The 69256-nt window shown below is 39.6% G+C and overlaps 1 protein-coding gene across 1 annotated transcript; it reads left to right on the top strand.

Moving 5' to 3' along the window:
• Window positions 1-25192: 25192 nt before the first annotated feature.
• LOC127637679 (PDZ domain-containing RING finger protein 4-like) lies at window positions 25193-68935 on the top strand. Its single transcript, XM_052118867.1, has 8 exons — window positions 25193-25501; window positions 53333-53580; window positions 54693-54795; window positions 63292-63390; window positions 64963-65025; window positions 65939-66040; window positions 66185-66301; window positions 66930-68935. The coding sequence occupies exons 1-8, from the start codon at window positions 25433-25435 to the stop codon at window positions 68484-68486; spliced, it is 2358 nt and encodes a 785-aa protein (XP_051974827.1). The 5' UTR covers window positions 25193-25432; the 3' UTR covers window positions 68487-68935.
• Window positions 68936-69256: the final 321 nt, after the last annotated feature.

Here is a 69256-nt window from a genome sequence, read left to right as displayed (position 1 = left end):
TTATGAGAATGTAAATCTTCTGCTATTATTTTTTTGGCTCTGGAGAAAAGTACACAATGTAAACAGAAATGCATTCCAGACTACATGTTCACTTGCAACGAGGATTAACATAGTTTTGTGCAAACCACAATTGGTTTTCTGCTGTGAATTTATTGGCAGCTGAGAGCATGGAACTATTGAAATTTATGAGACATTCAGAAACCAACAAATGTCAGTTTAATGGCACATTCAGCCTACACTTTAAAAGAAAATCTGTTAAATTTACGGTAAAATACTTGGAAATATGGTTGCCAAAAAAAATGTATAGTTAAAAATATAATGATCATGTTTCAGGCTTAACAGGATGTCATTTTGATTCCTGTATATTTAACTGTTTACTACCTTTATATTTTTAAATGATATAAATTTTATATACTAATCTTCTTTGACTATAAAAGTATGTTTATCACTTGTTTATAACAAAATGTATTGCTATTCCCCGTAGACACCACAAAAGCCCACATGATGACTTAAAGTTCATGAAGAGTTACCCTTCCAGGAGCAATAACCAATACACATGTGGTGACAGTACACAGTGTTACTCACACAAACACAAAACACCATCAGGGTAACACAAAAATATTGCAATAAACATTGAATAAACTACATAAAATATAACACAGAACACCCAATGTACTTAACTGAATTTAAAAAAAGAATAAAACAGAACTATTCCCATAAAACATAATGAAATGTGATGGGTCAAGCAGGGACTTCTGGGAACGAGCAATTATTGTTTTTCACAGTCATTTTAAATATATTTTACCATAAACTAACCATAATTTCTCCTGTTAAACATAATATACATTTTACTGTTAATTTTATGGTAAAATTTAACTTTTTACATCTATAATTTATTTTAATTTTTTTACAATATTTTACTGTAAAATTACATGCATTGTCTTGTTAAATAAATTATATATTTTACAGTATATTTTAAGGTATCTACCCGTTAACCAGTGTACTATATATAATGTTAATAATTCATGGTAATATTAATAAATGGCATTAAAATCAATCAGTGAAATTGTTTATTTATTTCAATTAAAAATGCATACTGTATTGGGTCTCCACTTGTCTGATGTAAAATTTGAGTCCTGAAGCAAAATGAGTTAACCACCACTGCTTTGAAGCTGATCTCATGAAAGGTATTGACTGTGGCATCATTTTTGCAAAACGACATTATCCGAGCAACACAAGGGTTTTCCAAAAGTTGCTCGTCCTCACTAAAACGTATGAAAACATTTAAGTGCCCTTACTGTGCATTTGAAAATTACTGTTCCATGTACGGTCTGAAACACAATTGTCCTCATATTCTATTGTGTACAGCAATTCCGAGTAAACTTCCCATCGCCTTTGAAGGAATGCAATGTGAACAGTCGTGTAGGCCTGCAGTGCGATTCATGCCATTAAGAAAACACAGTTTCATAATGAATAAGATGCCATTACTTGATACATTACATTGCAGTCCACAAGCAATACCAATTGACATTTTATAAACATGTCTACACACAAAAGCCAGAACTTGAAACGTCACTTAATGCTCAAGCAAGCCTAATTTTAACTGCAGCATGACTGTTTTGTGAAATGAATGTAAAAAATCATAATTTCTCATATAAATCTACCAAGGAGCTCTATAATACCTGGAAAAATATATCTAATCATTTTTGCGATTTAATTGTTGCTTGCAATAAATTTAATTTCTTCAGGGTACACAGTAATTCTACATTACATTCAAGTTGGATGTGGGATATTCCTACTTGATATCTCCGACCATAAATGCATTCCATTCCCCCATATTCGGAACTACAACGCTCCGGTTAGTCTCTTGAATCCTCAGTATTCTAAAGTGAAAATAAAGGGAACCCATGATTAATTAATACAGAATTACCAGATAATCATTCATTAATGGGGTTCCCTGTATTTTCACTTTAGAATACTGTTCCAGGTTGTAAGTAATTCCCTCATAATTATGTGGTAATTCTGTATTAATTACTCAGGGGTTCCCTGTATGTTCCCTTCCCCTCAGTCATTGCCTTACATACAGGAATAATTTACCCAAATGTAATGCGATATGTGCTGAGGAAAACAAGAGACACACACACACTATACTGTATATAAATCATAAACCTACCTGAGGTAAGTTGGCTAGTCACTTATAGTGGGGATGGGGTTCCATTCCGTTGTTGATTTCTGGTTACAGACCACACTCACAAAGCAATTGACCATACAGGACAAAACTACTAAATTCGCTGCAATAACTCATTTTGGGAGTGTAGCGTATTGCATTTCCATAGTAATAATAACATTAGAAGTAAGGAAGAAGAAAGGGCCACAACCTGAATATTGTAATGGCTAATTGTTATGATATTATTGTAATTGTAATTAATTGACTGTTCATTAGTAGTTACTCAATAGTTATTTCTCCTGAAGCTGAATTAGTAGATAATTAAAAGTAGTTTATCAGGAGGCATGACTGAATTCAATAGTTATTGATTAGCTAATTGTTACTTAACACAACTATAAAATGCTATTACATACTGATTAGTTAACACATCTTCCTTAGTAGTTAATAGTAGTGACTTAAGTGTTAATGAAGAATTACCTATTAGTTCTGCAGTAATTCCTTATTAGTTATGCATTAAGTAAGATACAGTATTCTAAAGTGTTACCAAAAATACAAGGTGATTGAGAATGATATAATATTTATTTGTTTGGCATGTTAGGCCAGCAGAGAAGGCTTTGCTGGCCCTGAGAATTCGCCACTGAATGTGAAGGTTGTACCAAATAACTTTTGGTCTCCCATCTTGATTGTTTTGGGTTAAATGTATCACATGACTGTGTTACATGATAACAAATACATCATCATTTTCAGATATATCCATTTTCCCTGTCCACACTATAACACGAAGATGCCGTTTTCAAATTAATCCACTTGGGAGAGCAATTTTCGATAAGCTCAGTTTTCGTTGTCAAAAACGCCATCTTCAGCAACTTTTTCAAACAAAAAAGTATTAGTGTGGATGTGGCCTTAGTGCAGTTGTTTCATTACTGGAGTCAATCTCTAGAAGTTAACATATGCATGTATGTATTTGTCAGATTCCCTGAAGTGTTTAGGATTTGATGGATTATCTTGTCTTTTTTGTGTCCAAGCCACAGTCAAATTAGCTTTTCCCCAGCAGCACCCCTCTTCTGGGTCTAAGCTTTTAGTGTAGTGACTTCTTTTATTGTTAGCTATGCTATTGATTTTTGCTGACGTGGGACCAATATCAGCAATAAGCTTCATTTGACACTTAAAGTTATACATTTAGGTCAGAATGTGATTTTATTTGTTTAATTTAAATTTAAGATACACTAATATCAAAACATAAAACATTATACATCCTATGTAAATTGTGCAGCTGTACTTTGTCATGACACATATTTTTTTGCTTATTAGCAGCACACCAGTTTAGCGCCTGCTGGATTGTCACTGGGTTGAGATGACCTCATGGTGTGTGGGAGTGTTGTGTGGAGGTCTCAAGGTCTATGTCAGGTTAATCATGTCAGACAATGATACATTACAGTGTCCTCACTTTTTAACACCTATCTGTGACTCATTGGAGATATATGGTACCACTCATAATAGACTGTGTGTATAATGTAATTGATTTTATTCATAAGGTTGAGCATTAGATGTGTTTGGAACCTGTTAATAAAAAGCTTTATTGCATGTAAACACATGTTTTATAGCTTTTCTGTAGCTTGTTTTAAAAGATATATCACTGTCTATCCCATCAGACACAGTATCCTTGAATACATGCAAGGATGCAGATTGGATGTGTGGATAATCCAATGCATTTGGCCAAGAAGTGACCTGGAAACATCCTGTAGGGATTTAGGTTTGAGGCCAAATCTGGTCTGGAGAGGATGAACAGCTGGTCCACCCCACTCCTTTTATCCTGGCCCTTGGAGCATGACAAGGTCAAGACAAACTTTAAAATGACTCATGAGTTTTTCTCACTGAGTGGGTGTATGTGAACGATGGAGAAGATGAAGGCAATAACTTATTTTCATGAGATTCACTGTCATTTATCAGCTTCTAATCAGTGGAAGCACACACACACACATGTTGTGTTTCCATGTTTTATGGGGACTTTCCATAGACATAATGGTTTTTATACTGTACAAACTTTATATTCTATCCCCTAAACCTAACCCTACCCCTAAACCTAACCCTCACAGAAAACTTTCTGCATTTTTACATTTTCAAAAAACATAATTTAGTATGATTTATAAGCTGTTTTCCTCATGGGGACCGACAAAATGTCCCCACAAGGTCAAAAATTTCGGGTTTTACTATCCTTATGGGGACATTTGGTCCCCACAAAGTGATAAATACACGCTACACACACACACACACACACACACACACACACACACACACACACACACACACACACACACACACACACACACACACACATGTTGTGTTTCCATGTTTTATGGGGACTTTCCATAGACACAATGGTTTTTATACTGTACAAACTTTATATTCTATCCCCTAAACCTACCCCTACCTCTAAACCTAAACCTCACAGAAAACTTTCTGCATTTTTACATTTTCAAAAACATAATTTAGTATGATTTATAAGCTGTTTTCCTCATGGGGACCGACAAAATGTCCCCACAAGGTCAAAAATTTCGGGTTTTACTATCCTTATGGGGACATTTGGTCCCCACAAAGTGATAAATACACGCTCACACATACACACACACACACACACACACACACACACACACACACACACACACACACACACACACACACACACACACACACACACACACACACACACAGAGTCCACTACACTTTCTTGGTGAAATGGAGTTTGCTTTGTATGACAAAGGTATTGCTGAGTGCCTCTGTGTGTTTAATTAAACCAGATGTCCCTGGTTTAGGTAACATAATGCTCCATTAGAGTAAATATCTCTGGAGGAATGAAAAGGTCATAATTTTATCCATAGTTTCAGTGCGCTTTATGCTTCTTGAAGTAGATCTTTAAGCAAAATATGGCTGTTTTGACAGTAAGCCAGTTCTGGCTATTTACAGAAAATGTGTCTGCTTGTAACAGTTTAAAAGCTGTCTGCATCCCAAATTTGCATACTATCAGTACTAAATATGTGAGATTAGGTGTCCTAATGGTATACTGTTTCCAAAATGTCCATGCATGCTTTTTGAGCTAATATTACCCAAAATCCCAGTGCGCTACAGGAAGCAATGCATTGTTTTATTTGCAGAAACTTGGCGTGGGTTTCCTCTGGGTGCTCAGGTTCCACCACAGTCCAAAAACATGCAGGTTAAGTAATTGGAAATTCTAAATTGCCTGTTGGTGTGAGTGAGAGTGTGAATGCGTATGTCTGTGTGTGTGTGTGTGTGTGTGTGTGTGTGTGTGTGTGTGTTAGCCCTGTGATGGACTGGCCACCTGTCTAGGATGTTTCCCTGCCTTTGGCCCAAGACAGCTGGGATAGGCTCCAGCACTACCCGCAATCCTACATTGGACAAGTAGCTGTAGAAGATGGAATGGAATGGCAATGTCAATAAAATCAACCTCATTGGTTCTCATTGCATCTCGTGATCAAAAGTGCATTATAGGTGAAATATTCCTTTAAAGAAGGGGAAAAGGAAACCTGCAGTAGCAGTCCCATGCATGTGAATGGATTTTCCTTTCGTCTGTCTTTAACTTTAACTGCTGATTGTTTTGTTGATTGTGTGGTTACAGTAAGTATCATTTAAATCAGGAGATGAACTGCTAGAAATTTGTTTTCTGTTCTCAGGAGGCAATCCAGAAAGCTCTTTAGTCAAAACTAGCACTCAGACTAACCAGCTCAGAGGTGCTGTATTGAAAAGCAATGCAGTGTTTTGATCCAAGAACAATTGTTCTGTCCTGAACTAGAGTTCACATGTCTTGGGTTCATGACTTGAATGAAAAACAATATGTAATTATTGTACATAAACAGACGCTTCCTGATGAAAAGCTTCATTCGTAAGTTTATCGTGCGCTACCTTATCAGTGAAAGGCAAAGTAATCAAAGCATCGCTTTGAATAAAATAACTGTCTTTTCCATTCCTCTTGAAAATAAGACACCATATCCATTATCCATAGAGAAGAGATAGTCTTTTGATGACTAGGACAATTACACCCGATGGCTGAGCATGACTGAGTTGTGTCTTGAGTTTCCTTAGTAAATATAAGCTCACACCTGCAATTACCCCCTGTGCACTCAATGCTTTTAGTGTAGCTCATGCCATGAGTGCCTGCATAGCAAGACGTTTTCTCTGAAAAGATAAATTACTTAAGTCTGAGGGTGTTTGACCAAAACAATATCTTAATTGTGGACCTGTTGTTGGGTGTTTCTTCAACTATGGACACTTTTGGCATTGTGGACTTTTTGAAAATATTGTACTTTCACCAGATTATTGAATTTGTCCATTAACAATAACCAACAGTAATATACTATACATGCATCACAGGAGAATTCTGTAAATATTCGGAAACATTATGAACAATTTCACTACAATATAATTTCCACCACATCTAAAATGATGTGCTGTGTTTGATAGCAATCTGTAGTGGAAATGAAGGTGATGGAAATTTAAATTTTGAAGAAAATAAATTCAGCTATCGTTGTCTTTCTTCAATGCCAGCATTTTATATATCTATAAAATACATAATTAAAAAATATTTTCACACTATTTGCTTAAGTACAGCAGGATGCACAAAACAAATATTCTGTTCACAAATGAAATACAAGTCTTATAGTTACTTTCAAGCATGCCCTTCACAAACACTTTTGTCTCCTTTCTAACCAAGTATACTAACTTTTGGTAAAATGTTATTAGTGGCAAATTGTTGGTCTTGATAGAAAATGGATGTATACTTTTATGATGGAAAGTCTAAAGCTCAGTGGTTGAGGCTCAGGGTTACTGACCAGAAGGTTGGGGGTTCAAGCCCCAGCACCACCAAAATGCCACTGTTGGGCCCTTGAGCAAGGCACTTAACTCCAGGTTGCTCTGGGGGGATTGTCCCTTTAATAAGTGCACTGTAAGTCGCTTTGGATAAAAGCATCTGCCAAATGCATAAATGTAAATGTCTGGGAAAACAATAAAAAGTGCAAAACAATAAAGTCTATACATAAAATGCATTTGAAAAGTAATAGTTTTTCATAAAATCAACCACTGGCAAATAAAAGTGCCTGTAGTTGAAGAAAATCTAGCCTAGTCTCACGTGACTGTGGCAAAAGTTTTGCGAAACAAAATCACGTGCTCCATTACATGCTTAACTGCAGTTTCCTAGTGAAATGTCCAGCAGGGGCATGAAATGGTGTCGTAATCAGACAAGGTCATTCAGATTAATATTAGTCTGGGGTTTTAATGAGTTACGTACCTCCCTAACCTAAAACTTTAACCTAAACCTAAACAATAGTTTTAAAAAAGCAAATGAAAGGTGAACAAAACAGACATTTTTACCCTAAACAACCAACACCTAAACTTATCCAATAGTGTTGTAAAATGAATTATTACATAAAAAGCAAATTTCTCATTTTGCTTCTATAAAACCTTTGTCTCACGTGTCAGCTTGCGTGCTTGTTTGATCACAAGCTGTGGTCTTTGAGTCCAAAGTCCAACACTCATAGGTGATCTGTAGGTTCCACGGAAAACCCTGTTATACACTGTGGCAGATAGTTTAGTGACCAGTTGATTTATCCAAGATCCAGTATTTTTCCAGGAGACAATCAGTGCACAGTGCTGTTGAGAAATAGTCCCAAATTGCATTGAGACAAGCAGACTTTCCAGTCAGACAAAATACAAACAGTGGTCTGAAACACATGCTGATCTTCAAAGGATCTATAAAGAATAGCAAGATGCTAATGCACTGGCCAAATCGTTTGATTCGAGAAACTTTGTAGACTACATCAAAGTCATATTTCTGAGGTTTCTGGTGAACCTTTAGAGATTTGCATTTTTTTTTGTGTATGTGTGTGGCTAGGTAGATATGTGTTTCTGTGTGTGTGGGTTTCTGAGAAATCCAATTTTAGATAGTGGAGACAGTAATTGAAATTTATTTTGCCTCTGCAATTCGGACCTCTGTAATTTATCCAGCCTCCTGTAATGGATGTAGCTATGCTCTTAGCAAATGGCCAGTTAAACCAGAAAAGTAACAATTTTAAATATGTTTACACCCTGATACTCCCTGTCTGTTTCCAATTGACATGTGCTGCAGTTATGTAGTTTAATTAGAGAAAGAATATAGCATGGCTCTCTCATATGCTGTAATCACCATCTTGTTTAATAATGCAGCCACATATCTGTTTAGCATTATTGTAAACCTTAATTCCTGAAAGCTCAGTAAATAGTCATAATATCTTACCTCTTGATCATCCAACCAAGAAACAACACAAAGGAATACTGTCATTACAAAGGTAGACACACATTCAAATATACACGCAAATTAGTAAAGAACATGTCCAGGTCACATTTCACATTTAAAACAAATAGAAATATGTATTTTATATATTGCTTATAAAAAAGCAAATGTTTGGGACCATTGCTTTTTTGGGGGGGCATTAACATTAGTTTGTTGAATATAAAGCAGTCAGCTGAGACAAACCCCACTTATAAGAAGACAAAAACAAAGGCAAAAACCTGGTCAGAAATCAAGGGACAACATTTATATTCCAAAAATGTAATTCTAATTTCAAAATCAACTTAACTCCTTATTTGCTGACATGCACATAACCAACACATACCCAACAGTAAATATATGCAAAGATTTGCTTGGCATACTCTCTATCTGACAAACAGCTAGACCATGACATCATGTCACTCACATGTTGGTTGTGGTAATTGATAAATGAGGGCTGTGTTTGTAACTGACAGCTGGCTTGCTTGGCCTCTCTCCCCTTGCTAGCTCAACCTTCACAGGCCTCAAATTGTTAATTACTGCAACTGCTATTGGACGAAACAGGCCAATGAGCAAATGGTTGTCCTGGGACTATATTGAGAGGGTGGGATGCATGTACAGTTCAGGCTGATGCTCCTGATCCCACAATTCCTTGTTTTTATTACTTATGTCATTCATAGATCAGTGTGCAATTCACTACCTGCTTGATGGCCGTCCCACTGACCGCCTCTGACCCTGAGACTTGTGGCCTATGAGGTATCCAACTCTGTTATAAATCAGGTTTTAATTAGACACAAATAATGGAAAGGGTTATAATGGCTACATTAGGGTGTAGACTGTGCATGATGAAGCTTCTGCTAAGACTAAATGTGGTGTAACAGTGCCCTTTTTTTTTCTTTTAAAATCTGCCTAATTTAGCTTGTGTGTGCTAGTTGTGTGATGGAAAATCAGTGGTTTTCAACCAGTATGTAGGTACTGCATTGGGGCTGTCATTTATAAATTTGATTTGATTTGACATTTATAAAGGGCTTTTCTGACACTACACTCAGAATAGAGTACTCTCCTCAACCACCACCACACTGGATGATGCAACGGCAGCCAGTACACTCTTACACACCAGCTACTGGTGGTCAGGAGAGAATAGAGTGTGATAAAGGAAATTCATGGATAGGGATGGGAATTTGTGTTTTATATAGACAACTTTAGGTTGATTGTGAAAAGTCTGACTACACAAGACTAATCTCAATGTGAAAAGCCTGTTAGCAAATCGATCATACAGGAACTTGATATATTGCTATCGAATGTTCCAGTACCCTGACATTGACCACATTCTGCTGAGTTACTGACAAGTGCCATCTTCCATCAGACATTTTCGTGTCAATTCAAATGTGTTTACCTTTTTCTGTGGCATTACTTGTAATGTATTGCACAAGCAGCTTCAGAGACACGGGTTCTGGTCCCACGGAAACCAGCAAGTTATCGTGTTGACATAATAAATGATGAGCATGATTCTGAGGTTGCATTTTCCCTATAAGATTAATTTCTTTCTCCACTGAGAGTTAGGTTTAGGGTTGGGGTTTGGGTTAGGGTTTTCAGCAAAATAACTTTTGACATACTGTTGCCAAATTCACTGTGAGATCAGTCTGTTCTTAGACCATTTAGGGTAAGTGATAACATTTTTTTAAATTCTCCTGTCCTGAAGTTCAATACTACTGTCAGTGCTGTTAATGGGAGCAATTTAGTGCAATTCAGAAGCCCTAAAAATGGCCAACTTTCTCTTAAGTTACTGATCACATTATACAATGCAAAACCGTTTCTTTAAAAAAAAAAAAGTATATATATATACACTCACCTAAAGGATTATTAGGAACACCATACTAATACTGTGTTTGACCCCCTTTCGCCTTCAGAACTGCCTTAATTCTACATGGCATTGATTCAACAAGGTGCTGAAAGCATTCTTTATAAATGTTGGCCCATATTGATAGGATAGCATCTTGCAGTTGATGGAGATTTGTGGGATGCACATCCAGGGCACGAAGCTCCCGTTCCACCACATCCCAAAGATGCTCTATTGGGTTGAGATCTGGTGACTGTGGAGGCCAATTTAGTACTGTGAACTCATTGTCATGTTAAAGAAACCAATTTGAAATGATTCGAGCTTTGTGACATGGTGCACTATCCTGCTGGAAGTATCCATCAGAGGATGGGTACATGGTGGCCATAAAGGGATGGACATGGTCAGAAACAATGCTCAGGTAGGCCGTGGCATTTAAACGATGCCCAATTGGCACTAAGGGGCCTAAACTGTGCCAAGAAAACATCCCCCACACCATTACACCACCACCACCAGCCTGCACCGTGGTAAAAAGGCATGATGGATCCATGTTCTCATTCTGTTTACGCCAAATTCGGACTCTACCATCTGAATGTCTCAACAGAAATCGAGACTCATCAGACCAGGCAACATTTTTCCAGTCTTCAACTGTCCAATTTTGGTGAGCTCTTGCAAATTGTAGCCTCTTTTTCCTATTTGTAGTGGAGATGAGTGGTACCCGGTGGGGTCTTCTGCTGTTGTAGCCCATCCGCCTCAAGGTTGTGCGTGTTGTGGCTTCACAAATGCTTTGCTGCATACCTCGGTTGTAACGAGTGGTTATTTCAGGCAAAGTTGCTCTTCTATCAGCTTGAATCAGTCGGCCCATTCTCCTCTGACCTCTAGCATCAACAAGGCATTTTCAGCCCACAGGACTGCCGCATACTGGATGTTTTTCCTTTTCACACCATTCTTTGTAAACCCTAGAAATGGTTGTGCGTGAAAATCCCAGTAACTGAGCAGATTGTGAAATACTCAGACCGGCCCGTCTGGCACCAACAACCATGCCACGCTCAAAATTGCTTAAATCACCTTTCTTTCCCATTCTGACATTCAGTTTGGAGTTCAGGAGATTGTCTTGACCAGGACCACACCCCTAAATGCATTGAAGCAACTGCCATGTGATTGGTTGATTAGATAATTGCATTAATGAGAAATTGAACAGGTGTTTCTAATAATCCTTTAGGTGAGTGTATATATATCATTTTCATTTGATTTATCTGGTGCTCTGGTCAGGGTATGCACCACTGTGTAATGTTTGTACTGGTCAGAATGCATTAAAGTGAACAGGAAATCTAGAGCAAAATGGGCAGATGAAGCTCCAGATGAAACAAGAATTACTTGCCTCTGCTTGTTGGATTTTATCAAGGCCAGTGGATTTATGTTGGCTTTTATTGTTTTAGTGAGATATTGTCTTTGTGTGTGTGCATATAAGGTCATTTACATTTATGCATTTGGCAGACACTTTTATCCAAAGCAACTTACAGTGCAATTATTACAGGGACAATCCCCCCAGAACAACCTGGAGTTAAGTGTCTTGCTCAAGGACACAATGGTGGTGGCCGTGGGGTTCGTACCAGCAACCTTCTGATTAACAGCCCTGTGCTTTAGCCACTACACCACTGCCACTCAGGTCATATGTCAGCTGTATTCAATATTCTAGTGATATCTGGGTCATAATATGATAGTATTGTTATTATTTATGTGTAGTTTATAATTGTTTTTAAACAAATCTTCTTTTCTGATTAATCTCACTGTGAATTCAGTGACAATAGGTCAAAAGTTCCAACTGAAATTGGTCTGTGCTAACTGAAATTCGAAGCACTGCCCCCAGTGGCCAAAGCTGGAAGTGTTTTTGAATGTATGAGCACGTTTAGGCTCCAGTTTCAGACGTAATGCCCACAAAGTGGCGGTAAATGCAAGTTGTAAAGCAAGTTCTTTTGTTTCCAAATTATATAATACAAACAGCAGAAATGCATATAATATTAAACATACAACCCAAATGCATATAATATTAAACATACAACCCAAATGGTTAGCCACACAAGACAATGCTAATATTTTACACCACATTGTTATTAAGTGTGACACATTACACGCACACTTCCACAAACATTTAAGCACATACAAGTAGAGATGTATGCCATCCTGTTAAGTGGACTGTATCTGGTACATGTATAATAAAATCAATGACAACAATGCGAGTAGCAGTCAGCACCTCGTAGATAAAGCAACTGTCACTTGCAGCCTTTATTCTGCTGTCTCTGCCTCACTCACCCTTTCTATATGCTTTTAGAAGGATAAAAGCTCTTCTAATCAAGCCATCCGTCCATCCATGGCATGTGAAGGCCATATAGGCATATTTCATCTGTCAGGCTTTGCCAGGGAATCCAGGCCTATTTTAAATAAACACATATCGCTTTGTGCGATGGCAGCACATACGGGAACGCGGGGAGCACTGTTGTGGCTCCGCAAGCCATTTCTGAGATAAATCTCACCTCTCCACCTCTCTGTCACCAGCTCCGTCATACTGTGGGGTTGCTATGACAACTGCAACGAGGCTGGGTGAACAATTTTGAAGAGGGAAAGTGAAAGAAAAATTATAAGAGCCAGCACTCCAAGTGAATTTCAATGTATGGGTCTTGCTTTGCCTTACTCGAAAATCGATGTTCAACCTTGGAAATAGGGTTTCTAGTTAGGGCGCATATGATGCATTCTTGAAAAATTGCCTCTGCTCTTTATTTTTAAAAGGCTCTTGATGAAATGCACTTTCGTTCAGGTTGAGGACTGTCTGACTGGTATAAAGTTGTTTTGTTTTATGGTGTGTTTGTTGCTTTTCCTATAAAATGCATAAAATTGTACCTTAGTCAACCAAATTAGCGTTACAGAGTATTCATGCCACTCAGCTGTAAATTGTGTGATAATTGAAGAAGTTATGTTTGATGGTTGATTCTGAGTTGTAATATTAATTTCCCAGAAATGTTGTAATTTTTAATGTTGAGTGATTCTCAGAAAGCTTTAGCTTATTTTTTCTCTTTATAATATTGAGCAATTCTTTTTTTCAAGGGCTTCATTTTTGTTATGTTCCAGATTTTGAGTGTGGTGCTTTTATGTGGTTATTTTTAAATGCAGAATAATTCCCCAGGGCCACATTCGCTTTCCTCCTCTGCTCTTTCCTTTAGCTGCTATTGTTTGCAGCACAAAAACATTTCAATAGTGTCTTTCTCTCCAGAAGTGTCTAGGTTTTATTGAATGATTTTGTCTGTTATCCCTGAGGTCATGTGTGTGTTTCTGTGTAGCAGGCAGGGATGTGGATAGGCCTGTAAGCTGATAGTATACCACACCACACCATTGCGACGGCTCCGGTGAGTTCGCCGATTTGTTTTGCTTGTTTTGTCATTTTTTCTCCCCATGTCTCGCAGGAACTGCCGGCATGCATGATCTCGCTTCCATGGGAACATTGTTCCCGGGGAAACACTGATCATGCCACTGGTTAGCGTGAGGAGCAACACCTGTTCAACTTTAATTCACGCCCTCCTTAAGCCCTTCATGTCCTCAGTATCTTTGCTAGATTGTTGTTTGATGTTGAGTACTAACCTCGCTCTCTCTGTTTAGTTGGTCCCGTCTCATGTATCTGTTGGTTGCCCGCATGTCAGGTGTGTGGTTGCCTCCAGTATTGCTGCATGTCAGCTGGTCTTCCACGGAGGATACCTCGTCTCTGCCCACGAGTCGGGAGTAGTATTGCCCTCTTCAGCTGGGCGCTGTTCTGCACCTCACTAGCTTCAACTGAGGATTCTACGAATCTGATCCTGACTTCCACAACACACACTCATCCCACGAACACACTCTTCTAGGATTGTTCACGAGCATGGCCTCAGCAAACTCGCTTCCCTGTCGCTTCCCTGTCGCGGGATACTTCTCGCTGCTGCAGCCGGTGCCGGGATACTCAAAATCCTCAGTGATTGCTTTTTTGTAGTTAATCAATTCCATAAATGTTTCCTCTGCTCTTGGGTTTGTTTGTTCTCCCTAACGAATTGTTACAACCATACTATTAGCATATTGAAGAGGAGCATCAGCTCAACTGTCTCATATCCTGACCTCAGGTCAAGCTCCATTCAATGTCACAGCTGTGGGTCATTGTTTAAGCATATTTACACTATTTGTTTACATGAGATATAATCCAAATATATTTTTATTAATATGTTATTTAAAATATAGGTATATTCTATATAATTGTGTAATACCATAAAATACAGCACATACAACATAAAGTGTTGTTTTCATGGTAACACTTTACAATAAGTTTGTATTTAGTAACATTAATTAACTACGTTAGTTAACGTGACCTAACAATGATTTTACAGCACTTATTAGTCTTGTTTAATGTTAACATGAAGTAATACATTTTAGTAATACAATTAAAAGTTGTATATGTTAACATTACTTAAAGGTGCATTCAGTAGTTTGGAGCCAATTTAAAAAGTTTTACACATTAATGAATGAATTGTGTTTTTGTGAAGTTTGATCCAGATGGTGAACCCCTTCAATGTTTTTTGCCATGTTGAAATCACATGACCCTAAACATCAAAGAAGAGAATCCTTGTGCTAATTGGCTGCTGCCTGAGTGCCTGTGTAGATGGATATGCTTGGCTATGCTTAGAACATTGTTGTTTGGTGACGTGAAGAGCAAAAATAATCAGAATGAGCTTTTTTGCCAAGTATGCTTACACACACAAGGAATTTGTCATGGTGACAGAACACAATGGAACATAATCATTTATTGTGCTTAAGCAGCGGAAACAACAGGAGATCCAGTAGCTGTACTGCCTAAGAAGCAAAAAAAGGTCTGAAACAACTTGCTTCAAGCAAGAAGACAGAAAGACCGGCAAAGGCAAAAAACGGTAACGGTAAGGCATTCATTTGTTTAGTGCAAAAAAACTTGGTACAGTGATTGTTGTGGATTTTGCATAAACTATGATATAGGTTGCTTGGAAATAAAACAAGTTCTTCAAATACAGTATTATGGACATGCTAAAATTGATAATCAAAAACAATTATAAGATTTCCTTTACCATAATATTCTATATCGCTAGATAATATCGTTTTTTTATATTTTTTTTTACGCTAAGCAGTTCTCTAATAAAGGTAATAACTGTCTTTTAAAATAACTTGTAATGTAGACAGTCTCCAAAGATTATTGATATGAGGGACAATAATAATAATCTGTCCTTAACAGTAGAATCATGTTCACTTGGTATCTGAAGTTTGTTTTTAGGTAAAGCAATTATATTATAGGAGTAATAAATAACTTTAGAAATTAACTCAAATGCTGACATTTTCCAGATGCAAAAGATATTCCAAAACTGACGGGGTTTGCAGAGACGATCATGGTGATCCATGTAGAAAAATGGCAGTATAGCACCTAACACCACTGTAACATCGGTACTTAAAGTACACGAAGATGAGCAATGCTAAAGCTGGCTAGAGAACTGCTGAATGCCCATGCTTAAACTATGTTTACCAAGATTTATAAATTCTGTAAAAAATATTGTTCATCCTTCGGTTTTGAAATGTAATCATTAACTAATGTTAACAAATAGAACTTTAATGTAAAGTGTTACATATTCAATTTTTTTTTACATAGATTCTGATGCATCCTTCCATCCATCCTCGCTCCCCCTCCATCCATCCATCCATCCATTAATGAGGTAAAAATTGCTAAACAAAATGGTTGCATGAGAGGTCAAAACCAGCTTTGTATTGATCACACTTCAAAGAACACCCAAAGAGGGCTAAGCATGACTATGTTGCACAATCCCCAACCATTACATCTGTCCATGATGGTGCTAAAATTGGATCACAAATGTGTCAAAATGGGCCATTGTATCTTTTAGATTCTATTTCCCTTGGGGAACAAGGCCAGTGAAAGTTTTATTGGACTGTTTACTGCAGCCGTGGGGTGCCCAGTAGCACAGTATCTTTGTATGTGTGTGTGTTTGAATTTGTTTTGATTGGCCCTATAGATCTGTTTAGCCAGATCTATGGGAACCGAAGCCATTGTCCATACTACACTGTTATGTAGAGTATTGATTACCCTCCTACTAGCTGTCCAGTCCCAGACAGAGGGTTTTAAATGAATTTAGAAAGCACTACAGCTTGTGACCAGACCCAAACCTTTTACATCCAGCTTGTTCAGCTTAATGTGCCTCCTACTGTTTTACTTTCTCTCAGGAGAGTTGCCACACGCCATTTCAAGCCTCTACTGACTGTGATCTACTGACTGTGATTGCCACCTTCTGCCTCACTTCAGCATAAGGCCTTTTTGTATGTAAATGCTCAATGTATTAAAGTTTAGCTTTTAGGGGAAGCCTATGTGTTTGGGATTATATGGCTGAATTTGGGATAAGAGAGGAAAGAAGAGATAATAGAGGTGTCCTCTTATCACAAGACCAGACATGGAGCAACGCCCAGGCCGCTGAGGAGGAAGAGGAGATTGCAAGCAGCTGGAACCACCCAGCCTGACGGAAGTACACGTGAATATCAGAATATCTCCTTTAAACCCAGAGAGGAGCCTGCTGGAGTGTGACAAATCTGATCTCAAGCTGTCTCTGTAGGGTGAGCTTAGATTAGGCTGCTTTAATGCATAGTGTGTTGGCTTTTAATCACACCTCTGATAAAGATCAGATTCATTACACTGAACATGCAGGGCCAGGAAAGAAGAAAAGGGAGACAAGGAAAGAGAAACTGTCATCTTTGTTTATGTTGGCGAAAGGTTGAAGATATATAATTTGGTCTATCATGCACTAAGGCAATCAAGTTAAGCACCTGCATTATGGAGGAACAGCTATTGTAGATTGTATATAACCTCATACTCAAACATAAACAGGAGTAAATCTTTCAAAGCCTGTCAGCTGTCATATTTGTTAACATGCATATGCATGGGTCATAATTCACCCCAAAAGCAAAGCACAGAGAGATAAAAAAGCATATTTTGCATATATACAATTTATCATTTTAAGACCTTATTTAGTTAATCAAGTAAACCTCTCAATATATATTTAAGCAATATCACATGAGCAAGAGTGCAAAATGGCCCTACATCAGCACTGCTGTGATTCGGCAGCAGGCACGAGGCCGCAAGACGAGTGCTGTAGATAATCACAGCAGTGCTGATTTAGGGCCATATAGCACGATTGCGAGTGTGATATTGCTTATATACAACAGTTCAATGAACAAGTAAATCAAAAAAATAGGAAAAACTGAGTACAGTATAAAAACACATTTGTGCATGGAACTACTTTATTACGTGGTGGATCATAATCTGCCGTTGCTGGTTCAAACCAAATGATGCCTCCAAACATTCGTTAGTAATTCAAAAATGTCACTTCAGAAACAGTATCACGGCTTGTGCTGTTTATAACAAGTTATTGGATAAACAAGGATGGATGTGTGTGTGTGTGTGTGTGTGTATGTGTTTGTGTGTATGTGTGTGTGTGATCGAGAGAGAGAGAGAGAGAGAGAGAGAGATGTAGCGGGTGCAATCACCTGTTGCCATACCCAAGCAGAGATGTTGTCAGCTTTCTGAAGATCAGCTTTCTCAGTGGAAAAATAGCCGTCCAAGCAGGGGGTTTTCTCCCTATTTCATGGTAGCCGGTGCACAAGAGTCATTCACTATAGAAACCACAATGTCCTCCGCCATTTTAAACAGTGTGCACACTCCAATGTGGAAAGTCTGATAACAGGTAAGTGCCTTCAGTGTGTGTAATTAATTAGTCTGCTGTAATGCTGAAGTTGTTTGTTTAAAGCCGTTTAAAGCTATTTTCTAGCCTTAGTAGTAATACGAGCGATCACGGAGTGCTGTATGTAAACACTGGCTGATGCGAAATCAAAAAATTTATGTCACCTAACTGCCTCCTATTACACATGAAAATTAGCTTTTGCCACCACCTGCTGGCTAATATATACAATGTAAATAAAATGGTTTACTTAATTGTAAATGTAAAATTTCCAAAAGTGTCCAACTTTGCCCAAAACTAAAACTAAACTGAAATTGAAATGAATCCGAGATCCTTTTGTTTTTTTTGTTTTTTTAGTTCATTTTGGAGTTAAGAAAAGGTATTTTAGTGTAGTTTTAGTTTGTCAAATCAATTCAATTTAATTATTTTTATTTTAGTTAACATGTTTTTTTATGTTTTATTTTAATTTTGTTAACTGTAATAACACTGGTATACACCAAGGATGTATTTTTTGTATTGCCTTTAATTTATGTTGATTTTAAATAAAAAGGACAGGATTGTTTTTTGTTTTTTTTTACTATTTTAAACATTTTAATCATAAATATTTAATATAACAAGTATTATAAATATGAATATTAAACTATATAAAACATTTAATTAAAAAGAAGCTAAAAGAGAGCAAAATACTATTTATTTATTCCTTTTTGTGAGTGATATTATATTTCTTTATATTTATATACAACTTTTAATAATACAGTTTACATACTCTTAGGTGAAATTTATTAAAACTCATTTTTTAACCACTCCATATAATTCATATTAGCAAACTATACATTTGTCAAGTTGTTTAGGACATAAGTAATTTTTACAACAATTGTTTACAGACAGATTGTTTCACTTTTAGCTGACTATATCACAATTCCAGTTGTGAACTGTGCCTTTAAGCAGCTTGGACAACTCCAGAGAATTATGTCAAGCCTTTGGGCATTTAGCCAATTAGCTTCTGATAGGCTAATTGGCTAATTAGAGTCAATTAGAGGTGTACCTCTGGATGTATTTTAACTCAATGTCTCTTTGCTTGACATCATGGGCAAATGAAAAGAAATCAGCCAGAAAAAAAATCTGAAAAAAATTGAGGACCTCCACAAGTCTGGTTCATCCTTGGGAGCAATTTCCAAATGTCTGTGAAAGGTACCACATTCATCTGTACAAACAATTGTTAGCAAGTGTAAACCTCATGGGACCACATAGCCATCATACCGCTCAGGAAGGAGACAAATTCTATCTCTTAGAGATGAATGTAGATTGGTACGAAAAGTGCAAATCAATCCCAGAACAACAGCAAAGGACCTTGTGAAGATGCTGGAGGAAACAGGTAGACAAGTATCTATATCCACAGTAATACAACCCCTATATCGACATGACCTTAAAGGCTGCTCAGCAAGGAAGAAACCACTGCTCCACAACCACCATAAAAAAGACCGCAAGTCCACATGGGGACAAAGAGCTTACATTTTGTTGAAATTTCCTCTGGTCTTATGAAACAAAAATTTAACTGTTTGGCCATAATGGAAAAAGGGTAAGGCATGCAAGAACACCGTCCCAACCTTGAAGCATGGGGGTGGCATCATTATATTGTGGGGGTGCTTTGCTACAGGAAGGACTGGTGCACTTCACAAAATAGATGGCATCGCGAGGAAGGAAAATTCTAGAAAGGCAATGCTACCAAATACTAACAAAGTGTATGTAAACTTCTGACCCACTGGGAATGAGATGAAAGAAATAAAAGCTTAAATAAATAATTCTCTCTACTATTATTCTGACATTTCAATTTATTTATTTTTTATCTTTTTACCCTTTTCTCCCCAATTCCAAATGCACTCTAAGTCCTCGTGGTATCGTAGCGATCGCTTCAATCCAGGTTGTGGAGGATGAATCTCAGTTGCCTCCGTGTCTGAGACCGACAATCCACGCATCTTATCACGTGACTTGTTGAGCACATTACAATGGAGACGTAGCATGTGTGGGGGCTTCACGCTATTCTCTGCGGCATCCACGCACAACGCACCACGCGCCCCACCGAGAGCGAGAACCACATTTAGTGACCATGAAAAGGTTACCCTGTGTGACTCTACCCTCCCTAGCAACTGGGCCAATTTGGTTGCTTAGGAGACCTGGCTGGAGTCACTCAGCATGCCCTGGGATTCAAACTCACGAACTCTAGGGGTAGTAGCCAGCATCTTTACCACTGAGTTACCCAGGCCCCTGACATTTCACATTCTTAAAATAAAGTAGTGGTCCTAACTGACCTAAGACAGGGAATGTTTTCTACGATTAAATGTAAGGAATTGTGAAAAACTGACTTTTGACTTCAACTGTATATATAATTGAATTACTGTAAGATATTGATATTGATTTCAGTTATATCAATATCATTAATAGAATTTAAACAAGTTATATTTAAGCATATAATTGCTTATTTCCCATTTTCCTTTTATTTTGAAATAAAATATGACCCAGTTATGTTCTTTTTGAGATTCACCCACAGACACATGGAAATGGAGCTCAATTCCTATTGGTTCATTTAAGACAATAAATGTAGGGCAAACATGGTGCATCTTCAGACAGCTGGTTACGAGCAATCTGACACCAACCGGACGATCAACTAATCAGAAGAGGGAGATGAAGATAAGTTTAGAGGGGCAGGCAGAGGCAGTGAGACAGAAAATGGCATTAGTTTACCATAGACCTTCTGTTCAAATGAAATCATAGCCATCTCGACCATAGTGACCAGTTTATTTCAGTTCTTAATTGAAGGCACCTCACGTTTGACACAGATGCTGTTTGGCTGTAAAGAGACCCTCCAGTGCTGTTTTCAATTCAACCACCTGAGAGTGGAAGCTGCAGGAGGCACCAGAGGGAAGCCCCATTATGCATTTTATGAGAACTGGTCTATTAAGTTAAAACATCAGACATGGAATAAGGCTCCAGCAGTGCGTGTTTGTGGTTTATCATGCCCTTAGGCCCCCACTGGTAGGGTCCATGGAGACCAGGTTGTGTCTGGATAAGTGTGTGTGTGGGTTGGACACTCTATGGAGGTCATTGAAACTGCAGTGTAAAGTGAGACTCAGCTATGTGTTGCAGATGAGAGGTCAGAATGCAGTGAGTGAGTTTGGCTGCACATATTAGGGCCAAAGATCCACTGGCACCTTCATATGATCTATGAATGTGCCATGGGATCTAGAAGTAGCCAGGGTTCAGGTTATCTCTATATTTTAAAGAACTCTATATTTTAGTGCGATTACTTATATAAAAAATAACGTAGAGAAAAAATTTACGTGATTAGTCATGCCCAATGCACATACAAAAATTCCATAATGAAAGTACAGATTTTCCTACCATATGAGCAATTCAAGCTTGAAGTACATCTTTTTTACAAGCCATGCCGATAGGTGAGAGCATGTCTCACCAAACCTCACAAGCAGTGCAGCCACAGAAAATGAGAACTGCTCACAGTGGAAACACAACAGCAAACAGAAATCTTGAGACATGGTTTTCAAAAGCATCCAAAAAATGCAGCATTTATGTCGCTGAATACCAGTGAAATGCTCCAAACACGACCGTACATAGAGCAACAATAAAAAATTGCACAGACTGAATGTAAGAATGCATACAGTGAGAATTGGACACATTGACAAACTCAATGCAATACAGATTTCTGTCAACTGTAGGCTTGTTCATTGATATAACAATAAAACAAACAATACGTTCTTAAGCCTCTTTTTCAATTGTCTAATCAATGTTTTATTTTTCTGCCACAATAATGCAATTTACTTCAAACTGATATTTCAATCTGTATAATGTATTTATTATAGGCCCTACGTATTATTATTATTATTATGCATTATTTATATGAATTATCTTTATTTGGTCGCATCTTCAGCAAATAAATATGTATACAATTAATTGCGATTTAATTTGATTAATTAATCGGCATGTTGGGTAATTAATTAGATACAAAATTTGTATTGATTGACAGCCCTAATTTAATAATTTTATACGGCATATTGTCATCACATATTGTATGAATTCTGTCATTTTTGTTAAAAAACTCTTGATCCCTGAGATATTCAGACATTTTGAACATGATCATTGTTTGAAGTATCAGCCTCCATATGGGCTCCAACAACAGCTCTACTGGAGCTTTTGCTCTAATTAATTATTCATAAGTTTTATTAATTTATGTTTTTTGGTCATTGAGATACATGGAACATTAGCCCTCAGTCCTTCTGATATCTCCATTCAAACACCACCTGTACAGTGTGAGTAATTTTAGTCACTATTTTCATGTGCATGTGCAGTGTGAACGCCATTTAAAGTTGTTCACACACTTCAACATGTTGAAGGTCTCGAATAGCCTTTAAATAATATATATCATTTATGTATCATTGTCATCATAGAATTCCTAATGGGGAAAGATTATCTAATAGGCATTTGTGCAATGATTACTGGCTTTAAAGTGTAATTAACTTTACTTATTTATAATTTTAACACATAGAATTCTCAAAAACACGTATCATACTCAAAGGGAACAGATGTCCAGATGGTGATGTGAGAGTCTGCAGGATTTTGTGTCTGTAAACTGATGACTCGTCTTAACTGTGTAAATGCCACTCTGAAGAGCATTTCACATCTTCCCCTGCCATTTCTAGTGAAAGAATAAAGGTGTAATTCTCTACATACCTGAGTATTACATGAAAGATTGTGCACCCCTGCTGCTTTGAGCATATTGATAAAAACACTTTGCAAGTATGAATGCTTATTCTAACTGACTGACATACACAAGCAATTGAAAATGTTTTTACCATAGCTGAAATTACCAAAATTCTTGGCATATTTGTGAATTACAGTTTTGACATTTTGTGTAATAACCATGTTACAGTAGGACTGTAACCACTGTAGACTCACAATGGTCAACTTGTCGTCTAACAACCAGTCAATAACTGAGGTTTACAAGTTTATCTGCATAGTTTCTTATACATTTATTTTTTATTTTTGGTCATTTTAGCAGCAGTGCATTAATTATCATGCTGTGCATCCATCCATCCATCCATCCATCCATCCATCCATCCATCCACATATCCATCCATCCATGTACTTCTGTTAGATAGTTTGCACCATGAAAGTCTGTATATTTACATTCATTGCATTTATCGCTCCAGCCATACGCATTTAAATGGACATCATTGGCAGTTGCGTCACGTCTTGAGCTTTTTGTTTTGTTTAGTTTTTTGAGCATCCTGCCATGAACATTGATTGTTTATGATGGCATGATAAGTATAATTACCAACTCTTAAAAAAACAAGTCTCAAGGACCCTGTTTCATTTAATTGTGCTTTGTATAACTGTTTTTGAAAGCAAGAATTAATCTTATCTAGACTCCCGCAAAAAAGCATCAAATCAGGGTTCGGGTGAACTCAGAACCAGCCCAATTTACAGGCCTTTCTAAGACTGATAAGTCATCTAAATGTTCCAGCATCAGCAACAGACTAGTCTATATCTACATTCCTACAGTAAACATTAAGGTGGACTCATCTAACCCAATGGAATGTTTTTTATTAGAACCCACCCACAACCCCAAAGATGTGGTTACATGCTTGTGTCACCATATTGCATTTTAAATCACTGCTTCTGTTTATTTGTACTCATGTTATAATTCAAAGACACATGGTTAACCTCTCACCCTCAGAAATGCTATGATGGCATTAAGCACATGACTGCAGTGTCAGGGCTCCACAAGGTTCAACAGAAACAAGAGGTCACCTCTTCTGTATCACTGATGATGTCACCTTTAGGAGGTCATCTTCAGTGACCCTTGATGTAGGTAGCTGATGTTTTCCACAGATGACCTTTCCCTCCTTGGTGAATATGGATTAAAACTTTGAAGTGGAACAGAGTAGAATGGAATGAAACTGTATTGAATGGAACAGAATGAAATGGAATGGGATTGAATTGAAAAGAATCCCTTTGATGCTTAATGGCTCTGAGTATTGATCAATTTCTAGCTCTAGATGATATTTTGTAATTGAATAAGTACATAGATAAGATTTGTAACTTTACCGACTACCTTATGAACTATACAGTAATTTCTATAAAAAAATTATTTGAAAAAAGAAAGAAAAAGAAAACATGTCATAATTTACTCACACTCATGTTTTTCCAAATCATTATGGCTATCTCTCTTCCATTGACTGAGGCTGGCATTCTGTCTAACATCTCAACATGAGTGTAAGCACTGTAAATATTGACAGAATTTTCTATTTTTGAGTGAACCATCCCTTTAAAACCTCTAACTCTAGGCTGTATGAATAGACTTATAGATGAAAGGAGAGAAAAGTTATTAAGCACCTTCCAGCATTCAGTATGTCCAGACACGTGCAGTGGAAGGCTGGGGGGTGGTGAGCTTAGGAAAGCGAAGCTCCAGTTGGGGCAAAGTTGGCTCAGATCCTCTCCAGACCTGCTGAGTGAAATTGAAGCTCTGCAAATCGGATTAATGCTTCTCAAGAGAGCTTTCTCACAGCCAGTGGACACTTGCCTCTATGGTATACAACACAAGCCTCTCTCTTTCTCTCACTGTTTTTCAGGAAACTAATTTGAGGACAATCAATAGCAGTCGGTCCATTGTGGACCCTTTCCACTTTTCACAAATATATTTTTTAGCATACACTTATATCTGTGAAACAAAAAGGCATATAAACATACCTATAAATAGCATTAATAAACCAGTGAGTACATCTGAACACCGATCCATTTTTAGTCTTTATCACCTTATTTAATGCCTTATAATAACTACCCAGTTAACACTCACGGTGCCTTCTACACACCATCTTTTATGAATAACCACCAGATACTCATTATAATTCATGACTATGTGGTGTAGTCAAGTGCAATGAGCTTTAGATAGAGAGAGGGAGGAACCGAGAGATAGAGGGGGAGAGAGAGAGATGGTTGAGTGAGAGAAGGGGGGTGTGTCTCTATGAATGGGTGGAATACAGCGTGTGTGGATGACTGCTGGTCGACTAGTGTGGATGAGAGAGAGAGACAGGGAGACACGAAACATATCACACTGTACTCGTCTTACACACGCACTCACTCACACTCATTCAAAAGGAATTCTACAATATTGGGCAGGCCGGTGAGTGTATGATTTTAACACAAAGAAGGAGGGCGAGAGGTACCACTGATGAGATACGTTACTCCACGTTTGAGGGAACTCCCCAGAGTGTGTGTGCGCGCGTGCACTGTTGTCAGAGATCGGTTGGGGGACCCAAGACGACACGATGGGCTGTAACCTGTGCACGCTGCAGAAGAGAGAAGAACATTACAAGCTGCTGTATGAGATTGCGCAGGTGAGTCCATGTCTTTAATCCACTCCTTAATATGAGAGCTGGAGAACTAGAGTTAGATAGTGAGGTAAGAAGATCAGATGGGACTTCTACGGGAGAAACCACAGGTTTTTATGTACACTAGAGATATCTTATGGATGTTTTCTTCTCAGTAATACTCTGTTAGATTGAATAGAAACATTTATTCATTTAGCAAATGCTATTATCCAAAAGACTTACAATTGAGAATAATACAAGGAGGTGCAATTACTACAAGGAAGAGGTGCAAGAAAACAAGAAGTATCTAAACTGATACTAAAAGTATCTTCTAAGACAGTGGCTGAGTTCGGGATGGCATACTACCATATACTCTAGCTCTATATGGCACAAATAGTGAGAGTAGTATGGTAGTATGCCAGCCACTGTTTCCCAATTCTGGTCCTGGAGTGCCGATGTCTCCCTCATCTAACACACCTCATTCAACTCTTCAGATATTTAGTAGAGGCAACATGATCTAAAGTGGGTGTATCAAATAATGGATCTAAAATGTCCATTGTTGGGGTAGTCGAGGATTGGAACCAGGATTGGGAAACTAAGCAATCAAATAAGCAATCTAATAGGTTTTTTTTTTTTTTTTTTTGAACAGCACAGTCCTAGTATTTGTAGTTCTTCAAGGGATCTTGAAGGTTGTTGTGAATGTTGAGAAATGCCCAGCAGAATTGGTGACTTACCTAGAAGCATTTGTCAGTGATCAAAGGAAGTTTTGCTGCACACACCCTTAACACCAGTGCTCATATGCTCATTGATTTAGACAACTGTTATACGAGATGCTTGCAGGTAGAAGGTTGAGGATTGTAGGATTGCGCACATTGCTTTTTTAGTATGTGGGTTCATGTGAGAGATACCTGGGTGGGTAAAAGAAGGAAGAAGCCTAAGTTGACTCCAGAAATGGGATCAAAAGTCTCTACAAAATAGATTAAATGAGGAAACTGAAAATATTTTTTTCTAGCTAAAGCAATTTTTTAAAATAATAACACATTTTCCAAAGCCTTGCCTGCTTAGTTGATCCCCACTGAAGCTGCATTATGCTTGCACAGTTCGTTCATCAGCTCAGCACAGGTAGTGTGTGCTTTTGTGCAGTACATTGATGGAAGATCAGTTTACTTTTTAGTTATTGCTCATGTTTAGGGTTGATGATGCTGGTCTTATTCCAGCTTAAACTTTGGCTCCTCTCCTCTCCATACTGAATGACTATAGTACACATATTCTGGTGTTGCAAGGGAAACCAGCGTCTCCCGAACAACAAGCATGCAAAATAATATTTCTCACTGCTTTGATTTCAGCCTCATTAAGCTGTTGTATAAAATTACTTTGGTCCATAATTAGATGGTAAAACGTGCCTTTTGTCTGTGCGGATGCCAATATGGAAGATTAGCCCTGTTGGTAGCTGTCTTGAGGTGATAGGATTTTCAACCCTAGTGATTTAAAACAGTAGGGTTCTATTTGAAGTGACTGTGGTTCAGACAGAATTAAATCCAAAACCCACTGTTGCTTTAATCGGTGCTGTGTCGCCTGTGATTGAGATATTTGGATGAGGAATTACTCTTTTGTGGGGTGGCACTATAGAATGAAGTGTGTAAGAAAAGAGGTGTTTTCAAATCAGCCTGGCCAAGTTTTTGTAAACTGGTCTAGCTGGTCTTCTAGCCTGGCCAAGCTGGTCTAGCTGGTCTTCTAGCCTGGCCAACTTGGCTTAAGTTTGTCTAGCTGGTCTTCTAGCCTGGCCAACTTGGCATAAACTTGTCTAGCTGATCTTCTAGCATGGCCAAGCTGGTTTAAGATGGTCTAGCTAGTCTTCTAGCCTGGCAAAGGTGGTCTTCAACTTGCCTAGCTGATCTCCACACCTAGCTGTGCTGGAGCTTAGCTGGTTTAACTGGTTGGCCAGCTGGTGTCCCAGCCTTTCTAGCTGAGAAGTGCCCCATTCCTAGCTAAAACCAGCAAACAGACCAGCCTGAATAAGATGGGAGACCAGCTAAGACCTGAAAACCAGCTTAGGCTAGTTTCAATTTTTTTTCAGCATGGTAGTGACCAAATTATTTCCTGTGCGTTTTTGGCAGGGTTGCAGTTTGCTTAAATTACATGAGAGGACTTTATATCCATGTCATGTGTTGGTGCCTTTTGATGTAAGTCTGTTTTAGCAGAAGGGTTCTGCTCTAGACAACCAAAAACTGAGGGAGGGAAGGAGACAGGAGAGAAGTAAGATAGAAAAGGAGGAAAAAGAAATAATGCAGTGAATCCAGGAAGGATAAAGGCACTACGAGGTTTAAAGCAAGAAGATGAGATTCAGATCTACTCTCAGTGGAGTGAATTCCCAGGCTGACACGAAAGTGTGTCAAGGAATCGTTGTCTCAGATTTTTTCCAGTCTCTGTTGTTCGACCAATTGAAATTCTAAAGCTTTAATGTTTGTGAGCTGGAATCAAAAACATTTTTAGTTCAAGTGGAGAAAGCATGCATGATATGACAACAAAAACAATATACGTGCACAAACACAGATGCAAACACACATCCTCACTGAAATGTCATGCTCTTTGACCATTTTGATACTATTCTTGGCAGCACAACCCTTTTAGCCCTGGTGGTCTGTGAGATTTATGAGTTTAGTGTGAATGTTCACCCCTCCACGGGCTCACCATGGAAATGTATTAGTTCTTTGTTACCCATATTACAAAGACATCCCATGCACTCTCTTTCTTTCTCTCAACTCCGTCTCAGAGGACTTGGCTGCGTGCTTGTGTTTAGTCACCAAGATCAGGTTTAGGATTTTTAGGTCTGAGCTTAGTCTGAGATTTTTCACCTCAATTTGATCCCTTTGCTGGTAGAGAGCTAATTGAAAAAATCTTTATGATTTGATGCTCTTTATGGATTAGATTCAATGTTTAATATGTTATATGTGATGACATACCTGTCACTTTAAAAGTGAGGTATGGTTTGTGGGTGACATAAAGGCTTGTTGAAATTAGCTAAACTCTCAAAATGAAAGCTTTGAAAAACAAAACACTTATTTGCACCAGTTCTGCATTTTTATTTCTTTACCTTATAAGACAGCAAACGCCTATGAGACAGTTGGGCATTGGCAATATTACTGATGCTTATTAATAGTGTTTTTCCACTGGTTTTGAAATAGGACCTAGATTTTACATTGAACATCAAGTGGTGACCCGACACAGTACCAAAATAGTTTATCGTTCAAAAGGAACCAAAAAATCCTTTAAATCAAATATCTAACTGTATTAATATTATGGTTTTAATCAGGACATGTCATGCAATCTGTACATGTTGGCATCTGTCTAATTTGCAAACTTCTACCAAGGGACAGATGTGTTTGTGCCCAAATACCATAAAGCTTGATTCAATATTGATGCTATTGATGCCAACAGCAAGATATGGGAATCGTTTTTACCCTCCCTTGTATTCAGTGGTGTAGTAGTGTCTGAAGAGGTGGGCATACTGTGAAATTATAAAAGTGAGGTTCCTTTTATTAGGCCACTATGAGAATTGTTAATACATTATTATTACTCTAACTAATAAACTAATTCATAATACGCAATAAACTGTAAGCATTGTAGCTAGTAGGAGTGTTGTAATGTTCATGTTTACACGTTATCTTGTATTACCATATATTCCCTACATAAAAATTAAAGGTTATTTGTTTTATTTGTGTACTATTATGAGCTTTTCTGTGTATAGTGAAATTGTTTTCCTACTTGAAATTGAAATTATTTAATATCATGAGAAAAAGGTACCACCGACAAAAGGCAAAGAGCATCAAAAACTAGCAGGAGAGCAATAACCTACAGTATTTTTACAAAGTTTAATTGCATATGTTTTATATATATATATATATATATATATATATATATATATATATATATATATATATATATATATATATATATATATATATTTACTGAAATGAGATTCAAGGAACGAGACTGCAAATATCTAATCACATCTGAAATTAATGTTCTGATTGGTGGATCAGCTTAGTCGGACTATATGTCTTGCCCATGCCATCAGTTGCGCTCCCACAGATCCGTGCACATTTAAAGACAATCTCTGTACATTTAAAAAGATAAAAAATGATAGTAAATAGTTATATATATATAATTCACTCAAAGGAGCTGCGGCATTGCGTTAGTAGATTTAAAAGTTCCGGGTCAAAAGACTACTCGTTGTTCTTGCGGCCACACGTCTCATCACTTAATTCAGGTGGGCATACACAAAATTCCTAAAAGAGATAGGTGGGCATATGAAATATGCCTGCGTATGCCCAAGACTACACTACTGCATGTAATACAACTTGATAGGCCTATTTATTTTGCTATCATAATTATGCATGATTAACAGAACAGGCATGCAACACATTTTTGGGTTGCTACCAACCAATTGAAACTAATTTATTAACATGTTATAAGCAAATGGCTACTTAAAGCTATTTATTTGAATATGCCTTATTTAACCAACCACCTTGTGCTAAGAATTGATCAACTGCTAGACTAAGTGTACAGAGACAGACATCTATTAAAATTAAACTAGATATAGGATCGTCTCCCTCCTCTTTACACGAATGAGTGGAACTGAGACATTGAGGCCCGGTGGAGCAATGCAGTTTATGGCAGTGGTCATGTGTCTGCATGGGGACAGATGCTCTGTCTCATTCCCAGTCTGTGGATCAGCATGGGAGGAGAAAGAGATATATATCACTCACTCACTCACTCACTCACTCACTCACTCACTCACTCACTCAGAGATATTCTCAAAGGGTAAATCAATGATACCTCCAAGCAGCTCCCTAAAACTGAAGCATATATTTTTTTGCTATTCCAGCCTACTATGGACATAAGTTCAAGCCATTTGTAATTTGATGTCCCTGAAATTGTGAACACTGTAGTGCTATCAAAAAAATAGCTCTGTTTGAGTGTCCTGACCAGCCCATATACATAAGCAACATTGGCTCAACCAATGGTTTGGGAAACTTGTTTGAAAACAAGTCACAATTTGTTCTATTCCTTACAGCGGTGCCTGTGGCACAGATATTACACACTTCAGCTTTAATTTGAAATTGTCTTACCGAACTGGAAATTACTTGCAGTTTACATTGCTTAAAAAAAAATCTGCTCCAAAATGTATTTGAATTAACTTGGCACTTTGCTGGCACTGAGTCTCAATGGCTTTTGTGCTTTGGGCAATTGCCAGTTTACCTCTGTGCCCCCTATGGTGGACAGCAAGGGTTGAACAGGAAGTGTCAATCCTGAGAGCACTAACAGCCATATGGATCTGGATCTGTGTGAGTGAATTGGGCTGTCAGTATATCACAGCCTTGAATTTTAATGGGTGTCCAGATGGAGGACAATCTTTAGAGAGCCAAAAGGAACTGCCTTTTGTGTGTATGTAGGATTGACTTTTGGGTAAAGACGAACTGATACAGATATTGATAATTTTTTGGTTTGATAATATGTTCTAATATGTTGAACCGATTTTAATTGTTTCATTTCTGTCTTTTGACTAATAAAAACAAAAGAATCATCGGACTGGGGGCCTGTGTAGCTCAGCAAGTAAAGATGCTGACTACCACACCTGAAGCTTCAAGTTCGGATCCAGGGCGTGCTGAGTGACTGAGTGAATAAATGTCTCTTTATTGCCATTGTCACCATTGGGCAACATCCCCTGTCTGTCTTTTCAAACATTATACATTTTCCTGTCCCGGAGCGATGTCCCCTCTGAATGATGCTCCTTGCTGATGAAACGAGATGAGTGCACAGCAAAAAAGGGCAAAGACAGAAAACATCTAGCTTTGATTGATCTTGTGACCATAATGGACGATAAGCCTTACAAATAGCACAGGCAGTGTGGTGATCATTTCAGCAGACCCTTTCATCTCCAGCCCTGGTAAAACATATGTGTGTTTGAAAGATGGAAATCTCATTTAAAACTCATATAATTCTTCTTGGCTTTAGCATGGATGGAATGCTTGCATAATTATTGATAAAAAATAGACTTCTCTCTCTGTCTCTTGTGGTCTGGGTGATTTTCTGCTTCATTGATATAGCAGATGCTGAGTTCATCTTTTTCTCCTTATATGTTGTGTGGGAAAGAAAGCAGATGACCTTATCTAGACCCCCTGTCTAATGTAATTTACACAGCCACTGATCTTCCTTACCAGACAGACACACACAGTATTACCTACTGCTATTAGACACTGAATATCATTTGTTTTTATATTGATGGTGCAAGGTAACATTAGCTTTAAAAAGTGAACAAGAACAGATTTATGACAGTTCCTTGTTTTTTTTTTTTTATGTGAATTATGAACATTTCTCATGAGAATCAACATATTTATGAGAATTGTGATAATTATAATTATCTATAACTATGAAAGATAAGGACTTTTGTTATTAATATATATATTGTAGGGTCCAAAGTTAACTTTCCAAGCACATAAAAAATTGTTTTTTGGCGAGCAAATAAATTCACCAATTTTATTATGCGCTGTCTACAAACTGCCTACTAGAAAAAACATCTTTTGCACCTCTTGAGACTTCTTACAGCTTTTACCTCAGTGGACAGATCATGTGGCAAAACATATATGGAATTTATTAAGCCACCAAAAGAAAAGGAGGAATCACAGTTTTAACAAAAATGCAGTTTAATGGCCTTTAAGAATTATTTATGCATACATTTAATATATATTTTCCTCCACTGGCAGGTGTGGCAAAATATTTTGGACCCTGTTTTTATGACATTGATTATGATATGAAGTCCCTAAAGGGTCATTGCATTCCTGTTACCAGAGAACTGTTTCTTCAACTTGACCAGATTGAGTTTCCTTGAATTTTATACTTCTGTGATCTGGGTACTGTATGAGAGTCTCTCGAGTGAAATTATGAAGTGACCTTTCTTTTTTATGTTATTTCATTTTAAAAAGTATAGGCTTGACCTTTACATTCGAATTGCAAACCAACTCGACCAGCCAGAATCTCTAACTGGAGTTCTTTACGATGAGCCCCTCTGTCTGCTCTTTTCAATCCTCTTCGCACATACACCACCTGCTAGCGTGGCCAAAAAGGGTCAAATTATAATTTTTATTCGCTATAAAAATGTTCACTGTAGTACAAGTAAATTAATGTGGATGGTCATGTTAACGTGCATACAGTTGTGATATTATAATCATGAAGATTTCTGAATGACCCATTTTTGCAACTTAGTTTCAATAAATGTTGAGTGGACTGGTGAGGGAGCTTTGCATTCTGAATGTTGTGAGCTTGTCTGTATAGGACATCAAACCTTTTTACATAAAAAGAACAAGAGATTATGTCTGTTTTCATCAACTTTCATCAAAATGTAACAGTTTACCCCATAATTAAATGACATTCTTTATCACTGACAACACCAGGGGGTCAGAAAGTATCTAGTTAAGAGGTCTCCACCATCCTGGAACTATGCTGGAACTACACCATATGATGTCAAAAAGTGTGTTTACCCATTGACAGCTATTCAAAAGTAGCTGTGTTTTCTTATGAATATTTTTCTTTTCCAAGAAACATTTAAATCATAATTATTTCATTACAATTTTGTAAATCAATTTCCAGTGAGAGATTATTTTTTAAGGGCTCTTAAAGGGATGGTTCACCCAAAAATGGAAATTCTCCCATATTTTACTCACCCTCGTGTCATCCCAGATGTTTATGACTTTCTATCTTCTGCTGAACAAAAGAAAAATATTTTTAGAAAAATAGAAGAAATTTGTAGCTCTAAAAAGCAGATAAAAGCAGCATAAAAGCAGCATAAAATTAATCCATAAGACTCCAATGGTTTAATCCATGTCTTCAGAAGAGATACAATAGGTGTTGGTGAGAAACAGATCAATATTTAAGACCTTTTATACTATAAATATCCACTTTCACATTCTTCTTCCATTTGAGGCAGTGGTGGCTCAGTGGTTGAGGCTCAGGGTTACTGACCAGAAGGTTGGGGGTTCAAGCCCAAGCACCACCAAGATGTCACTGTTGGGCCCTTGAGCAAGGCACTTAACTCCAGGTTGCTCCGGGGGGATTGTCCCTGTAATAAGTGCACTGTGAGTCGCTTTGGATAAAAGTGTCTGCCAAATGCGTAAATGTAAATGTTATGCTATTCACATTCTTTGTACATATTGCCAATATACTGGGCAGGAATTTAAAAAATGACATAATATTGATCTGTTACCTATCATTTTGCCACTGGAGTCTAATGGATTACTTTTATGCTGCCTTTTTGTGCTCTTTGGACCTTCAAAGTTTTGGCCACATTCACTTGCATTGTGAGGACCAACAGAGCTGAAATATTCTACTAAAATCCTTTTTTTGTGTTCAGCAGAAGAAAGTCATACACACCTGTGATGGCTTAAAGTGAGTAAATGATGAGAGAATTTTCATTTTTGGGTGAACTATCCCTTCAAAATTGTGATATTGACTTTTTTCCTTATCTGTTTCCATTGATGAATGAACAGTCGCATGACACCTAATCCTAGAAATGAGTGCACATGACTAAAGATGGGATCCTCCAGATCACGTACTTCTGGGGATCCCTGTGCTAACAGAGCAGTTGCCAGTGGGAATGCTAATGGATAGCTTTTTCCAGGTATATTAGAGCTCCTTCAACGCTACCAAGCCCTCTTTATTTTTAAACCCTTCTGTACAACCACCATAATGAGTCAATTAGAGACCATGCCGAGTTAACTGCACTACAATCAGTTCCTACTGGGTAAAGTATTTTTCTCTTTAAAAATCCTGTTTCACTCGGAAATGCATCAAATCATGGAAGTAAAATGGGATGTGAATGTCGTTTCCGAATTTAAACTGAATTTAAACGGCAAATAACATGATGGTGTGGCAAATTTATATTGTTCCCTAGTCACAAGTGCCAGTGATTCTCCCAAGCTTGTTCTTAGATTGCCTTCTCTCACACTTCTTTCCAAATTCTGGCATAACTGACACAGAAGGAAATTATGTTCTAATTTCAGCAAAACAGATCATACAAGTTCATTGTTTGAAATCGCACAGGGGATGACCTGCTTGTCTGCCCTAGACACACTTGTGTGTAATTAGTGCTGGGCTCAAGTGCTGATTTGTAATTATGAGAAGTTATGGAGTTTATTCATCTTCCTTTATCGTGGAGTCCTGTCTGAGTTACCCCACCTGCTAGGTCGAAAGTGGGTGAATACACATGGGCGCTACGTGAATGAAAAACAAGCCATAAAATCTACATACTTGTTCCCAGTATGTCCATACTTGTGCAATATATTATAAGTCTTCTGAAGCCATACAATATCTTTATGTAAGGACAAGACTGACATTTAAGGCTGTTCTTTGCTTAAATAATTGTCTATATTGCTAAATTGACCCAGAACATAAATATTGCTCATATCTCATGTGCATCAATCAAGACGTTCAATATCATTGAAGCTTGTCTTGGTTATTTTGTGTTCATTAGTTCTATATTGCATTGTAGATTTGCTATATGTATTGTGAGTTTTAAAGTGCCCTGGAGCATTGCGGATCGATCCATTTGTAATTAATACATAATTAGCAGCTACACAAATCTAGATGACAATCCCTAATATCCCATCTAGTAAAGCATAGAGGGAGGAAATAATTTGTGCATTGTACAGCTGCTGGTTTATCAAGGAGAATTAGAGTTCAAATGCTCTTCAGACAAATTCAGTTAATTTATGGATCACATCTGTAGTATCCGCAATATTAAAAAATCTGTGTGGATTGCAGTTCACCCCAGTAGCGCAGTTGCTCTGTGATATTGTTATGCAGACTAAATACTGAAGCGTCTCAGTGTGCAAGTTTTAGACACAAAAATAGCTCTCAGTTGGTCCTTGTGTCTGAACAGCACTGGAAACACAAGGATGATACCCCTCCCCCATCTCTCTCTCTCTCTCTCTCTCTCACTCTTTTGTTCTTGCAAAGGTGAGACATATTCTGTTTAGAAGAGAGAACTGTGAACAGAAGGCAGAAGAATCGTGAGACTCTGAAAATGTATTTTGTATCAGGGACAGAGCACATGCTGTGTATATGTTTGTGCGTGTGTGTTGTAGTGGTATGGTGTGACAGATATTAATGACAGATTTTTCCATGACCCAAGGGTGCATGCAATAGTCTGTGCCATTTAAAAATACTATTTATTGTGGAAAATAACAGGATTTGATACTTGTTTTGATATAGTACACTTAAATTGTCTGTCTTTAGAGTTGTGTTACTAGAGTTACTGTTTAACACACTGTCTTACATCTGGATATTGCAGACTGTATTGGGCACATTTCACCTTTCATCAGTAACACACACACATATGTGGGTAGGTCACTGCTCCTGTTTGTTCTTCTTGGCTGGCCTCGGCCCCCTGTGTGAGTGACAGGCTGTCAGTGAGACACAAACTGGCCCGGGTCATTTCCTCCAAATCTGACACAATACACTGTGACGCATCCTTTATTCAACAACAATACTAAGCTGATATCACTCAAACATTCCTTCTGTGTGTGTTGAACTTTGTAGTGTGTTGGACTGGTAACCTGTGTAGTAGGCAGGACATGTCATTTTACTGTCCTAAAAGGAAAAAGGGCATTAATTATTTATTTTATATTATTTTTATGAATTGACTGAATAGTACAGAAAACTGATTACAAACAATTATCCATTCAGAAATACAGAAATGTATCAAAATGAACAACGTATATAGAAATGCAATTTAAATATATTGGCATTATCTACTTGGAGGTAATATCCTCCCCGGCGGATGGCAGCGACCCCCTCTGTCCCCAAGCAGACGGCCGTGTCTTTCCCCTGGCGGATGGCAGCGGCAAGGACTCCATGACAGCGCATCCCTCCTCCCACCTGGGTTTCTTTATCAGTTCTGGGTAATTGATAAAGAATGGCAAAAAGGAGGCAGGAAATGGCTGAACAGTAAACATAAAGTTGAATAAAACATACATAAACACAGACACACATGCAACACGGCCACGTGTGTCTCTCTCTCCCTCGAACTGGTACCTCTGGCTCCCCTTTATCTCACTCTCCCACTGATCAGCTGATTCTGTGCCGGCCATGCATCTATAAAAATCATGGCCAACATGTTCTTCTGCTGTTGTAGGCCATCCGCCTCAAGGTTCAAAGTGTTGTGCTTTCTGAGCTGCTATTCAGCTCACTACAATTGTACAGACTGGTTATCTGAGTTACTGATGCCCTTTTGCCAGCTCGAACAAGTGTGGCCATTATCCATTGAACTCTCTCAAAGTATCAACCATTGCAGAACATTCCACCTGTCACAAACGTTATAAATTTGTGCATCATGCATTAGAATGAGAACACAACTATTTTTGGGCTTAAAAGATACAAGAACTAAATCAATGTGGAACATTGCATCTCAGAAGGAGTACAATGTGGCCCCCGTATGTGCTACTTAAAGAAATAGTTTACTCAAAAATGAAAATTCTTTCATTTACTCACCCTCATGCCATCCAAGATGTGTATGACTTTTCTTCTTCTTCAGAACACAAATTAAGATTTTTAGAAGAATATTTCAGCTCTGTAGGCCCATACAATAATATTACATATAATATAACAAAATATTTACACTCCAAAAAGCTCATAAATTCAGCATAAATGTAATCCATATGACTCCAGTGGTTAAATCCATGTCTTCAGAAGTGATATGACAGGTGTGGGTGAGAAACAGATTACAAGTCTAATAAATACATTTTTGCTAGAAATTCTTCACTCTGCCCAGTAGATGGCGATATGAATGGAGAATGTGAATCACCAAAAACAAGAAAGTTAAAGTGGAGATTGACAGGGAGGAGAATTTATAGTAAAAATTGACTGAAATATTTATCTGTTTCTCACCCAACCTATCATATCTCTTCTAAAGACATGGATTTATCCACTGGAGTCAAATGGACTACATACTACTTTTATGCTGACTTATGTGATTTTTGGAGAATCAAAATTTTGGCATCCATTCACTTGCATCGCATGGACCAAAAGAGCTGAGATATTGTTCTAAAAATCTTAATTTGTTTTCTGTTGAAGAAAGAAAATCACAGATCTGAGATGTCATAGAGTGAGTAAATAATGAGAGAATTTTCAGTTTTGTTTGAAATATTCTTTGAAGCCTGATGTGGCCCCTGTACCAACCAAACCATGGACATAATGCACCAAGTGACCCTCCTTTTTTAGTTTTGTACTTTTATTTTTTGCATTCCTTGCATTGTTTTGAACATGTTTTATGCGCAACAGTAACTCTCTCTGTCGGCATTAAGGGAAATTTAGACCCTACACATAAACTGATTTTATTTCATATTTGTTTCATACATTATGATATTGAAAATAACTTTTTCATCTTTTAATTTCTGTAATCATGTCGCCCTTTTATTTATTTTTTTAAATCAGATTCATGTAGTGCAGGGGTGCCCAATACGTCGAACGCGATCTACCAGTCGATCACAAAGGCAATGCTGGTAGATCGCACAAAATTTAAATGTACTTTCGTTAAATTTTAATAAAAATAAATATAATGTCTTTCCTTCTTATAGTTTCTGTCTGACTTGCACTTGACGAGTAAATATTGACCAGATGTGGTTTTGTTTATTCAGTTGCCATGACAACTAGGTTTGCACATATGCACCTTCCAAGGATTTCTGAGAACAGAGCATGAAATTGCGCTAAATTGCGCTAATTGCGAAAAAACTGAATAAACAAAATCTCGCCTGGTCAATATTTACTCGTCATCAGAATAAGGTAAACGCCCTGGCTATTGTAATCTATTGTGCTGTAGGTGTTTTGGGTTTAGTTTCAAAACTGAATGATATCAAAATTGAACATTATTATATATTTTTGTATTAATTAGAAGATGAATTCCATGTAGGGATACATGCAGTAGTCCCAACAAGCATTTTTTTATTTTAAATGAAACTGTGTTTTTTTAGTTGGTAGATCTTATTTAAAAGTAGATCATCACACAAAAAAGTGTGGGCACCCCTGATGTAGTGTTTACAGTATCTTAGATAAGCATTGTATTTTAAAAGTTGTCAATCACAAACACCTATAAAATACAAAATTTTTATTCTTTCTGGCAAACAGCCATAAAAGAAAATGTAAATTACGGTGTGTGTGTGTGTGCAACATATTTAAATTGCAGCATAGTGTTTTTATTATAAAGGAGTATAGCTTTCGCAACTCAGTACTCACTACTCATGAGTGCTTTTATATGAGCTACTCTTTTACTCTTACTTGAGTAGTTTTTAGGGCAGGTACTTTTACTCTACTCACACTACATTTTTAAGATGTAATAGTACTTTTACTTTATTTTTCAGTACTCTTTCCACCCCTGCTTATATGGTGTACCACTTGAGCCAGGGGCAGATCCTGTTCTAGCCTTCTTCACCACCTCTTGGACTTCCTTCCAGGATGGTTTGCTTAGGTTGAGCTTTTTTTCAAGTGTTTTAGCTTTATGGATTTTGGGTTGGCATCCAGGGCTTGGTTTCTGGACGTGTCATTGTGGGTCTCCCTCAGGAACCCCTCTACGTCTTCTCTTGGGCTGGTCAATCTCCCGGATTTTGCTTCACCCAGCAGTGTTCTGTTGAAGGGTCTTTGGTGAACTGAGCTCTTTTGTTCTCCCTCTCCTTTTTCTTCTTCCAAGTACTTTCTGCTCGCCAAAGCCTGCAGAGAGCTTCCCAGAGTTGACTCGTCAAGTCCTTGATGCCTTCCATTTCTTCAACGGGGACTCTACTAAACTGTTGAGAACTTACATTTCTTTCCTCAAGCGGTTAATGTCTCTTTCTCTTCCGCTTGGCTGCTTTGCATTTTTGGTGTTAACCTTCTTATCCTCTATTCCAAAATGCTCTCTTTCCAGATTGTATGTTATTGTTGTGAGGCTTGCTCAATTGTTCCTGTTAGCATGGCTTGTAACACTTTGTCTAGATCTTGATCTAACTGGTGTCATTATTTAATGTCACTCATCTTGGGCCATTTGATTCGTTCTTTCACAGGGTGGGTTTGCATTTCAGGAGTGATATCAGGTGGATCCCTCCTGAGGAATTGAGGTGACACAGGTGCTGAGAGATCTCCAGTTCTGTGTCTCAGTTCTTCCTGCATGGATTTCTCTTGAGTCTCACTAGGTGATACCACTGTGCGCTGAACCAGTGACTCCTCTTTTCAACACTTGGTCCTAGCTTGATTTATTTTAAGCCCTTTTGTGTTCTTGCAGGTCTTTCCACAGTGACACTTTACTTCCAATACCTCCCCAGTTAATGTTGTTTGGGTGAGCAGTCTCTGTGTCCATACTGTATGTCATTCCTGGCCGTTACATTGTGTCTGTCCTTTTGAGTCTCTCATCCTCCCCTCCTCTTGGGAGACTCTGGGGGTATTGCACATTATTGGTTTCATTAGCTTGATTGGTGCCCTCTTCCAAGTGCTGTGCATAAGGTTGCTGGCCTCATACACCACGCCAGTCTTTCCTGGAGGTCATCTGCCTTTCCAGTGTCACCGAACTTCCTCGGTTGCCATCCAGACTTTCCTGGAAGTCACTGGATACCCAGATGTTCATGAATATCTGAGCATCCAGTGACTTCAACTACTTAAAAGATGCTGTTAATATGTTTACATTATTTGTTTTTGCTATCTATCCAAATGTTAAAAAATGCACATTGAAATGTTACATACATATACCTATGAATAATGAGATTGAGTCTTTTATTCTCTTAAGAGATGTTTGTTACCAGTTACATTTGTTGCATCTCAGACAGGTTCTGTATGTTTATTCGGTACTACGCCACCATCAAACTTGTATTGGGTTTCTTGCATGTTTGATAAGTCATTTGCGGTTCTCTAAGGTCTCTTGCGTCGACTGCTTGCATATTAAATATCAGGCGGCCCATCTGTGGTGCACCGAGTGGCGTCTCTGCTCAGTAACCAGATCCTATCCATGAAACATCAGCAGGGTTTATGTCTTAGAGCAGCTTCTTTCTGGGCAACAAGCAGTTGTTGATGTGCTATTTCATGCTTTTATACATGCCTTATGTTCTGTTCTGAAACCTATTGAGCTGCCTATATACTGTAAATAGGCAGCATTTTAAGGCTTCATGTTAACACTCCTGTTTTTCCCGGGAGTTTCCCGTATTTCACACCCATCTCCCGTCCCCCTCCCGTTTTGTTATTTTTCCCAGGAAACTCCAGTAATTTGTATGGCCCAAACCTCGTTATTTGAATAATCACATCAATATATTATTCCAAGGTTGTCTAGTTGCCAGATCTTGTATGAAACGCATCCTACTCACACAATCGACACATCATACAAATTTCAACACATTTCAACCAATCAAGCATGACTGGTAGATGGGAGAAGACTCAGGTGGTGCGCCGGCAAAAAAAAAAATATATATATATACATGAAAATGTATTTAATTTTATATCTCGAAGCCATATCGACAATGCCCACGCCTTTTGCAATGTGTGTCGCACTGATTTTAATATCGGACACAGTGGGAAAAATTACGTTACTCAGCACATTAAATCACAATGGCATAATTTGTATGTATTTAGCCTGCCATCCAGCACCCCTAACCCCCCCTCAGAGGTCTCTCAGATTTTGGTACCCAAATGATGACAGGTATGGCAAAGACTGTTCCACAAGGTAGGTGGGATAATTATGCTGCCTCCTAAGATACCTTATTTTGGCCAAATCTAAGGCAGCATTGCATGTTTCCTTCATAGAGAAGGCAATCCTAGGATTGCAATGAGCACAGTGAAGAAAAAAACAACAATCTAAGATGGTGGACAAAGCGAGAGAAATGTATTATAAAAATACTTGTATTCCACTACTGGAATACTGGAATGCTACACCAATCCTGAAAAATTAATAATATAAATAGTTCCAAAAAGGTGCACCACTTTGTGCCTGACAGACTCATTGTTAGCTTAGCAACATGCTAACATGTAACTCTATTGGAATCAATAGTTGAGTATGCCCTGTACAATGCTGTTTGTTTGTCGTGTGGAGTTGCTGCCTATGTAGAGCGTTCCAAGTCAGTCACTTATGAGATTCCATCTCTGTTAGGATGTTACCTTATAAGGCAGCTTCTAAAGTAGGCAGAAGACAGCGAAGTAGCTCAGGAACAGACCAGTTGTCCTATTGAAATATACGTATCTGATAGTATTGGCCTGTTTTTTTATATCTGCTCTTTCAAATCCTGCCATGTCTACATCTGATTAGCCAATTAATCCTAATTCATACTCCAAGAGCAACTATGAAAACAGGTGTTGACTGTCGACAGGCTGAATGGAGCTAAATTGCACTTTAAAAAAGTCAGCGTAGTGTGCATTATATAGACAAGTGAGTCAGACACAATCTTGGTCTGTGTTTGGATGTTCATTCACACACGTCTGCTGTGCTCTTGGAGACTACTCAGGTGTGAAGGTGTATGTTATTGTTTCAGTCTGCCTTCTATAAAAGTGGAATCCAACTCCACACAATAAGAAGAATAATGATAATTGGAAGAGCCAGATACTATGCACATATTCTCAGATGAAAAATCTCACAGCTGGCAGCTCATTAAAAGGATATTAAATGTGATTCTTTTACACATCAAACCATTGACACAATTTACCTGGTTTTGCTCTGAATGTGCAGGTTCTGTTGCCCATCTGCGTGTTTGTGTGGATTAATATTGGAGCTTTGAGTTTATTATAATTCAAACATCAAACGTCATTCACACCATTTACATTGGTTTTGCTCAGTGCACATTTATTTGCACATTACGCTATGATGTTGCCCATGTGGCTTAATAATGTTTTTATTTGAATATTGGGCTTCAGGTTTGATGGGGAGCAGATGTCTCTTTTGGCTGTATATTGGTGGCCGCCATGTGTCACACCTGCAGTGGTGCATTAGCTACATGCAGAATATGACTGGCCCATGCTAGCCCACGCTCAACTGCCAGATTCATTCACCAGTTTTTGGATCCACGAACAAGGATGTGGTACAAAAGATTCACTCAAAATAATGAGGATGTAGGGACTCTAATTATTATATTTGTGTAGAGATGTGTTTGGATTGGCACAGAGGTGTGCAACACCACTTTCATGCCGTAAGAACCTTTGTTAGCAGTTGTATGTATGTCAACTGCAAACTTTTTTTGTTTGTTGCCTTTTTTTTAATACTTTTTCACAGATTTTGTTGTGTGAAAACTTTTGGTGTTACATCAAAATTGACTTTAGAAGTTCAGAAATTAGATTTGCAATCAACACTATACTTACTAGGCCAGTAATTTGTCTGTCTATACTCAAAGCGAAAATGCTGCATGGCATGATCACAGCCAATCAGAACGCATTTGATGTGTAAGCAGGGTTTTCCCTGGGGTGGGGGTGACAGAATGGAAATTGAAAACCAATTGACTGACAAAATGTCCTGTCACATGCCGCTTGTTACAATTTCAATCGTGGCTATGACCAAACCTGTATATAAACATTTACAGTGAAGAGGTTATTGCTTATTTGCATTTCATCTGGTCAGGACATGATGTTTGGCTATCTCTACATGCCTACCACTTAATTGTATAGGTTCTAAAAACCTCTTGAGCCCTGATACATCAGCTTATAAAATAGTTTATGTATCTCTTCACTCACATAATTGAAATAGATTGTGTGGTCCATGGTGTGTGTGTTTGAATGTTTATATAGCTATTGTTTGTGGTAGTCATGTCTTGTAATGATGGCAGATGTGAGGTTAATATGTGTCTATTGTGTGTAGGAGGGAAGGAGGAAGTACCAAACAATAAGCCGCTGGCACCATATGCACCATATCAATTAGAGTGAGACACAGAGTGACTGAAGTCACAGAGGAAGACAAGGAGTAACTATATTAGGCTTCTTTTCTATCGCTGTTTCTCCTATTGCAAGGACTACGACACTAGTTTATTCAATTCATTATTTCTTCCTTGTTTCTCTGCAATATCTCTCTTTACCATAGACAGTTTTACCACCTGTCTTCTTTCATAATGAGGTAGACATTCAACATGATTGACATGTTGCTTCTGAAAGTTCATGTACCCTTAAAATCAACCACATCCAGCTGTATTATTGACAAGTGCCACCCCCCATCAGACATTTTTTCATTTATTCAACTATGAACACATTTCCTTTTAGTGCGAGCAACCTCAGGGACACAGGTTCTGAACACGATTCTGAGGTTTCCTTTTTTTTACTATAAATTATATTTTTACTTCACTGACAGTTAGGTTTAGGGTTGGGGTTTGGGTTAGGGGGTAGAGTTGATAAAATATGCATTACTGTTAACTGTATTACATCAATTACAACTAAAAATTATGTAATACATGCACCACTCTATGGACATATGACTGGGAGGTTGAAGGCAGAGCTCCAAAATGGGGTGCGGAGCTCCTTACCTCCAGCAAATATATTGGGATCCTCTAACCTAACCCTTTCCCTAACCCTAACCGTGAGTGGAAGTGATGCCCCCTTTTGAAGGTTGCACAACCCGTTTTGGTGTAACTCTGCCCCCTTCTGGATAAACCCATCCCCATTTGGAGATCTCCTGCCTGCAGCTAATACCTACTTGCAGAAAATTTGCAGCTTAGTCCACTAGGGGACAGTGATTCGAATTTCGTCAAGCACAGACCGATTGGAGCTGAAGAACTTTCACTGAACAACGTAAACAGAATTAGCTGTCGGCTTCAAGGTAGGTGGAGCTCCAGGTCACACTTACCGATGACATGGACCAATGCCAGTAAGGATTTTCCTAAAAGTTCGCCCCATCGAGCTGTTTCGTACCACCAAAACGAACGCAAAAACACACCTTTTTTCATTCTTTGATTTCGTAGGAAATCTATCGAGGCTTTAAGAACTCAAGTCGCACTTAAGTTGACTTGAGTAAACTTACAGTAGATTTGTAAACAATTCACTTGAGATATGACACATACCCCAAATTAAAGACTTATAAGAAACAAAATATGAAAGTTATTACACTTCGTCAAGGTTTATTAACCTGTAGAAATCTCGTACCTTAAGAGATTTGAGTCTAAACTTGGACTAGTGACAAATGACTGGAATAAGGTCTGTTTTGAAAGGCATTGATGCAAAGAATTGACTTGGACTCCACTTTAAAGAATAAGACTTGACTTGGACTTGAGAACATGTCTGCCGATAGAGCAAATCACATTCAGATCTGTCTCCTGCTCTTTCCTTGTGACCGCAGTAGCCATAACTCTCCCCGTCTTGCTTGACTGATTTCTCAGGCATTTTTTTAAGGCCAAGTCATTGTGTGCATTGCCCTTCGGGCACAAACTGTAGTTTTCACCATTAGGTCAAGTGAGCATCAAATGTTTATGAAAAAGGGAGAGCATTTAGCCCTGAACCTTAGCTCCCCTATTTGTGTTGTTGTATTGTACAGCTATGTACTATTGTGTGTTTGCTATGATTAATGTTGGCTCGGGCCATAGCATTTTTGCTTTGACATTTATTGGTGAACTTTGAGGTGAACTCAACTGCACAGCCCAACCAATTGCTAAATTCAGGCCTTGGACTATTTTTATGGTTCAGTAAGTATCAGTGGTTATGAAGGCCTGTAGATTTAAAGGAATAGTTCACCAAAACCAAAAATCTTCCACTCTGATGCAGCCATGATACTTTTATGCAGTTCTTTTTTCTCAATAGCACCTGTTCCAATTCACTTTTATTGTAAGAAAAAGAGTAGCTAGAACATCTCATTTTGAAGTATCTGATTTTGTGTTGCTGGAACAAAAAGAAAGTTATACAAGTTTGGAATGCCTTGATTGAGTCATTAAATCTGCATCTAGTAACTTATTACAATTCCCTACTTTCAGAAATCCCTAACAGATTCTGTGCTCATTATGTACTCAATGACAGCAAACAGTATGAACACATATATGAAGAGTGATTGCATCGGGCTATTGTAGTGAGGCGTTGAAGACTGATGCTTAGTAAACATTTTGTTGATGCAGTTTGTCATAACCCATGTCATCCATGGTTGGGCCCTGCTGAAGCACTCATTAGTTAGACATACACAAACACATACATGGCTCCCTGTGATATATGTGCCTGTAATTTCAAATGCATTATTTATTTTAACCTGAAAATAGAGAAGAATAAGAGGATCAGAGGAAATGGAGAATTTAATTATGTTGAAAGAGGGAGACATTCACCTCAAGAGTGAACTGTCAGCGTTGTGTTGAGTAGTCAAAATCCTACTGCCTGATTTTCATTGAATAACCTAGTTCCATATTATTGCACTGTTACTCTCAGAGTTCAGCCACTTATGTTGATTGTGTTTTGTTGTTTATGTGGCTGAGCTCAGACATTCTTGTTTTATTCATTCTCTTGTCTGGTTGGTTATTGGTACAAGTGCATTGCTCTTAAGCCATCTTGCAGTATGCACTTGTCTCAACCTCGGGTGCACTTCGCATTGCGCTGCACGTCTGGGTCGCGATCCGTTGTCATGTTGTGCTAGGGATCGGGCGCTTCGTTCTTGGTTGCTTGTTTATCAGTGGCTGAGCTCTTGCACAAATGTCCCGTCATGTCTGCCGTTTGGCATGAGCGCATGTTGCCGTTGTCTGTCAATATGCGCTCATGTCATTCGGATGTTTGATGTCTTGTGAGAGCAAGCGGCTTTGTTTTGTTTCTGTATTGCTGCGTGTCTCTCAGTCTTGCATCATACCCCGCCTCCTGGCTTGCCTTTTATTAGTTATAAATAACCTGTTTGATTTTTCCCCTGTTCTGTTCTTACAGTTGCTTACACCTGCTTGGGTGTTGCATCATGTTCTTTTAGCATAATTAGATTTAGAATAATTTGGTAAAGTTGAAGTGTGTAATTTGTGCACCAAATTGATTTTAAGGTTTTTCAGACTCCAGATTCATAATGATAATGATGTCAAGTTAATATCATTACTAATCTATTCATGTTGCTTGTTTGTTTGCTGTCTGTTTAGTATGCTTGAATTCAAGATGTCTAATGAGACAAAACCCATTTGTGGTGTAAAATAAACATTAATTAGCACCAAATTTCACTTCAAAATAGAAAGTCCTTTCTCTCCTATCCTTTTCTCTCTCTCCCTCTCCACATCTTGTGCTCAGCCACGCACTTTGATAGAGGTCTAATTGCCATTCATTTCTTGCCACATTGATTAATTGGTTCAGCGATAACACGGAAAACAGCATATGCAAATAGTTAATAGTCTTTTATGAATACTGAATATATTTGAATTTTTAAAAAGGTGGTGATTAGATAGGGAAACAGAATTAGTTATCAGTCGCTGAGTAGACTAAATCTGTTGAAGAAAATTAACTAGAAAGGTCTATAATGATAACCGGTTCTCTGCCACAGGTCAGGAAAGATGATTTTATTTGTCAACAGGTGGTTTAGGAGTGTATTGATATAATATATCAATATTTTGATAGTATTTAATATATGTTTAAATATTTATGTATTTGCTCTGAAATGACTGAAAAGTGTGAATATTTTTCTTTAAACAAAGCAAAAATCTGGGTTCTAGTGAGGCACTTACAATGGAAGTGAATGAGGGCAAATCCGTAAATGTTAAAATACTCACTCTTTCAAAAGTATAGCCACAACACGTAAACAAAATGTACAGTATCTCACAAAAGTGAGTACACCCCTCACATTTTTGTAAATATTTGATTATATCTTTTCATGTGACAACAATGAAGAAATTACACTGAAAAAATGAAATGTCCAAATTGGGCCCAAAGTGTCAATATTTTGTGTGGCCACCATTATTTTCCAGCACTGCTTTAACCCTCTTGGGCATAGAGTTCACCAGAGCTTCACAGGTTGCCACTGGAGTCCTCTTCCACTCCTCCATGACGACATCACAGAACTGGTGGATGTTAGAGACCTTGTGCTCCGTTTGAGGATGTCCCACAGATGCTCAATAGGGTTTAGGTCTGGAGATATGCTTGGCCAGTCCATCACCTTCACCCTCAGCTTCTTTAGCAAGGCAGTGGTCATCTTGGAGGTGTGTTTGGGGTCGTTATCATGCTGGAATATTGCTCTGCGGCCCAGTCTCTGAAGGGAGGGGATCACGCTCTGCTTCAGTATGTCACAGTACATGTTGGCATTCATGGTTCCCTCAATGAACTGTAGGTCCCCAGTGCCGGCAGCACTCAGGCAGCCCCAGACCATGACACTCCCACCACCATGCTTGACTGTAGACAAGACACACTTGTCTTTGTAGTCCTCACCTGGTTTCCGCCACACATGCTTGACACCATCTGAACCAAATAAGTTTATCTTGGTCTCATCAGACCACAGGACATGGTTCCAGTAATCCATGTCCTTAGTCTGCTTGTCTTCAGCAAACTGTTTGCGGGCTTTCTTGTGCATCATCTTTAGAAGAGGCTTCCTTCTGGGACGACCAGCTCCCGCAAGATTCTGTCCCACTCCCGCAAAAAAAATAATAATAATATTTTGTCCCACTCCCGCCTGCAACTTTCAAGTTGTGTCCCACTCCCACCTGCAAGCCTGCAGGAAGTGGTCTACACAAATGTTTCAGTCCACTAAAATTCTGTCCTGCTCCAGTATAATAAAACAAATACAAAATTATTCCCACCTGTGAAAAACTAAAAACTGGCAAATATCTGATTGACCTTTGGTTGGTTTCAAAGATTTGTTTGTACATCTTTCTTTAATAAAGCATTTGTCATGTTTATTCTGTTGGTTCCTGTTTTTCATGACTCTTATTTTGAAAAGTTCATGTCATGTTTTGTTCCTGTTTCCTTGTCATGTGATCTTCCTGTTTCCCTCCATGTTCATGTGTCTTGTTTTCATTGGTTCATTGTTTGATTAGTTTGTTATCAGTTTTAGTTTACCATTGGTTTTAGTTTATTGTCTTGTTATCTTGTTTAGAGTTCTGTTTGTCCATTGGCTTATGTTTCCCCATGTCCATGTATTTAAGCCCTCATGTTTGCCGTTGTCTCTTGTCTAGTATTGATGTTAGTTTGTGTAGCACTGTTCAAGTTCATGTCAAGTTTAAGCCGTGCCGTTCATGTTTAAGTTTCAAGTTCATGTTATGTTTGAGTCATGTTTATAATTAGGGTGTTTGGTTTTCACTTTGATTATTAAACTGCACTTGGGTTCTTCATTTCATCGTCATTGTGTCATCATCATTGCCATTGCCAGCTACAATCATTAAAGCATTGGTTAACATCCATTGCACTTTCAACTGCATGGTGCACAGGGAATAATTAGTATGATTTAGCCACCAACCCTGCGCCTGTAAATAGTTTTTAATTTTTTTGGGGTCTTGCGCAATAGATGAATAACACTCTCTTAAAAACATTAAATACATTTGAGGAACATTTGTTATGTTATTTAGATATTTATATTTTGCGGGAGTCCTGTGAGTCATTTCTTTCTCTTGCTCTGCGCACACTCCATCCTGCTCCACACTCTGTTGCACCGGGTCCCATTGATTCTGTAGCCAATATTAGCTGATAGTACCAAACATGATCATGATTCATAGCTGGATACAGTGTTTTGTGGGACATGTGCTTCTGTTTACCCTGTTGTTAATTCGATGAGAGTTTCAATGAGTGTATCCTCGCGTCCTACATCTCTTTTATATACATTTTATTTGCAGTGCATTGACAGTTTGTTATTTATTGTTCGTTATTGCGCTTTAAACTACTCTGTTTTCCATGAAAATAACCTTTGGTGCTTACATGGCATTACTTTCCATCCATCCATTCATCCAAAACCCTGTATTCCCTAAATGACTTTACACAAATAGTTTCCACCATACAAAGTTAATAGTTACTACCATACAAAGGCCATACTCATTAACTAACATTGAAACTAAGAAAATGGCTTGAATTATCTTGATGTGGATTTTGCAGTTACTGCATTTTCACACAATGGTTACTCTGAATTTCAACAAACAAGACAAACTCATCTGTCACCGGATAGATCATAAGAAACCTGTTTCATTCATAACTCTATTTTGTGTTTTGCCTTTGTGGGGCAGGATCATTGCTTATTATATGTCTATCAAACTGAAAAGTCAAACAAAAAATCGTCATCATTTATTATTTATAATAATTTATTTATTATTATATAATTACTTCTTTAAGTAGTTCCCATCTGTGTCATATTTTAGTTTAGTTTTTTTCTTTCTTTTTTTTTTATCCACTTTTCTCCAAATTTGGAATGCCCAATTCCCACTATTTGGTAGGTCCTCGTGCTGGCGCAGTTACTCACCTCAATCCAGGTCAATCCGTGAATCACAGCACGGGAGACTCGTGTTACTCTCAGCGAACCATGCACAACTTACAACGTGCTCAACTGAGAGCGAGAACCCCTAATCGCGGCCACAAGGAGTTTATCCCATGTGACTATACCCTCCCTAGCAACCAGGCTAATTTGGTTGTTAAGGAGTCACTCAGTATGCCCTGGATTCAAACTCGTGACTCCAGAGGTGGTAGTCAGCGTCAATACTCGCTGAGCTACACACGGCCCTAAAATTTAGGTTCTTGATCTCTCCATATAATATATTTCCTTTCACGCCATCCTTAATTTCCTCCTTAATATTATTTCTCTCCACTCCATCCTTGAATTTGTGGGGACTCTGATTTGTCTTTGTAATTTGCTTTAAGGCTGTAATTCTGATTACTCTGAATATGAAAAGTTGTCCAAGTTTAAAGTTTGAAGTGCCCACTTCTATCTTATGATTATATACAATGTTTATCAGTTTATGATAGATATTTATACAAATCATATACAATAGATTTTTTAATATGGGGAATAAGTGTAAAATCTTGTTATATTGTGCCTTATGATTTTGACAATTATGCCAAGTCATGCTAATTAAAGACAATTAAATTAGTAGTCTAAGTAACTGAGATGTTGCTAAAACACATCTGTCTTACTCTTAAAACTCTAATACTCTTGAGTGGTGGGGCAATGAAGGGTTGTAAAACTACTCTAATAACAATAAATGAGCACATTTTGAATATAGAAAATTAAATAGCCCTAACTCCTATGCAGTTGTGTAGAGAGAGTCTCATATAACGTAATATTCTAACTTCAGATTTATTTTATAGAAATCAAGAATTCTAAAATGGCAAGTCTTTGAAAATCTGACGAGAATGTCTATCTTTTCAATTAGACTTTATAGACTTCCTAGTGCCATTGTCAAAATGGTGTGTTTCACTGTGAGCTCAATATAAAGATAAGATAGAGTTGGGGTTGTGAATGGGACCATGGCTCCGATATGTCTTGGTAGTCACACATGATGCCCTTAAAGAATATATTTTGTGATTGTTTGACTCTTCCCAGCTGGGCTTTTTCTCTGTTATGCGCTCATACCTTTATATCTTTGGATACACCATGTTATAAAGGAAAACTCAAAGTATGCCCCTTACAAATGTGCCTCATAATAGACAGATATGTGGCCTTAATACACCAGTGAATTTTTAGTTGTGTTTGTTGGGTCCTTTGTTGTCACAGTCAGTAGATGGACAGGTCATGTTCCAAACACTTTGTTGGTTGATTTAATGCTGTGTGTGTGTGTGTGTGTGTGTGTGTGTGTGTGTGTGTGTGTGTGTGTGTGTGTGTGTGTGTGTGTGTGCGCGCGCATTTGTGTGCGTGTGTGTGTGTCTGTGTGTGCGTGTGTGTGCGTGTGTGTGCTTGTAAGCTGTAGCATTTTCTGCTGTTTGGACACATGTCCAAAGGGGTTCTCATCCATTTCTTATCTCAAATACCACGTGTTTAAACACACACACAAACACATGCGCGGGCACACACACACACACACACACACACACACACACACACACACACACACACACACACACACACAGTCTTATCACTTGTTGGGGCTTATCTCACCTGTGCAAATCATCAGCTTAGAGAAAATAAACAAGCCAGTAGATGTTAGGAACTTGACAAGACCTAACCCAAATATGACAGCTACAGCAATAAACACACACACACTGACACACACACACACACACACACACACACATGTTGGTGCGGCTATCCTTATGAGAACTCTCTATATGCATAATGAGTTTTATACAGTATGAAATATAGATTATCCTAACCCTAACCTAACCCTCACAAAAAACTTTCTGCATTTTTACATTTTCAATAAAACATTGTTTAGTATGTTTTTTAGCGATTTGAATTATGGGGACACTAGAAATAAACTACATTTATAGCATAATACCCTTGTAATTACCAGTTTGTAACATAAAAAAGTCCTTGTAAACCACTTAAACCGCCACACACACACACACACACACAATGTACCCTCAACCATTGATTTTCGACTCTAGACTGAGTTGAGATTCTTTCATTCTCTACTCATCGCTTTAGAACCATTCAGAATGCTACATGGTCCTCTTGAGGCACATCTGATATTATAAAAGTCTGTAATCAATACGATAGATCTAAGGCGACTGCAGAACATTCCAGCCTCAGACCTTGTTATCAAACCCAGGTGGCACCTGACCTTTTCAGAGTCATGTATTGAGGTGGAATGTGTAGATGGGCTTTAGTGGTGTGTGGGGGCCACATTTCTTTGACGTTAATGACCTTTAAATTCATGTAACTGAATCAACGTTCACCGAAGTGAACTTCAGAGCTTCTTCACCTGCTGATCTTTAAACTAGATTGGAAAAAATTATAGAAATCTATGAGAATTAGTTGCTATTTCTTGAAACCAATTACTATCAGCAATTTAATTATTTTTAATGTTTTGGGTCTTTTGTGTTTAACTCAGATGTTACATAATGTGTAGCAGCTATTTTACACCGATGCAAGACTTCTCATCCATTTCATAATTTGTTATGAATCATTTTGATTTTTGATTTGCATCCAAGTTCGAATTAAAATGAGAAAATAATCAAATTAAATTAAGTACCTTAAACCGGAACCTTTAACTCTTGTTATGATATTCTTGGTGATATTTTCTCTCAGGAAATGAAAACTGTTTATCTCTGGAATAAGCTGTTAAGAAGCTCAATGCTTTTGCAAATTAGGCTGTGAAACGATAAAAAGTATTTTTGAAAGAGGCATGCTATTAACTCAATTTGGGGGTCAAATAAAGGTGTGAAGACCTTGTCTGTTCACAAATTGTAAATAAATTTCATGTAATATAGGGGAAAGGTACCAATTTCTTAGAACTCTGTGTTGTGTATGTTTGTTGGCCACAGTTCTTCATGAATATTGTAGACTAATCTGACAAATATTCTCAATAGTGGCATGTATTGTCATAGATCTGCAATAGTGAGACTACGAAAAGCGTGTGTGTGATTGTGCTTGCCTGAGGTATGTTTCTACCTCAAATTAATGGTTAAAAATAAGGGTACTCCTGAGTTTGTAAGGTGCTTATTTAATTGGTCAGACACAGAACCAGTTGATGCGGGTGAGTGAATTTCAACTGCAGCTTTGACAGGTGTCGGGTGCAACATGTCAGATGTCACAGTGATTACCCAGACGGTTGGGTCCTTTGTGAAATGCATATTACAGATGAACATACACATACATTCACTGTTTTAAGTATATAAAACTCTCTTGAAATAGTGACTGTGAACTTAATATTTTGGTTTAATTTGAGTATCAAATGGCTTTAAAAAGTGTATTGAGATAACAATTAGATGAACAATGTCAGATGTACTTCTGCAGGAATTCCCTGTAGAAATATGAATGGAGCTTGTACAAACACCATGATATAGCAAATGTTTTGTTTTGGCCTCTGTTCTCTTTAGGCGAATGGCCGTGACTTTTCAAAGTCCGGACATGAGGGTACGGTGGAAGCAATGCGGAAGGATCCCATTGTGGTGCAGGTGTTAAGACGGGGCACCTCATCCCGTAACCAGAGCAACCTACATGAAGTGTGTGTGGTGGACGTGTGCACTCAGACAGACATCACCTTTGAACACATAATGGCTCTGGCTAAGATGAGACCCACTACCCCACCTGTGCCAGATATTTGCCCCTTCCTACTGTCAGACAGGTATATACTGTTAATACTATGTTATGACAGGTGTATTCATATGTTATAACCTTGTTATAAGCATTAACGCTTTTTCATTATATTACCTCACTATATATGTATGAAAATGCTTCTTATATGATTATTTGAAGGCGTTTAGGCATTTTGGCTTAATCCTTTTTTTTTCTGGCAAATACATTTGCAAATGCATTTCTGAAATCTGTGGACTTTTACCTTAGACAGTACATGTAAGTCTCTCTTAACCAACAGAATATTAATATCAATGGTGTTCCACCAGTCCATGTTATTGTCAAGAATTTCTGCATCACCAGGCAACCTCCTCCCCCAATTAAATATCCCCCACTGCCATCGTAAAGTCACACCAGGTCCTATGTGTAATTATTTTAGTGGCTTCTTTTATCCATTCCCTGTAATGAGTATTGTACAGGGTGATTAAAACCTAATGGAGTGCTAAAATATCAAACACGCAGGCACATAGGTTTCTCTTGCTATTTTATACCCTTTCACAGCTCTTCTACCACTTCAAATTGTCCAATAAAACATTAATTATCCATCCTTTCACTGGTGTGTTTTTGGAATGATAAATCATTTAGCCCATTATGGGCTTGTTTTGTTTTATTTGTTTATATTTTTTTTGAATGTCTATTTACAGATTACCAAAACCAAGGATTCAACTTATTTGTGTGTATGTATGTTTCTGTTAGATTTAAGTTTAGAGGTAGGGGATAGGAAATACCATTCGCCCAGTATAAAACTAATAACAGTTAATGTAATGTCCCCAGAAAAGTTTTCACGTGTGTCTGTGTGTGTGTGTGTGTGTGTGTGTGTGTGTGTGTGTGTGTGTGTGTGTGTGTGTGTGTGTGTGTGTGGCTTTTCACAGATGACTCTGGATCTTGGAACAGTACATTTGCAATTGTATCCCAGCATAATGTGTTAACAGATTAATGTGCATTGCTTGTGATTGCATATGTCCCCTGACCACAAACAAATTCTGTAATCCTCTGTGGAGTGTAATGCATGGCTCAGGGTCTACGTAAAATTATTCACTGGCTCAGCTGGTTCTGCACAAATCTAGCCTAGTGCAAAATGTTTCTCTCATTCTCTTTCTCCAGCTGTCATTCCATTCAGACAATGGAGCATGAATATTTTGATTGTCAAGAATATGTATCCAGCACTCAGGCAGAGGTGGACAGGGCTGATGAATTTGAGTGTGAGGTGAGTAAAAGGCCACAGTTCCTATATTGTTTAATATTGCCAAGTGATATCATGAGCATTCATTGGTATTCCTATGTAAACTTTGTTCTCTTACGAGAGGTTCTCTCGTATTGCGTAAGCTAGCTTACGCTACGGGAAAGATTCATCTTTTCTGAGATATTGAAGCCAAAAAATTATCCTTAATTTTGTATCCATTGTCAACGCAGTGCAGCAGCTGCATACCTTGAGCGGGCTAGCTAGCGAGCTCATTGGTTGCCCTGCGGCAACTGCTGCAGCCTATAGACGAAATTGAGTGAACTCGCGTCCAATGAGAGGCGCCCGCGCCATCACTGTATCAAAGCCCGCCAGAATGGGCGTGGCTAGAGTGCATATAAGCGTAAGTTCGTAGGCTGGAACCCTGATTTTCATCTATTCAGCGAAGCTCTTCGCATCTCTGAACTGCAGAAGCCGCGTCGCCATTCGAGGGGCATCTAGCAAGCTTGGACAGCGCTCGAAGAAGCCGGCCGTCTTCGCCACCTTCAGCCATCTGGCGACGTATCCTTTTTAGAGCAAGCTAGTTCCTCAGCGAACTTCACAAAAAGAGCAACGAGCGTCTTTTTAAAGATGCCTCGCACCACCTGCGCCTCATGCCGCGCCCCTCTCAGCGCCGGAGACCGCCACCTCATCTGCGCTCTCTGCCTGGGACTGGAACATGCAGAGCTCGCCCTCACTGACGGCGGATGCGACCTCTGCGAGGAGCTTCCGATGTCGACCCTGCGGGCTCGACTCGAAGCACTCAAGACCGAAGTCGCCACGCAGAAAGAAGCGCCGCTCCCAAAGGCTGCCGGAACCGGTGTTAGAAGCGACTACCTTGCCGGAGCCTCTCCCTCGAGCCTCGCTTTCACCCTCCCCGCCCCCCCGGGACGCGCAGTTGCCGCCGAGCGACCGCACTGCTGCCATCTCGGATGACGAGGCGGAGGATAAGGGCTGCTGTTCCATCATGGCTTCGGACAGCGAGGAGTGGTCAGGCTCCCAAGCCTCCTCCTCGGCCCAGGAATCCAGCAGGACCCGCGCCGGAGTCGAAGAAGAACTAACGCGCCTCCTCACACAGGCCGTCGACCGCCTCGGGCTTGAGTGGTCACCGCCCTCTGAGCAGGCTCCCAACAGACTCGACGGCTGCTTTCTTCAGAGCCGTCGCCGCTGGCGCCCGCGCCTGGGCCGCTCCTTCCTGCTGGAACTCCACGCCGAGCTCTCTAAATCGTGGAACGCCTCTCTCGGCCAGGAACCGATCCCATGTCTCCACCTCTCTGCGCCGGTGGACTGGCGCCACCGAGAGGGGCTACTCTTCCATCCCCGGTCGAGGATTCGGTAGCAGCACACCTTTGCCCGCCCTCCGCGAGATGGCGGTCTAAGCCAGTGCTCCCGTCTAAGGCCTGCAGAACTACTTCCGCCTGTGTTGGCCGCGCCTATGCCGCCGCCGGCCAAGCCACATCTGCTCTGCATTCCATGGCCGTCTTACAGATCCTCCAAGCGGACCTTCTTCGAGAGTGGGACGAGAAAGGCAGGCACCCAGAGGCTGTTTCAGATCTAAGGAGCGCGACGGATCTCGCTCTTCGCGCCACCAAAGCTGCAGCTCAAGCCCTAGGGAAGTCCATGGCTGTGCTGACTGTGACCGAGAGACACCTATGGCTAACACTAGCCGACATGGGAGAAGCTGAACGCTCCACGTTCCTCAACGCGCCGCTCTCTCTGTCCGGTCTCTTCGGTTCCGCGGTGAGTGGCATTGTTGACCGTTTCTTGGAAGTCCAGAAAGCCATGAATCTCTTCCTGCCTCGTCGCGCTAGCTCCTCTGCAGGCCGCCCACGTGACCAGCCTCCTGCACGAGCCTCTTCACAGCGCCCAGCTCAGCAAAGCCAGACTTCTCAGCGTCGACAGGGCGGCCGCCCTAGATCGCGCTCAGACAGCCGCCGCAGACCGCCGCCCCCCCGCGGGCCTCGGCCTAAGATTGCGCTGAAACCTGAGCAACCGAAGTCCTCCTAGCTTTGTTGAGGAAACGACGGCTCAGTCCGCCGCGGCGGACCACTGTCAAAGCTTCAGCCCCTGTCAGTCCCCTTCTCTCAGGCTACTGCAGTGGTGGATTCAGCAGCCAACAAGCCGGTGATACTGCCCGCTTGCCTGCACTCAAATGCCGTTTTCACGGCGACCCAAAGAAATCTTGTAAAAAGCAAACATGCCTTATGTGTAGAAAATGTGCCCACAATCCAGTGTTCACCCCTACACACAAGCATTACACTTCCCGTGTCCCTATCAGAGCCCACTCACATAAAGCGGGCACAGCCAGCTCGAGTGTTAGAGTCAATAAACGCGCCCACGAGTCCGTGCGCACGCCCCTTCTCTGCCCGCTCTGTCACACGGCCAGCAAACACCTCTCTGTATGTAAGTTCCATGCCCGTGACTATGCTCGCGTATCACTTAACAGATGTGACTCTTTCCCCATTCACCTCAATCGGGAAGTCACTCACAGAACAGCCTGTCCATGCTGTCTGCGAGCAGTCATGCATATGCACAGTAAGCGCGCTCACATTCTGTTCAGCTCACTGTGTGCGGCAATCAGGGCGACTTGGCCATTCACCCTCTAGCGTTACGCTTCAAAGCGTGGAAAGCTATCCCAGGGATATCCAAATGGGTGTTAAGCACAATAAAACAGGGCTATTTGCTACAGTTCGATCGCCGCCCTCCCCGCTTCAGAGCGCAGCTCGAAACTACTGTGAACACGGAAGCAGCCTGCATGCTTCGTTCAGAAATAGCAAACCTTCTGTGCAAAAGGGCCATAGAGAGTGTGCCACCTTCTCTGAGCTGAGTCGGGTTTTACAGCCGTTATTTTCTTGTCCCCAAGAAAGACGGCGGCCTCAGACCAATATTAGATCTCACGGTTTTGAACAAGGTGCTCGCAAAAGACCGTTCAAAATGCTTACAATCAGGAAACTCCTCGCGCATGTGCGCCAGGGGACTGGTTTATTTCTCTCGATCTGAAAGATGCCTACTTTCAGATTCAGATAAATCCCGTCACAGGCCATTCTTGAGATTCTCCTTCGACGGCCAGGTTTATCAATACACCGTCCTTCCGTTCGGCCTGTCTTTAGCACCCCGTACTTTCACGAAGTGCATGGATGCGGCGCTCGCACCCCTGCGGAGTCAGGGCTTGCGAATTCTGAACTATTTGGACGATTGGCTGATTTTGGCACAGTCACATACGGAGCTTCTGTCTCACAGGACAGTTCTCCTCAGTCATCTGAACAGTTTGGGTCTTGCAGTCAATTGGACCAAGAGTTCACTACAGCCCAGTCAGGCAATTTCCTTCCTTGGAATAGAACTAGACTCCATGGCGATGACGGCTCGCTTATCTACATGGCGCACGCGTCCTTTCAGATGAACAGCCTCACGCCTCTGAAAAAATTTCAGAGAATGCTAGGTTACATGGCCTCAGCCGCAGCAGTACTTCAGCTGGGTTTACTGTGCATGCGCCCACTTCAGCATTGGCTAAACACCCGCGCGTCTCGCCGGGCTTGGGCCACGGGCCGCCAGCCGCTCAGAGTGACTCAGACCTGTATCTCAGCTCTGCAGCCCTGGGCAGTGGCCGAATGGTATCAGCGGGGAGTGACGATGGGAGCTGTATCTCGCCGAAAAGTCATCTCGACAGACGCGTCCAACACGGGTTGGGCGCGGTCTCGCGAGGGCTCTCCGGTTTTTGGCCTATGGTCAGTTCAGGAAAAGCTCCTTCACATAAATTGTCTGGAAATGATAGCGGTCGAGTACGCTGCGTGCACTTCCTCCCGGTCATTCAGGGTCACCACTTCCTGGTCCGCTCGGACAACAGATCTGTGGTATCCTATCTAAACCGTCAGGGCGGTGTCAGATCCAGGAACCTCTTCCATCTGACAAAACGCATACTGAGTTGGTCCCAGTGCCACCTGCGCCGCTGAGGGCGACGCGACGTGCCAGGCCACCTGAACGACGGCCCAGACAGACTGTCCAGAGACAATATTTCCCCAGGGAATGGTCCCTGCACGCTCAAACAGTCCAGAAGTTATGGAGCATATTCGGAAGAGCAGAGATAGACCTCTTTAGCGTCAGAAGAGAACTCTCACTGCCCAGTATTTTTTCTCGAAGCGAGGACTCGCTGGCCCAGGACTGGCCCAACCGCCCGCTTTACGCCTTCCCTCCCGCCTCGCTATTGCCACAGGTAATGCAGAGGATCAGGGAAACGCGTCACTCGGTGCTCCTCATAGCCCCGCGCTGGGAGAATCAGACATGGTTCCCGGAGCTTACGCAGCTGTCACTGACAGCCCCGTGGCCCATTCCAGTGAGAGCAGATCTCCTCTCTCAAGCTCGCGGCACGATCTGGCATCCCCACCCAGAGCGCTGGGCGCTGCACGCATGGGTGATCAACGACTACCCGTCGCTTTGCCAGAAGGAGTAATAAACACTATCATACACGCTAGAGCCCCTTCCACGAGAAGACTCTATGCGTCCAAATGGTCTGTGTTTTCAAAATGGTGCACCGACAGAGACCTGGACCCACGGACATGTGGGGTGTCGTCGCTGCTCGTGTTTTTACAAGAGCTGCTGGATAAGGGTAGATCCCCATCCACGCTCAAAGTGTACGTGGCGGCCGTCGCTGCCTTCGCTGAACCCCTGCACGGCCAGTCACTGGGAAAAAAACGAGCTGGTCATCCGCTTCCTCAGGGGAGCTAGAAGGATGAACCCCCCGCGCCCCCCATCGGTTCCTATCTGGGATCTTTCTGTAGTTCTCGAAGTTATGAAAGCCCCCCCTTTCGAACCGCGTCAATCCATGGATTTGAAATACCTTTCACTCAAAAACGTTTTTCTAACTGCCCTGTCATCAGTTAAACGTGTGGGAGACCTTCACGCGCTGTCTGTCAGCACTGCGTGTCTTGAGTTTGGACCAAGTGACTCCAAGGTCATTTTAAAGCCTAGACACGGCTATGTCCCCAAGGTGATCGGTACTCCTTTCAGAGCACAAATCATTTCCCTATCGGCGCTGCCAGCATCCGATAGCGAACGCGACGCCAATCTCCTTTGCCCAGTCAGAGCACTGAGATTGTATACTGCGCGCTCCGCCTCTTTCAGACGCTCTGAGCAGCTTTTCGTTTCGTTAGGAGGGCGCACCAAAGGTTTCGCGCCTCGAAACAGACACTGTCTAGATGGATAGTGGACGCTTTTGCTGCCGCGTACGCGTCAAAAGACCTAGCATGCCCGTTAGGCATTAGGGCTCACTCCACTAGAGGCATGGCCTCCTCGTGGGCATGGTCCAGTGGGATTTCCATTCACGACATATGTGTGGCAGCGGGCTGGGCTTCCCCCTCCACCTTTGTCAGATTCTGGAAGTGCCCGCCCTGCAGGCAAAACTACTAGCGGTTTAATACGCTACAGCTCCCCTGGTGAGCTGCACTGACGGGACACATTCCACACAGACCGGTGTCTTTCCCTTCCGACTATGTGCTTATGTATTACACACACACTGGCCCGCACTCTTGCCGGCCAAATATTATTCCCCCACTCACAAGGGCTCCCCCGGGTCCCCCCCGGGGCTCATGCAGTGGATGCTTGGCACGCACGGCATTGACAATGGGTTCCCGTAGCGTAAGCTAGCTTACTCAATATGAGAGAACCTCTCGTAAGAGAACGAATCGGTTACCTGACGTAACCTCGGTTCTCTCTAGATGAGGGAACGAGTATTGCGTAGCCGGCCGTGCTCGTGCCACGAGCGACTTTCGCTTCATTCAATGAAAACCAGGGTTCTAGCCTATGAACTTACGCTTATATGCACTCTAGCCACGGCCATTCTGGCGGGCTTTGATACAGTGACGGCGCGGGCGCCTCTCATTGGACGCGAGTTCACTCAAGTTCGTCTATAGGCTGCAGCAGTTGCCGCAGAGCAACCAATGAGCTCGCTAGCTAGCCCGCTCAAGGTATGCATCTGCTGCACTGCGTTGACAATGGATACAAAATTAAGGATAATTTTTTGGCTTCAATATCTCAGAAAAGATGAATCTTTCCCGTAGCGTAAGCTAGCTTACGCAATACTCGTTCCCTCATCTAGAGAGAACCGAGGTTACGTTAGGTAACCGATTCGTTTTCTAGCACACTTAAGTTTGCATAGACACTGAAACTTTACACACACACACACACACACACACACACACACACACACACACACATATATATATATATATATATATATTAACATACTGTCTGCATCTACAATGTAAATAATTTTACATATGAACAGCTTTAGAAATGCCCAAATGTTTATGAATCATTCTATTGAATTAATGGAATTAATCAGTTGATTGTTATTGTATTCATAATCAATTAGATTAATTCGATGTTCAATGCCATCACATTTATTTGACATAGTTGACGCATATACCTAATTTTACATTATAATGGTTTTATTTTATTCCGATATTAAAATGTTAAAATGAATAAAAATTCCCCAAAATATCTATAAAATAGAAAAAATTTTACTATAAAAATATATTTATAATTTAAAGTATTTTTCAAATATTTTACAATTTCTAAAGCTGCATATATGTAAAAACGTTTTTGTACTCTACGTTTCAGCGTCTATTCAAATATACAAAAATGTGATCTATTTATAGAACATGAATGCTGCTTTATCAGTTTTGGTTTAGTTGTGTTATTTTATAATTTATCAGTTTTGTTTTCGTTTTTTAATATATAATTAAAATAGTTGCTATTTAAATAGCTTCAATTAAATAAGATTTTTGTTTCTCCACAAGGGAAAGACTCAATTTTAAATGTGTATATTTGCTAGAAATTATTTTAGTAAACTGTTTTGGGGCACCCTATCATATAGATGGCCTCAAAGTTAACAGACATGAACTAAAAGCCACTTAATCCCAATATACACAACTATAAAATATTTTATAGCTAAAGGGCATATTTGTGGTTAATTTAAGTGTAAAATCCCAGAAAATAAGAGCTCCAAAAATAAGAGCACATTGCTACTCTATTAATGATTAAAAATAGCATGTTACAGCAGGAGAGCTACTAAATGATGCCATAATACCTCTGACTGATAAACAGGGGGGCAGATTAGACTCCACTGATGTGTAATTAGTTCTATTTTAGTGACATTAATGTTCTTCCCTACTGGGTCTTTATTGCTTGTTTTTGGTAAGAAAACAAAGACATATCTCTTGTTTAAAACTACACAAACAGCTTGTGTAACCAGATGTCTTTTCCAGAGTTATACAAACAGAGAAACATCCCTGTGCTGTTTTACTACAGTAAATATTAAATATTGGAACTTCTCTGGTCTAATCAGATTAGAAGACCAGAACTAACTGTTTAATAAGTAAGGTTAGGCTGTAAATTGGATATATCATGAAATGTAAATTGTAAAGTGTGCAGTGGGAAAACTGCTTTGCAATGTATGCATGATTTTTGAGTAATCTCTGTCCTGGATCCTGGATCAGTCTGCATTGCTTTATGCTTGGATGAGCTTCTTCCATGCAAGATTAAACTTCAATCTGTCTATCGTGAGCAGATCTCTCCTATCAGGATAATACTAATTATTAGAAAGTACAGCTTCAGCCATGTGGGGCATATCCTGGAATAATTATTTTACCTGCAAAATTATCACTATGATTTGGCAGTTTTATTGGTGGACACTTTAGTTTAAGGTAGATTGTGTGGATTATTCTGCTCAGCAAATCAGTTGATCCAGTTTGATGAGCATGTGGACTAAAACAGTATACTTGGAGAAGATATAAGGTATTTCTGAGCTTCGGAAACAGATCAATATGAAGCCATATTAAAGCTGCTGGTGATGGATTGCATCCATTGTATGGACTAGCAGTAACCTTGGTTCGGCTGAAATATGAGAAATTGTTAGCCTATTTATATCACATCACATTCACATTGATGTGAATGACTTGGTATCTCATTTTTAGAAATTATTTGCAAAATACAGACTCTTGACAGTTTGGTGTAAATGTTCCTGGAAGAGAAGAGGGAACCTCATATACTCACAGTTGTAAATCTAGTTAATGTGTAAGGTGGTCTGGTTGATGTATGACACTAGTGCTTGGTCAGGACTGTCGACCGGTAAATGAGCCGTTCTACATGACTGAACTGAGCTAAGGGTTTGTGGTATGGCTACCTATGGCTAACTGCTCTCCTTTGACAAATAAATGTCTCTAAAAGGCAGCCCTGTCACTAGTGCCTGCCATCAATATTGTCAAATCTCCCCCTCTGTCTGCCTGATTTTATCAGAGTTCAGATGGACCATATATTTTTGTATGACATATTTGATGATCTTTTTAGCCTAAGGAACTGTGACTTGTCCTCATACAAAATAAAGCAGTAAACTATAAAGAATTTGTTACGTTTGAGATAGAAGAAACAAAGTAATTCATGGATGATTCACATGTTTTTTTTTTTTCTGGGTATGTGTGTGTGTTACAGGAGGTTGAGCTCTGTCGAATGAACAGTCAGGAAAAGCTGGGTCTGACTCTCTGTTACCGCACTGATGATGAGGAGGATGCAGCTATTTTTGTTGGCCAGGTGGGTTTGAATTTGAATTTTTTGCAACTGTAAGGATAACCATGCTCACACGTTTATTTTAAGCCTCCAGCTTATAATATAAAAAGAAAAGGGTTGTCTTGAATATTTTAAAGTGTTATTTTTTCGGTTTAAATATAATTCCTTCTATGAAAGCTTAATGTGCAGAGACAACTACAGTATAAGTAAGCCATTTGTTGGTTGATTTCCTTGAAAAGTGTAACACTGTGCCTTTGTGGCACTGGTAAAACATAGTTAGTTTGTGCATCCTGACCCAGTAATATTGGCTCAACTAATGTCGAGACTTTGGAGTTGGGATTAACTGTTTTGCTAACCAATGGCCAATATGAGTGATCAGGCAACTGGCAACCAATGCTAGTGGTGCAGAAATGACAAACTTCTGCTAAAATGTTAAATAATGCTTCAATTAAGCTGAAAAACTGAGCATCAAATTTGACACAGGAGATCAAACTATTCTGATTAAACCCTCTTTAACATCAGTTTCAATTTTCAAAAATGTATTAAAAGATAAAGGCTCTATTTGATCCATTTTCATTCTTCCACATCATCATATCCCTTGAGAAAAATTGAAAGTGTTTATTATGGAAAATCTGTGGAAAACTTCTGGTTTTTCAACGTTCAAATGCCAGACAAACATTTACATTTTACATTTATGCATTTGGCAGACGCTTTTATCCAAAGCAATTTACAGTGCAATTATTACAGGGACAATCCCCCCAGAACAACCTGGAGTTAAGTGCCTTGTTCAAAGACACAATGGTGGTGGCCGTGGGGTTAGAAACAGCATCCTTCTGATTACCAGCCCTGTGCTTTTAGCCACTACACCACCACCACTCCAGGCGCCACTAAACATCTACCAGGATTGAGCCAAGCATGAAAAGAGCAAGTAAAGTTTGGAAAATTATTCTGCATACAGACAGTTCCTTTTAAGCAGTTTAATTGCTGATTTTAATTAACAGGGAATGGCACCCCTCTCATCTTCTATGGAGTGTAAAATGGCACTTTTTTACTTCACACCTCCTATTACAAACCAAAGACAAGTAAAAGGACTGTGTTTCAACAGAAACAGGGAGAATTCTCCCTAATTGTACAGATATTGCGTGTTCTTACACCATTTCTCGCTCAGAGACATATGTAAATGTCGACCACCTGACATCAAACAGGGGAGAACTGCTCCTGAAACAGATATTTCTCACTATCACAAGCAACCTACTGAAATGTTGCACTATTACATGTCTGTATCATTTGCATCATATTTGCATATGATGCTTGTGTCAATGTATTGCAGTGAGGGACATTATCAACATGTCTTTGATGTGTGAGACTTCTTTAAGTGTAAGGAAAATTAACAAGTACAGCTTATATAATGTCACAGTGACATTGAACTCTCCTGACAATAGGCTAAAAGCAATTTTTCATGCTAGAACAGATATGCAAATTAATCTATTATAATCATAAATAATTTTTAGATAATTAATAGAATTAATGCAGGTGTGTTAGGCTGTATTATGTCAGTTTACTTATTGATGCCATGTTTTTTTATTTCCTTAATAGGTCGAGCCCAACAGCATAGCTGCAAGGGATGGACGCATCAGAGAGGGGGACCGAATTTTACAGGTGGGGTACATTATACCTTAGGTGGACACACGTACCCATCCGTTTACTTAGCTATCAAAATGGGGGCAGAATTGCTTTTATATAAAGCTAATTTCAATCACGAAATGTAATCTTAATCATCAAGGAAAGCATTTGCATTTTTAGGGGGAATTGAAAATGTCTCAAAATGGGATTTGGAGGTTTGTCATGTTTCCCAAAAGTATAGCAAAGTAAACAAGGTATGAAATCTTACAACAAAAAATGTCCACTGTCCTATGCATCCAGATGATGAACAGCTTTAAAGATTGTGTAACTAACTAAGCCAGCCACTAGTTAATAAAATAGATCATCGTGATAAACTGCAGTTACATAATCTAGTTTCAATTTGATATGCATTTACAGCATATATAGTGTTGGAGTGACATTCAGCAGAGACAGTAAGGTTAAAGGTATAGAGAATTTATGAGCAGCAGAAGATAAGAAGAGAAAGACAGGACACAAGGCATCTGTGGATGTAACAGTGGGGGAGATGAATACAACAGTTCAACACGCATCTGTCTCACTCTCTCCACCCCTATTATCTTCCACTGACAGTGCCATTACTCTATAGAAGAAAAGATGAATGGCACCTGTCAGAGGCTGCATAATTGTGTGTCTGGGCGTGAACAACCAGAATGCTTTTATAAACGCTGTGGTTCCAGCAGCCCAGTCGGCAGTCTTAGTAATCGATGCAAAGTCTCTCCGCAGTAAATGCATAATTGACTGGAGATTGTTATCTCGCAGTGGGGGCCTAGTTTTGTGTGTTTGCGTGTGTGTGAGGAAATGCTCCACTTTTGTCACTGATGAAGTGTGCTTCCGGTACGAAAATCCTGACAGTCTGTCATTATCTTTGTGTGTGTGTGTAATTGTATCTCTGCGTCCATGTTTCTTGCAGATAAATGGTCATGACGTGCAGGACAGGGAAGAGGCTGTCGCTCTCCTCTCAAATGAAAATTCTAGATCTATTGTGTTTCTCATCACCAGACCTGAAGGACAAGTGAGCTAATAGGAATTCTTGCTGATCTTAACTCACAGTAGTATAGCGTCTTCCCATAGGCATTGGTTAATATACCTGCAGCTTCATTGGTCTTATATATTTGTCCAAAACTGGACTGAATTCTATTGGTATTTTCTCCCATAGATGGATGGAAGCTGGCTTGATGAAGACCATCATGATTTCCTTGAGGAGCTGAAAATGGAGATTTTAGAGGAACAGAAGAAAAATGAACTTCTTCAAACAGCCGGTTGCGTAAAGCGGGTGAGTGTGAACATTTGAAGCCTGACACAGAGGCCCCAACAAGTATTTGGGCACTTGAAAAAGTATGAATGTCATTGCATTAGAAAACAAAATATCAAACCAAGTGCCATTTATTGATACTAAATATAGTAGCACAAGTACACAATTAAAAAATAAACATAAAAAAAGACAGTAATGTTTTAAATGAGAAACCAATAGATATACCAAAAAAAAAGACAGTTAGGTTTTAAACGATAAACCAATAGATATACCATTCAAAAATAGTCTTTCTGGGTTTCAAACATTAGTGAAACATCCCATAGTAAATATGTAAACTACACTTGTTACTCTGATATGACATCTGTGTTAACTTGAGTGTAAGTGACTTTATACATCCAATAAAAATGACCTTGAGACTAGTTGGTTAAAAGTAATTACAAAAATGGTTTAGAATAAAAGATATTACTCCAATGATGTCTAGTATCATACAGATGACACTTGGTAGGATATTTTATTATCTTATGAAATTCATACATTTTTAAGTGTGACTTAAGTGTGCTAATACTTTTTGGGGGCAATATATGTTCCTTAGCAGCACCTTGAAGTCTTCTTACAGACATTAATGTGATCATATCTATTTGTTTTGCAGTCCAATAGATGTGAGGAAAGCTCAACAACCACAGATATGGCAATATGTTCGTCTAGCCTACTAGGGAAGGACAGTGAAGTAAAATGCAGCTTTGAGGAGAGCTCTGAACATTCACTCTCTTATGCCCACTCACGGACTCAAAAACATTGTCAGGACAGGCGAGAGAAGAGCTCGCATTTTGTTCCTATGGACACCATCAGCTTAGCCAGGCAGGAACTGGGTCAAGATGGCAGAGTGACTGATAATGGTTTGGACAGCTTCCAGCAACTCCTGGAGCTCAAGTGCCAGATCCGCAATGGCGGAGAGTGCGGGTTGGTGTATAGGCGAAGCAGCACTATTGAATGTAGCCTGATGGAGCAGGGTGGAGGCGGTGTAGCACAGGAACTGCACATGCTCAATGAGGAACTACATAGCATTGAACGTGAGTGCCAGAGTATCATGCAGGCACACCAGCTGCGCAGAAGCATGCACGACTCCCCTCGAACGGATAAGGAAAGTTGTTTGCGGCGTGGAAAGCTTGCGGATATTAACGAACATCCTGAAAGTCTACAAAGTGTGAAGATGAAAGATAAAGACAGCTCTAGTGCTTATAACACGGCCGAGAGCTCCCGCTCTACGCCACTGGGAACAGAAGGATCGCCTGACCACTCACTAAAGCATTGCATCCTCTTGACCAATCAGAGAAACCTTCGAAGTACCCAACACATTCAGAGTCCATACAGTAGTCACATCTTTTCATTACCCTTCCAAAGTAGCACTACTTGCAGTCGTTCCCATACCATGACTAGTCCTGGTTCACAAGGCCCCAGCCAAGCCTTTTCCAGCAGCCTAGAGCAAAGCCCCAGCAACCCTTCAGAATCTGACCCAGCCCTCCCTGCAGATGACGAACGCTGTGAAAGAGAAAGGAACCAGAGCAAGGTAGGAACCACTCCCCACCATTCTTCACCCTACCACAGCAACACCACAGCAACCCAACCACCCAGCACACACCACTACCAGAGCTACCTACAGCTTCTACAACAACATTCCTCTTCCTCTCTGGAATACTCCCAGAGCCAGCTCAGCCTCCTTAGTCTTCGTGGTCGGCCCGGTCCTTCACAATCTGGCCGACTCGAATGGAAGGTTAAAGTACGGGCGGATGGAACCAGGTATGTAGCACGCCGTCCTGCACGAGACCGCATCCTACGGGAACGAGCCCTACGGATCCGTGAGGAACGTAGTGGTGGGATGACCACAGATGATGATGCAGTCAGCGAGCTGAAGATGGGTCGGTACTGGAGTAAAGAAGAACGCAAGCAGCAACTAGCAAGGGCAAGAGAGCAACGACGCAGGAGGGAGTTTATGCAGAAGAGCAGAGTGGAGTGCCTCAGGGAGACGATGGGGACAGCAAGTGGGGAGGTCAGCATCCTGGAGCTCAGTCATAAGAAGATGTTGAAGAAACGAAACAAGAAGATCCTGGACAACTGGATGACCATTCAAGAACTAATGAGCCATGGTGCTCGAGAACCTGAGGGCACTAAAGTCCACAATGCCTTCCTCTCAGTTACCACCGTTTAGCAAAGAGTGACACCCTGAACTTAAGAGCACCACCCTTTTGTGGTCTTTTATGTACTTTCCTCATTCCAAGTGGCCATTTTAAAAAAGTGAAGATGCAGATATTTTTCATGATTTGTGAAGCTGAGTAATACTTAGTGTAGACTTTTTTCAATTCAACTGGATGTGGTCTCAATACTCAAATGTGAATGTTCAAACTCTCTTTTGATATATTGACAGGTAATACTTTACCGCTTCAGACCTCACTGTGTTTTTTTACAAGAATGTATAAAGTACACATTTTTAATAGGATTTTAAACACTGCATTGTTTCCATACATTTGTATTTAATAATTGGCAATTTTTCATGGGGTTTTAAGAATAAAACAGTATTTGAATGTACGTACAATGTCAGCTTGTGCTGGCATTCCATCATTTATCCCCGGAAATATAAATATCCGTTGTTCTTCTCGAAATGTACATGGGTAAAGGTCTTCATTTTAGCTGATCAGGTTTAAATAACATTTAAAAACTGTTTTAAATAACCCATTGTAAAGGTATTGTATACAATACCTATGGGTTTTGTACTGTTCTGTTACTAATGAAAATTATTTATATTTTTGAGTCTTATAATTTATGTAGGCTTTGTTCCATCTTTATGATGCCAAATGACCCGATAAACAACTGATACACATGGAGTGAATATGTTATTTCTACCACTCTATTGGGCCTTGTATTGAGGCTCATTTTTCTACCACAGGTTGTGAAGCGATTGTAGTCATTTTTTTTATCTCA

This window comes from Xyrauchen texanus, chromosome 45, assembly GCF_025860055.1.
Source record: "Xyrauchen texanus isolate HMW12.3.18 chromosome 45, RBS_HiC_50CHRs, whole genome shotgun sequence".
NCBI classification, from domain to species: domain Eukaryota; kingdom Metazoa; phylum Chordata; class Actinopteri; order Cypriniformes; family Catostomidae; genus Xyrauchen; species Xyrauchen texanus.
The sequence above is the reverse complement of the archived record's forward strand: the minus strand, read 5'-3'. Positions and strand labels throughout refer to the sequence as shown.

Excerpts from the sequence above, each read along its gene's own strand:
- LOC127637679 (XM_052118867.1), top strand. The coding sequence starts at position 25,433 with ATGGGCTGTAACCTGTGCACGCTGCAGAAGAGAGAAGAACATTACAAG. Across the intron at positions 53,581-54,692 it reads CCCTTCCTACTGTCAGACAG|CTGTCATTCCATTCAGACAA; the intron begins GTATATACTGTT and ends CTCTTTCTCCAG. Across the intron at positions 65,026-65,938 it reads AGGGGGACCGAATTTTACAG|ATAAATGGTCATGACGTGCA; the intron begins GTGGGGTACATT and ends TGTTTCTTGCAG.